A 72,089-nucleotide genomic window follows, 5' to 3' on the forward strand; every position below is an offset into this window, starting at 1 on the left:
CCCCCCGGGTCGTACTAGGGGGTGGGAAAAATTAAAAACTCTATAGAAAAAAGATAGAGAATAAAAAAAAAAAAAGAATTTTGATTGTTCGCCGGCAGAGAGAGTTACTTCCATAACAAGGATAGACATATATGAAAAAACAGGGCCCTCTAGGTACCCGATGGATCGCTGTCTGTCCAGAGTTTTGCCGCTAAAGTGGCCGCCAACTTCAGCCCCGTCTTTTTCGTAGTATTTTGATTCATTAAAATATAATTTATTAATTTTGTTCGACAAATAAATAGCAAAAATACCAAGGAAAAGCTGTAGCTGTAGCTTAAGAAAGGATGTAGCTAAGATAGAAATGTAGTTTACCATTTAGTTTTTGTGGCTACTTTTATTCCTCAGCTCCATCTGTTATGAGGGTGAAGCTAGTGAACGAAGCTAGCACACACAGGACAGAGCAAATTTGAGCTATTCGACGTCGGAACGAGGCTAGCACAAGATTAAAAAAAAAAAAAGTTGAAAAATACTTAAAAACGTTAGTATTTAATTGTTTCATATAGTTTTATTGTAAATTATAAAAAAATAAATAATTATTATTTATAAAACAACATAATTAATGAATTTTACGGTATTATCCTATTCAGTCTCGGTGTAACCGGTTTTTAGTCTCGATTCATAGTCGACACGAAACTAAAACAAGGCTAAAGGTGGAGCCACAAACATGCGCCAATTTATACTACGCATCTTATGTTCGCTTTTTTTTCAAAGTAAATTACATGTAATATAATTAGTTAAAAAAAAATAATGTCCAAGAGGAAGATGTAACTAAGGAAAAGATGTAGCTAAGGAATTAAGGCTGCCAAAGAATTATAATTTAAGGAAATGATGTTGCCTAAAATATAATTCTTAATTCCTTAGCTACATCTTCTCCTTAGCTACTGCTTTTCCTTGGACATTTGTATTTTTAGGAAATTAGTTTTCATGTATTTTATTTATAAAGGAAACAAAAATAACTAAGGAAAAGCAGTAGCTAAGGAAAAAATGTAGCTAAGGAATTGAGGTTGCCAAAGAATTATATTTTTAGCAACATTATTTCCTTAGAAAATAATGTTTTGGCAACCTTAATTTCTTAGCTACATCTTCTCCTTAGCTACTGCTTTTCCTTGGAAAGCAGTAGCTAAGGAGAAAATGTAGCTAAGGGATTGAGGTTGCCAAAAAATTATTTTTTATGAAAATAATGTTGCTTAAAATATAATTCTTTGGCAACCTCAATTCCTTAGCTACATCTTTTCCTTAGCTATATATTTTCCTTAGTCACATCTTTTTCTTAGTTACATCATGTTGCTTACCGAGACTGAATAGAAAAATACCGTAAAATTCATTAATTATGTTGTTTTATAAATAATAATTATTTATTTTTTTATAATTTACAATGAAACTATATAAAACAATCAAATAATAACGTTTTCAAGTATTTTTCACCTTTTTTCTTTTTAGTCTTGTTCTAGTCTTATTACATGTAATTACTTCAAAAAGGAAGTTGTCTAAAAAAAAAAACAGTAGCTGGAAAAAAGGGGTAGCTAAAAAATAAATGTTGCTTACCGCATAATTTTTCTGGCTACATTAATTTCTTAGCTACATCTTTTCCTTAGCTACTGCTTTTTCTTGGAGATTATTTTTCTTTTACATAATTATATTACATGTCATTCACTTTGAAAAAAAAGCGAACATAAGATGCGTAGTATAAATTGGCGCATGTTTGTGGCTTCACCTTTAGCCTTGTTTTAGTCTCGTTTCGACGTTGAATCGAGACTAAAAACCGGTTACACCGAGACTGAATAGGATAATACCGTAAAATTCATTAATTATGTTGTTTTATAAATAATAATTATTTATTTTTTTATAATTTACAATAAAACTATATAAAACAAATAAATACTAACGTTTTTAAGTATTTTTCAACTTTTTTCTTTTTAGTCTTGTTCTAGTCTCATTCCGACGTCGAATAGCGTTACATTCCGACATCGAATAGAGCTCGCTCCCGACGTCGATCCGAGCGTAAGGCTCGGAAATGAGCCTCGATTGATGTCGATTCGAGGCTGAATTTCTACCTGCGATATAAATTAAGTAATTACCTATCACCTGAAATAAAACTCTGCTAATATATATTTCTTATTCGATTTTAACTTCATTCAAAGGAATTCACGAGTAAGCAAAAGTCAGACAAAAAAAAAAAAAACGGACTCGAGCTTCGATCTTTCGATTGCCCAGAAAACAACTAGTGAAAAATTATTTTTCTATATTTTTTTTATAAAGATTTTTATAAATATATCAACGATCTATAAGCAAAAAAAAAAACAGAAACGAAAAAAAAAAAAGACACCTACATCAAGCGTCAAACTTATAATTCTTTATGTAACCTTTGCCGTAAATATTCTTAAAATTTGTATAGATGAATAAATTAACTATCATCTAAAATGAACCCACGCAAATATATATTATTTTAATTCGATTTCAACTTCCCAGGTAGAAATTAGTCTCGAGGTTCGAGACTTTACACTCGTTGTTTTATAAATAATAATTATTCATTTTTCTATAATTTACAATAATACTATATAAAATAATCAAATAATAACTTTTTTAAGTTTTTTTCCGACTTTTTTTTTTTAGCCTCGTTTTAGTCTCGTTTCGACGTCAAATCGAGACTAAAAAGCGGTTACGCCGAGACTGAATAGGAAAACTATATAAAACAATTAAATAATAACATTTTTGAGGTTCTATCCCACTTTTTTTTTTTTAACCTCGTTTTTGTCTCGCTCCCGACGTCGATCCCCTCGTGAAGCCTCGATCCCCGAGTCTAATTTCTACGTGGGATAAATTTAAAAAAAAAAAAAATTTACGGTAGAGTTTACTTGAAGAATTGGAAGTTTGATGCTCGATTCAGGTTCTTTTTTTTTTATGTTTGCTCATAGGTTACTTTAGTGGTAGTTTAAGGTCGAAAGTAAATCCTATCGTTGAACAAAGTTTGGGCCCGAGAGGTTGCGCATCTACATATGATTATAAAAAATATTCCCAGTGCCCCTCTGTCCAAAATATATTCACTATACTGACAGGTTCTTGGTAGTATGTGTATCTGTATTCCATCTAGATAGGGACACATATATTACCATAGCCAAGAAACATGAGGCAGCACGACGAATAAAAGAAAGAGAACCATTGCTCATGATAGAAAATTTAATAATCAAAACTTGAATATCTATCAAAATTGTAGGTTAAAAATGATCTATGAAGGCTCAAAAAACCGTATTAAAAAGTATTACAAAGTGATTTAAAAAAAAGCAATATTCATAAAAAATTTTTTGAACTACAAGCGTAAATGTGTGTTCCATCCCTATCCTTGTGTGTTAAAGTTGTCAAATTTGACATCAATTATCTTGAAAAAAACTAGTGAGATAATTTTGAAATAATTCATAGAAATAGATAATTATTTAGGATTTCATTTAAGCCCACAAAATCAAAAATTCGGTTACAGGTCAAAAAAAATTTTCCAAAAAAAACTCGACAAAAAAAATCACGACAAAAAAACATCCGATAAAAAAAATCACGACAAAAAAAATCATGACAAAAAAAATAAAAAAAATAAAAATCACGTCATAATAAATTTTTTCTTTCTACATAATAAATTTAATATTCCATGTAAATTATTTTTCTTATATATATAGCCGTTAGATTTTTCACTCAGCTGGTAGATAATTAACTTAGACTTAATAATAGCCAAACAATCAATATCTACATCATTTTACTTAGCTAAATTTTTCACTCAGCTAGATTTTTTACTTAGCCGTAATTGTAACCAAACAATCAATATCTACATTATTTTACTTAGCTGGATTTCTTACCTAGCTAGATTTTTTACTTAGCTGTAATTGTAATCTAAGCATCCACTATCTATCTTATTTTACCAGCCAAATCTTTTATTCAGTTGCTAGATTTTTTTTGTCTAAATTTTTTTTTTTTAAATTTTTGTCGTCGTGATTTTTTTTGTCATGATTTTTTTTGTCGTGATTTGTTTTGTCGAAATTTGTTTTGTCGTGATTTTTTTTGTCGAGTTTTTTTTTGAAAATTTTTTTTGTCGTGGAATCAAAAATTCATATCAGAGAAATTTTCTGTTTTTTCGACCTTAAGCAGAATTAAAAATATTTTTTCTTTTGGCTGATATATAGTTGATATATCCATAAAAATCTTGATAAAAGAAATATAGAAAAAGAATTTTGATAAGTTGTTTTTCGGGCAATCGAAAGATCGAAGCTCGAGATATTTTTATTTTTCAACTTTTAGATTACTTGCAGATGTTTTTATGGAAAAAAAATAAAGAAAAATAATTTTTATGAGTTGTTTTTGGGTGGATCGGAAAATCGAAGCTTGGGTCAATATTTTTTTTTTCTTACTTTTTTTTACTCGTCAATTACTTTGAATGAAGTTTAAATCGAATTGAAAATATATATTTGCGTGGGTTTATTTTGGCTGATAGTTAATTAATTAATTTATGACTATTTATTGTGTTTTAATTTTGGGAATATCAAAGTTCACTCAAGAAACTTATTTTTCAAAAGTTTTTAATCAAATTTGTTTTTCATCTATCTGTTACTATTAGGTCAAGGATTCATCAACGTTAACCGAAGAATAATTATTGCAAAAATGTCGGACGAAATTTGCTGGAACCCGGAAAATAATATAAACTCAAATCATGTTAATCAGTTGATTAATCCATTTGTAAGCACTAATGAATCAAATTCTGATGATGACTTTGATCTTCTTGTATGTATGATTTTTTCAAAAGATGACGCTGAAGCTAGCCATTGTTAGTCGTTGCAAGATGAAATCTTTGCATTTGTAGTATTTTGTAGTAGAAGGATTAGAATTTGTAGTTAAAAAAAAGGGTAAGAAGCAGTTTCCTTTAAGCACTAAAGCGACTAAAGACGTTGTATATGGGTCGAAAATCTTTGTCAGAATTTGTAGTAATTTGTAGTAAAAAAAATTGGAATTTGTAGTTCAATAGTTTTCTGGGAAAATATATTTGTTTATCAAGGTATTTATAAAACAAGTTCATTTTCCGTGAAAACTATCGAACTACGAACTATGATTTTTTCACTAAAAATTGCAGCGAGTATCCCTGCATTGAACAGACATTCTTTTTCATTTTTTAATATTAATAAAAATGTTAATTAGTATTTGTTATCTGATATTTTAATAAACAATTGCATAACTTTTTCGTTTATCGTCGAAATAAAAATTATATTTTTTTGATGCGAGATGACTCATTGCAATTCGTAGAAAAAAAAATATAATTTGTAATTTGATGGTTTTCAAGAAAAATAAACTCGTTTATAAATTCTTTAATAAACAAATTGATTTTCCGGGACAACTATTGAACTATGAATTCCAATTTTTTTACTACTAATTACTACAAATTCTGACAAAGATTTTCGAACCATATACAACGTCTTTATTCGAGTTTTGAAGGAAATTGCTTCTAGCTCTTTTCCAACCCTTTTTTTTAACTTCGAATTCAGAGCTTTAAGCCTCTAATTTTTTTAGATTTTTTCATTAAGTTTTCTAGACTCCATCATCTTGAATATCACTATTTTTGCAATTTCTCAAAAAGGACCATTTTTTTTTTTCTGAATTTTTTTTAACAGAATCAGGTACACAATACACACATTTTAAGCACAGCAAAAATCTGGGTCCAGAAATATAAATATTTTTTATTTATTTTTGAAATTTTTTTTTTTCAGCAAAAAAATTTTTTGTTTCCAGAAAAAAAATTTTTTTTCTCCAAAATGAATATAAGTTTATAATATATAAGTTTTTGATTTCAAAAAAATAAGTTAAAACTAGATTTTCCCTTGGTAAATTTTCTGTTTCGGCATTTTTAAAAATTTTTTTTGCTGAAAATAAAAATTTCAAAAATAAAAAAAAAATATTTATATTTCTGGACCCAGATTTTCGCTGTGCTTAAAATGCGTGTATTGTGTACCTGATTCTGTGAAAAAAAATTCAGAAAAAAAAAAATGGTCCTATTAGAGAAATTGCAAAAATAGTGATATTCAAGATGATGGAGTCTAGAAAACTTAATGAAAAAACCTAAAAAATTAGAGGCTTAATTTCAGCCTAAAATCAACTAAAAATAGCTCATATTATCAAAATCGTAGGGGGTCAGGCAGATGACCCCGTGATTTGACTAAGAATGCCTCATATATATATATAGCTTTTTATGTATACAACAAAATAGTTAGTAATAATAATATTAGTAGTAACAATAAAAATCTCATTTTTCTTATTGTGAACATAAAAAGAATTATAGTTAGTGAAATTTTTATTTTTTATTGTTAGGCTAAATATTTAAAAATGAAACTATTCAAATCAAAGAAGAATTCTTTATACTTTATCTATGTACGGGCTCTCTCGCGGTCATTTCCAAATTCTGCATTGCTGCATACAATTAATATCTATTTGTGACTAAGCCTGTACAAAATATATTAAAATTTCATTTGAGAATTTTTTACAGATCACGCTTGATTTTGATCTAAAATATCCACAAAAAGCAGATTGTATGAAGACGAGATGGCCATTATTGCGTGACTCACTAAAGCATTTATTGCAGAACACGTACCGACCAAATGATCCAGCATATGATTTAGCTTTAGCACGGCTTGCAGACCCGTGTACTTCACAAAGTATGTATAATTTAAAACTTTATCAGTTACTTCTTTTGTTGCATAGCTAAATTTTAATACGCTGAATTATCTTACAGATACTATTGAAACAATCGTTCTTTGGCTTTTGCCAACAATTTTTAAACTAACCTCCAACGTAATTACTTGGAGTGAAGACATTGAATCAGCAGAAGGTACCAGTAAAGGAAAACGAGTGAACAGAAAACGTAAACATCCAAGTGTAGCTGAATCGCAAGAAGGCTTTTTATTTCACGTTGAGGTAAGAATCGATAAAATTATTACTTATTTTATAAGGGTACTCGGTGCAAAAGCTGCAGAAATAGAAGTCAGTAATAGATTTAATAAACCGACGAACAATTTTAAACATCAAAAAAACCTCGTAACCTTTGACCAAATCAATAATAATAGAAAAAGTGTATGAATTTAAAAGCATTATGTCGTGTTCTTGGAGGGGGGGGGGGGATTCAGGTATTATTAATATTTTTTATTATAATGAAAAAACTCAATTTATTTGACCTTATTTTTTATGCTCTTGTTAATATATTACCTTTTTATTACCTGAAATCCAAAAAAATTTAAACCTGGGGCCCCACAATTCAATTCGTCCCTGATGTAGCCGCCAAACGTAAATTGGACCTGAAAACATATGGTGTATCGGGTGCCCTGCGCTTAAATTTTTTTTTTTTTGTTATTTAACAAAATTGGGCCTGTTTGATATTATCTGAATTAAAAGTCAACTAATTAAAAGCTATAAAAAAAATATCAATCCCTAACATAGCGTTTTAGGGGGTGAAAAAGGGTAAAAACGCGGATTCTAGACAATTTAATTTTTTTTTCTATCTTAAAATCAAAATTGGGGCTTGAAAATATTTTCTAAATTAAGAGTCAACTAATTAAAAGCTATAAAAAAAATATCAACCCCTAACATAGCGTTTTAGGGGGGGCCAGGGGGGACGGAAACTTTATTTATTTTTTTTACTATTTTTAAAATGAAAATTGGGGCATGAAAATATTTTCTAAATTAAGAGTCAACTAATTAAAAGCTAAAAAAAAAAATATTAACCCCCAACATAGCGTTTTAGAAGGGGCCAGGGGGGACGGAAACTTTCATTGTTTTTTTTACTAACTTCAAAATAAAAATTAGGGCATGAAAATATTATCTAAATTGAAAGTCAACTAATGAAAAACCAAAAAAAAAAATAACGACCCTTAACATAGCGTTTCAGGGAGTCGTTTAGGGGATTGAAGCTTAACGCTACCCCCCAACCCCCGTAGAACGCTACATTGAGAGTTGATATTTTTTTTTAGCTTGTGACCAGTTTAATATTAATTTATATAATAATTTTTTGTCCCAATTTTGATTTTAAAGTTAGTAAAAAAAATAATTAAAGTTTCCGTCCCTCCTGCCCCCCCCCTGAAACGCTATGTTGGGGGTTGATATTTTTTTCATAGCTTTCTATCGTTCTAATATTAATTTAGATGATAACCGTTTGGTCCAATTTTTGTTTTAAAAAAGTTAAAAAAATTATTTTCAAAAAATTTTGCGTTTTTACCCCCCTTTACCCCCTAAAACGCTATGTTAAGGGTTGATTTTTTTTTTCTAGCTTTGTATTGTTTCAATATTAATTTACAAAATAAGGGCTTAGTCCAATTTTCGTTTCAAAGTAATTTACTGGTATACGCGTTTTCACCCCTTTTTCACCCCCTCAAAGCTATGCTGAGGGTAAATAACGTATTTCTAGGTTTTATCTACTTCGTTTATGATTTAGATAATAGATTAAGTAGTGAAACATGAGAACGAAGCAATTTTCGTTATTGTAAGCACGGAGCCCCTATACGTCCCTGACTATCTAGCGTTTGGCGGCCAGAGTGGCGGCCAGCTTCAGCGTCATCGTTTTAAGGGATTTTTATTTAATAGTATTAAGTAATAATAAAATGACAGTCAAGACTGTCGAAAATGAATATCATTTTTTTTTATTACCGAAACCCAGGTAGGAAGTGACGACGGGCACAAGCCTGGGACAAGCCTGATTACCCGGCTCTCGGGCCTGTGTCGGGCCTGAGACACAAGCCTGTGTCAAGTCTGGAATGTTCACGATGTATTTGCTGGTGTCGGACTAGTGTATCGGGCTTGACACAGGCTTGTGTTCCCAGGCTTGACACCGGCTTGCAAAATAAATTATAAAAAAATATAAATAAACAATTATTATTAATTTATTAAGTTGACATTATTATTTTTTGCGCGATACAATTTGAATTAACGATAAATATATGAACGAAAATAAACGACGTAACGGGGGATTGATCCTAGGTCTCTCAAGTGGAACTCCAATGCTCTATCAAGTCGACCACGAGGGATTCATGAAAGAGTCAGTCAAAATTTTTTATATGAATGAATTCGAGAGTCAATACACAGTCCTTGTAAAAGCCTGGTACGGTAGTCAAAACCTAATAATTTTTATTTAAAATGTCTATTTACAATTTATAGATCTAATTAATTAATTTTTTTTTTTTTAATTGAATATATGCACAAGTCAAGTCCCGTGTGAGGCTTGGTAAAACGGGCTTGACACAAGGCTCGTGTGAGGCCGGGGAAAACAAAAAACACAGGCTTGACACAGGCTTGGATTATTGAGGCCTGTGTGAGGCCGGTTGAAAACAACGGGGTCAGTCTTGTGTCAAGCCTGTGTTAACAAGGCTCGTGTGAGGCCGGGGAAAACAAAAAACACAGGCTTGACACAGGCTTGGATTATTGAGGCCTGTGTGAGACCGGTTGAAAACAACGGGGTCAGTCTTGTGTCAAGCCTGTGTTAACAAGGCTCGTGTGAGGCCGGGGAAAACAAAAAAAACAGGCTTGACACCGGCTTGGACTATTGAGGCCTGTGTGAGGCTGGTTGAAAACAACGGGGACAGTCTTGTGTCAAGCCTGTGTTAACAAGGCTCGTGTGAGGCCGGGGAAAACAATGGGCACAAGCTTGTGTCAAGCCTGTGCTCCCAAGGCTTGATACACGACCCTCGCACAAGCCTGGCACAGTTGTTCAAGCCCGAGAACCTGGGAAGCAAGATAGTTAATTGACTGAAAAAAAAAATATATAAACAACCTTAATAAACAGAAGAGCGTTTTTTCGTTGGTTTCTTATCGAAAATTTCCTCACGATGACGGGAAAAATATATACGAATGCGCAAAGTGGTTAAAGTTAGATTCACTTTTGCTATATTGCCTTACGACAGACCAACGACAATCTCCGACAGCGTGCTGTAAGATGACGTCAGTGCACGGCCACTATTGTTTACTTTTTTCTAAACAATAGTAACAGCATATATTGAATAGTACTATAGTATCAAAAAAGTAGAATTAAACAGAAGTAATTTCGATAGTAATGGTACTATTAAATAGATGCTGTTACTATTGTTTAAAAAAAAGTAAGCTATAATGGTGGTGTGCTACTACATTGACGTCATCCTACGACAGCTTTATGACAGCTTACAACATGATGTCGTAGGCCTGTCAAAAGGATGTCGTAAGGCAATGTAGTGAATGTAAATCCACCTTAAAAATGGGCTGAAATATAGAAAATACAGCTATTTATCGATTACGTATGTATACTTATAATACCTGATAACAATTTGTTGTAGCGTACCGGTAAACACAAAAGAGTACCAGTACTTTAAAACTATAGTTACCGGTATTTTGTTATTATAGTATCCTATAATAACGAATATTTATAAAAACTGAATAACGGCATTCGGTAAAACTCGCCGAAGAGAAAAACAAACTCTCACAAAACTTTCGATATTTCGAATAGTTTCCAAGTTATCGATATTTTTATAAACCTATTTTTATACCAACCTATTTTTACTAGTCAAAATTTTTATGTAGCCGCTAGATCCATAATTTTTCTTTAGCTACGTTGATTCTTTAACCGTTTGCCAAAATAAATAAAAATATTTTTGACAAACAACCAAGAAACTACTTTACTAAAATCTCAATTTTTAATAAACAATGATGTATAGACCAAAATTGAAAACCATTTTCCCTAATTGTGTCGATAGACACGCCATCTAGCAGCAAGCCAATTTGTCATGATTAGTCAAATAAGTAACAAGTTTTTATACCTGGGTTGTCTACCTTTCAATTTGATTGTTCATAAAAATTAACAAAATTGCACATGGCCTTTTTATTTTTTTTGATTAAATAAAAAATTTAGCTAGCAAAAAGAAAAAAAATTATATTCATTGTTTACTTTTTTTGTTAAATTATAATTCTCGCGGATATAGTCATCTCCTTCATTTACCGAGGCTACTCACTGGGGCTAGCTTTAGTTTTTTTAAAAATAATTTGTGCTTGTCTTCTATAGTCTAGTCCGGCTAATTTTTTTGGCTTATCATTTACTGATAAGCTACTGTAACGTGACATGTTACCTTCTCACTTAGTTTTAGAAATTAGCTCGGGTCGCGGATCAACTAGCTTTACAGACAAAAAGGGGGACGGAAAATTTTACTCTACGACGCTAAAACTTACCCAAAAAAACGTCACTAAAACTAACCAAATAACCAAATATCCAAATAGCCAAATAACCAAATACCAAATACCAAATACCAAATAGCCAAATAATCACAAAAATCACAGAAATCACAGAAATCACGAAATCACGAAAATCCGAATAATCCAATGAATTCAATGATGCTGATCCGTTCCTGAAAATATAATTCTAAAACTAAGTTGAGGGGTTTGCCTGGGTCGTTCAGTATGCTGGTTCGTGGAGAGAGGGCCGAGTAAAGAACGTTAAAATTAGGTCACTGAAAAGGTAAAATCAAGGGTAGCACAATAAAGTAATCGACAAAACAATAATTATGGCACACAAACAACGAGATTATTTATTATAAAAAAAAAAAAAATTTAAGTATCAAAAATTATTACTAGTCGAAAATTATGTTTATCAAAAATTATAATATAATATTAAGTTGAACACAAATATAAAATTATGAGACCTGACTTCAAGTCATGGTCTTAACAAGAAAAATGATATAAAAAAGGAATAATTAACTGACTAATAATTAATGAAAAACTAAGCAAGGCTGACCAACTGACTATACATGAAATAATGGGGATTTTTAGGAGAGGATGGCTGCTCCTTGGGTTTAGGTATGGATGGCTCCGATACCTGGGTGGGGAGAAGACTATTCGAGGTTCTGGGATGGCTCCTCAAGAACCTCGAACTTACTAGTCGGGAGGCAGAAACCGAAGTGTCTATTCAGCTGGGTCGCCAGCTTAAATAGCAGAGAAATTTCCCTTTCCCCAACAATATTCCCCTTCTTATTTGGCCAGCCCCACCCGATAACATAATAATAATAAAATTAAATAAAGTAATAATAGTAATAATATATAAATTTAAGGCGGGCGAGTACAACTCGTCACACTACTTATGACGTGGAATTGAAAATTCAATTTTATTTTTCTTTATCGCTCTAATTATTCAAAATTAAAATATAAAACTAATCATAAAAAAATATGTAACTCTAATTATCGTTGTGTATAATGTTATATATTTTCAGACTGCAAATGATGTTCAAGAGTCAATCAGCCGAAAAAGTCGGTCTATGACAAACATTAAGAAAAATCTTCAACCGCGACCAGTTATAGTTGGACCAATTGATAACATCGAAGCTCATTATTTATTGCTCAATAATGAGTTATTTCCTGTACTCAACTCAGCTCATGCTATTGAAAGCATGCTGAAAATTTATTATGCTTTAAATATCATGTATCCACCTGAAGCGTGCATTGTGTGGAAATATCTTGCACTTGCAATTTTTGATATTTGTCCTGAAGGGAAATGTTCCACAGTTATTACCACATTGATAAAGGAAACGTGCTCCATTAGTAAAAAATTAAATAAAAAAACTCATCAATCCACTGAAAATTGAATTATTAATTTGGACAAAGTAGACATCTTCTGGTTTAATATAATTTCATTGTTTATTCATTTTTTTTTTTTTCAATTACCTTTTTTTTATCTCGGACTGAAAGAGTCAATGTTTGTGTTATTGTTATGAACAAGTTTATGTTGATAATATTATCAAAAAAAACCTAATAATTTAAGTTAAAGGATAATTACTGTAAATAGTATTTACATTTTTGTCTTTTTTTTCTTTTTTTTTCAAGAAATTTTTTATTAATAAGAATTTGATTATTATATGGTGCTTGTTTTTTGTAGTCGTTATATGATAATTATTATATTAAGGTTGTATTGTATAAGAGTAATAATTAATAATTCTTAACTTGTTTCCAATATTCATCAAATAAAAATGTCACAAATAAAATGTAAGTGTTCAAAAATATTTGATAGTATTGAACTTTTTTTCACACATTCATGAAAAAAATCATTTGAAAAAAATCTCTTATTATGAATGCCGTATCACAGAATGTAATAGACGCTTTGGATTACTTAAACCATTTCGATCGCATTTACGGAATATCCATCAGAAAAAACAATCTGAGCTCAGTCAAATTCCCATTCCTGAAACAGTTGCAAATCTTGAAATAAAAAATAATCATGACAGCCAATGTGCCCTTGAAAACCAACCTAATAATAATTCTAGTAATATCGTCCATAATACAAATATAGAAGATGAAAAAACCGAAAGCAATTCAGGCATTACTGAAAATGTTATGAATATAGAAAATACCGATGATTCTAATTCTGTTTCACCTGATATAGATTCACTAAATTCGGCTGAATTTGAAATTTTCAATAATTTATTCAAACATACTATTTCTCAGTTAATATCAAAATTTCATTCTGAGTATAATATTCCTCGTAATTGTGTTCAAAAAATTATTTCAGATCTCCAATTAATTTTTAATAGCCAGGCAATATCTTTTTTTGAAAATAAAATTGTCGATTTACTGCGCAAAAGTCATAGTGATGAGGGAAATATTCAATTCGTTGAAACAATATTTAATTCACTAAAAAATCCTTTTTCCGGCTTAGAAACAGAGTTTAATAGATTAAAAAATTTAGAGTCCAATAGTAAATTTGTTCCTCCAAAAGATGTTATTATTGGTTATGAAGAAAAAAAAAAAAAAAAAGGGTGATAAAACTATGATTGAGCGCGTGGATGTTGTTGATCAATATTTTCCGATAGCATCGACATTAAAAAACTTCTTTGAAATGGAATCGGTATTTGATACAGTAGTGGAATATACAAATTATCTTGAATGGTATTTTCTATCCACTTAAAATTACTACTATTCATATTTATATTATCATTTTTTATTACACAAAAATCATAGTTATCAATCTTAACATACTTGGAATATTTAATAAAACTGACAATACGTCGTATCTTTTAAAACTGGCATACTTTATGAATTACGACCAATATTTCACAATGTATGGTACACCCTCAAAAGTTCGTGTCATATAAGTTACAATGCACCCAGCTAAATCAGAGTCATAAAAACCAGACCATTCAAACAATTGTGAAAAAACTTGATATGCCTGAATATGTTCATCGAAATATATATCTGTGAATAATTTTCCAACTATATAATTTTTATTTTCATCAATTACAAATATTTCTTTTACGCTTAAAAATTGGGGACCATTATCAGATGGTATCATGAGAAGGCAATCTACAGAGATTTCTTGCCCTTCATTATTCATTTTTTTGTTCACTGCAGTCAAAGAACCTCGGCTTAACGAAAATAAATACAATTACGCACCTCTACCTCCATTGTATCCACACACGTATTCACCAGTGACACCAGAATAGAAACCAATCGAATTCGAAGCAAAAGCCATACATGAGTTGTCTGAAAATTTCTAATCAACCAAACGCTGGATTGTTTTTAATTTTTCTTCACTAACTTTTTAAATTATATAACTCTATTATAAACCATCATATTTTACACCGTAAAAAAAAAAGAGAAATGGAAGCATTGGCTAAGGTTCTATTATCATTAACCTAATTTTAAGTACTAAAATTACCAATAATAAGCTATAAAGTTCAAGTAATCACAAAAACATTCAAAATAATTACGATAAATAATCTTATGCAAATTTAGATTAAGAAACAAAGAAGCAGACAATGTCGTCGGATCAACCGAATGTAAGTATAGAAAGTACTGAACCAATTGAAAACAACGTCTATGGAGTCAGAACTTAAAGGAAGGCATGCAGGCCTCTAGGTCATATACCAAAATACACATACGCAAGACATACGGATCAGTATAGATTTCGTTGGGAAACATACTACTGCGATTGGCATAACACTCGGGTGGAAGCTACAGCCATGGAGACCACTGCTATTTATATGTGGATGTGCAGAGGTCATCGCATAAATAAACAATTACTCAAACGATATCCACGTGTATTTATGGACAAGCTGCCACCTTTGGATCTAATTTATCCACCAAACCTATTGAGCGAATATAAACTATCAACGGGAAAATTGTACTCGATGAGACTTAAAGTCGAAATACTTTTCGAATATACCTCAGAATTATAACTCGAACATGATTAACTAACTTACATATTAGATAAAAAAGTATCGGTCTCAGGACTCTTACTCCGTCGTCTTAATTATCTACCTTCTTTACTACTAAATTAAATAGTTAAATTAACTAATAATATAATCTTCTGATATAAATAATAGTGATTGGGCACATGTAACGAACTATATTTTATGTTACTAGGGACAGTGGTAATAATGTGTGAATTTCAAAAGCGCAAGAGGGGTAGTGCGCTTTTTAGAAATTCACACAATCCCCTAATGTAACATAAATATGGTTCGTTACATACCCAATCAGTTGATTGGAAGTGATCCGGCTTGCGGATCTGATCCGAATCGGATCCAGTATGGCTAAGGCTAACCGGATCCGGTTTTCCTGACCCTTTTCGGATCCGAATCGGATCCAGATTGCCGGACTTTAATCGGACCTTATTTTTTTTTTCAAAGTTATCTCCGGGTTCAGTCAGGTTTGGCTAAGGCTAACCGGATCCGGCTTTCCTTACTCTTTCCTGATCCGAATCGGATCCAGATTGCCGGACTTTAATCGGACTTTATTTTTTTTTTCAAAGTTATCTCCGGGTTCGGTCAGGTTTGGCTAAGGCTAACCGGATCCGGTTTTCCTTACTCTATCCTGATCCGAATCGGATCCGGAATGCCGGACTTTGATTGAAGTTTGTTTTTTTTTTCAAAGTTAACCTCCGGATTCGGTCAGGCTTGGCTAAGGTAAGCCGGATCCGGTTTTCCTGATTTGAAACGGATCCAACTTAGAAGTATTTGAAAAAAAAACAAAAAAAAATTAATTTCAGAATGTCATTTTATTTTTTGATAATAATAAATACATTGTTGCATATATATAGTATTAATCATATCAAGTTTTTCTATTGTAATTTTGAAATAACTTTCTACACTTGTAAAGGACTTTTGATTTTATCGATTCCACGTACGCCGCCGTGGTCAATAGGATAGAGTTGCCGACTTTGAACAGAATAGCCCCGAGATCGATCCCCGCAAAATCCGGAATTTTAGTTTAGTTTAGGTTGAATTTTCTAAGATAAAAATATTGTTAATAATGATTGTTAAAAAAAATAATTGAAAAAAGCAAATATATTTTTTTTTTTAAATCAAAATTTTTTTAAAACAAAATTCGGATCCGGTTTAAATATAAAATCGGATCCGATTTGGATGTAAAATCGGATCCGATTTAAATGTAATTTCGGATACATAATTTGGTATCCGATTTAGCCACGGTGTCCTTATTGTAACCGGATCCGGTTCACCGGATCCGATTCGGAGCCTAGCCGGCGTTACATTTTCAGTCCGAATCGGATCCGGCCAGCCTGATCCGATTCGGATATGTAATCAGGTAAACCGGATCCGTCCTGGATCCGAATCGGACTGAAATTTCCACTCGGGAGAGAGCCCGCTCACAACTCATTTGAAGGGGAAACACTCGCCAAGGCTCGTGCTTGCCCCTCCAAATTCGTTGAGAGCACACTCTCTGAGTGGACACTTGTAACGAAATATACTATTCAGTATACAAAATTCTCGAAAAAAAAAAATTAAAAACAAAGCAAAAACAAACAAATAATACAATGAAAGCAAAAGCTAAAAGTTTATAACCATTCTACTAATCTAATTTTAAGTACTAATAGTAATAAGTTACTATGTCCGAGTCACTACAAAAGACATAAAAAAAAAAATATCTGCGATAAATAATCTTATGTAAATTCAAGCTTAAAAAATAAGGAAGCAGGTAATGTTATCAGACCAATCAACTAAAAGTACCTGAGGTATTGAACCAATTGAAGACGACATTTATGCAGTCAAGACCCTAAAGAAAGCATGCATACCTCTGGGATGTATACCTAAATATACATATGCAGGATACGAGATGGACGCACAAGGATACCATTGGCAAAAATACCACTGCGACTGGCATTACACCCGGGTTAAAGTTGTCGCCATGCATAAAACTATAGCTATGGAAACCGCTGATATTTATATGTGGATGCGTAGAAGACGTCGCATAAATAAACCATTACTCAAACGATACCCACGAAGATTTTTTTGCAACTTGCTATTATTGGGCTCCATTTATCCACCAACTCCAGTGAATGAATATAGAGTAATATTCATATATGTATAAATGCTTTCTTATTTTTTAAGCTTGAATTTACATAAGATTATTTATCGCAGATATTTTTTTTTTATGTCTTTTGTAGTGACTCGGACTTAGTAACTTATTACTATTAGTACTTAAAATTAGATTAGTAGAATGGTTATAAACTTTTAGCTTTTGCTTTCATTGTATTATTTGTTTGTTTTTGATTCGTTTTTAATTTTTTTTTTTTTTGAGAATTTTGTATAAAGTATTTTTATTCATATAAGAAGATTATATTAGTAGTTAATTTAAGTATTTAATTTAGTAGTAAAGAAGGTAGATAATTAAGACGACGGAGTAAGAGTCCTGAGACCGATACTTTTTCATCTAATATATAAGTTAGTTAATCATGTTCGAGTTATGATTCTGAGGTATATTCGGGAGGTATTTCGACTTTAAGTCCCATCGAGTACAATTTTCCCGTTGATAGTTTATATTCGCTCAGTGGGTTTGGTGGATAAAATAGATCCAAAAGTGTCAGCTTGTCCATAAATATACGTGGATATCGTTCCTGTAATTGTTTATTTATGCGATGACTTCTGCACATCCACATATAAATAGCAACGGTCTCCATGGCTGTAGCTTCCACGCGAGTGTCATGTCAATCGCAGTAGTATGTTTCTCAACGAAATCCATATTTGCGAAATGAATATATCATATTGTATCGAAAAAAATCCAAATTATTTTATCTATGTATTGTTTTTATAAAAATTAATCAAAAACTAATTTTAATTTTAATTTTAATTTTTTGACATATGCTTTATTAACAAAAAAAATATGTTAACTTCTACTTTTCCATAAAATCATCTTGTTATTTTTTTAGTTTCTTTTTTACTAAAATTATCTATGAACAATTATTATTTATAATTAATATTTAATTTCAAAAATATGGGAAAAATACGTCTAACGTTATATGCGCATGCGTGTATAGCTAAGGGCACGATACTTCAGCCGAGACCACTATAAGTCTGGTTGTGGTAGCTGAACTCGATTACTTGAATTAAGTTCAGCTCTCACAGCTGAACAAATAGTTGCAATCACTGAACATATAGTGACTGCAACCATACTCCTGTGACTGAACTTTTTACAGTGGCATTCGCCAGAAAATTTTTTGAGTGCAAGTAAAATCATTAAAATATCAAAATCAATCATACCTACAACAATTCAACTTAAAACCACAAAATCAATCTACCTAAAGCATTAAGTATCACGGAGGAAGTCTTGGTCGCTCAGTTAGAGTCCGCTTTCTGCGTTTTGGTCAAATGTTGTTCAATCCGATTGTAACATGTTTTTCTTCATACAAATGGAAGTTCTTGATAAATATCATATCCAAGTGCCGTAATAAAACTGTCAAAGATTGTCGAGTACTCAATTAACGCGAGTTCCGAAAAAGATAGTCTTGATCAAATTCATAACTATAATATTAATATATTGTACTCGGCAAGATTCATAATGTCTCTTAAATATATTTTACATAAATTGCAAATTAAAATTAAAGTAGTGTTTCAGTATTTATTTAACGTTTAATCCATTATTCATCTCAAATTACCGCTTGGTTTTAAACCCGCCTGATGTTATTTAACTGTGCAGGGCAAAACTAAAACTTTAAAATAAAAGAAGGTTATTTGTGTAAATTATTATCGTCATCCACATTAATCACCGATTTATTACATTACTGTGCCAGGACTGTAAAATTCACTGTGCTGTGTTTAACAAAATTTATTTGCTGGTAAAACAGTTTTTATTAAATTCTCATTTGGCCACTTCTTTACTGTGCCAGCACAACAATTCTTATTGGAAACTTTTCTCCGTGCACCATGAGTATGGTTGTGATAGGTTAACTGGATTACTTGGAATAAGTTCAGTTATCACAGCTGAACAAGTAGTTACAATCACTATACGTTTAGTGGATGTAACCATACTGCTATAATTAAACTTATAACGGTGGCATTCTCGAGAAATTGTTTTCGGTGTATTGGGAATTACGTTTATCGGTTGAAGAGCTATAATACTTTTCATTTTCATTTAACAAAAGTTTATTTTGGTGGGAATTTTCTCTCCTACCCTAAGGGCTTGCCAACGTATGAAAGCATGTTATGTATACGTAATAAAATATAAAAATAAGCATAAATTTAGGTTCTCGAAATCGAAAGTCTGGTAGATTTTCTCGGGGACACCGTTCTACAACCTTTATTTTCGTCACGCAAGTAGCTGTGAAAGAATTTATATCTCTCGCACAGTTTACCGGTTGCAGGAATATTATCATTCTGCACTGTATTCAGACAGGTAGATGGCACATAATAATTTTCTGTCTTTTCTGTTGGAAATAGTTCTGATATCATATTCGCCAGTTGAAAAAAACGCTCTGGAGTTATTCTGGAAAATAACAATTTATTAATTTTTAAAGATAATTATATATTTTGTATTTGTATTTAGGTAAAAAATTTACTGCATATCATGACTGGTTCTCATTTCAATGTTGAGTATTGCATCAGCTAGATAAACTCGGTGATTTAGCAGTAAATTTTCTTCTGTCCGATAATAATTCAACACATTTATTCCAAGCACAGAATTTCGTAACGTATTTTTCAAGTCACTAATAGGCTGGCATTCTTTGAAATCAATCAGAATCAAATCCTCTTCAGGATCCTTCTCAACATCATTTTGTGATGAGCTTGATGGTGATGAACAACCTATAAATAACAATAAAATTGAACAATTACTATTAATATATATATATCAGAACTCTCTTTTGTTTTTTTTTTTATTTTCAAATATTGACAAAAAGTATACTAATTTAAAAAAAAAACTTGCCGAAATTTTAGCAACATTCGGAGATCTTAAAAGTTCCAATCGATTTACACGCGAAAAATCGTTTTTCCGAAAGATCAACAATAACTTTTAAAATAATTAAGATGTACAAAATCTGTAAGAAGATTCTGAAAGCTGATAAAAGAAACCTTCAAAAAACATTTCAATTAACAGCTCGAGAGAAATTATGTTAAAATTTTATTTTTCTGAAATAGCTTACTTTTCATCAATCGATAAAAAAAGAAAAAAAAAAACAAGAGTGGTTTAATATATCTAGTGAGGCTGATTCTCTCAAAAGACTCGCTTTCTACTATTGAAATTGCAAAAATAATAACTTTGCTTTTTTATATTTTAAAAACTGTTTATAATAATAATTTACTTCATTATTCCTTACTCATGGTTACGCAGACTCTTAGTTCAAGAATCAAATAGGGTTTTGCATGTAAAATGGATTAGGGTCCCAAAAGAATAATTGGCGGGATAATAAATATCGAGTGTTATTTTATCCGAGAATTGAAAAATAATTGATTGAAAACTTGACTGAAGGTGGAAATAGATTCGTGTTCACTAGTTTCACTAAATAAATAATAGTTTGTATTTTTCATTTTAAATTATTATCAATATCACTCGCAGAGAGATGATTTTTCACGTGTGACTTAAAACGTGTAGCACTTCAAAAACCAAAATAAATGTATATTCATCTATGTTTTAACATCACCTGACGAACCGCTCGCTGCGAGAAACTAATCCAATGCTTATGCGCATGCTTCACTAATTCTAGTATTTTTATTTTTATTTTATTTTGAATTCAGAACATTAAAAAAAAAAAAAATATGGCAAAATTGAACGTCTTGTTGCTACTATAATTAAAAAATTGAGAACAAAATATTTTTTTTAAGATAGAAGATGTATTTATTACGTCTTTATTTCTTCGAAAAATGTTGAAACATTACAATTAGAGTTATTTAAATCGGTTTTTAACTTCTTAGAAGCAACGAAAACGTTGTGCGTCAAGCCAGGATAATGAATATTTAACCAAAAAAACGTTACAAAAATTTAAGGAAAAAAAAAATTAGCGTGTTGCGAGTACGCGCGGGGGAAGTGAAACGTCTTTCGGAGTAGTTTCATGTCACGCTGAAAATTAATACTAATAATAATAATAATATTAATACTGACAATAATATTCAAATATAAATATAAGTTAATAATAATTATTAGTATTTATATTTCGAATATTATGATTATAAATTTTATTATTTATATCGTCACATTAATGGAAGAAGGGCGTAAGTGCCATTTTTAGGAATTTTTTTTTTTCTTAAAGAAAAAAGGCGTGTGTGCAAATTTATAAATTTTCGGGCTTTGCATCTAATTTTAAGGCTTAAAGAAAAAAAAAAAAAAGGCGTATGTTCAGGGACTTACGCCTTTTTTCCATTCTCAGAATCATTTTTCATAAAAGATAAAGATTTGTAATTATTTTTATGTTTTTCTTATTGATAATAAATTATGTATAATTATCAGTAAACAATCAATAATTTAAAAAATCCTGTTATTGAATAAATTTCAAATAAAATTGAAAATACGCCCTTCATCTTTATCGAAAATTATTTTGATAACGGAAAATTTTTTTCAAAGTATCTCCTCTATTTCTCAGAATTTTTTCCATAAAAAAAAAATTTGCCATTGATGTGACAAATCCGGAATTAGACAAGTTTCAGGAAAATTTTTTGAAGGGGGGAATTTTATCTTTTTGATGAAATTATGTTTTACCTTCTCCATTGATCTCATATTCTAGTGGAATACGTTTTGAAACATCATCACTATCTGCTGTTTTTGTTGGACCATATTGGACCGTACTATGGTGTGGATCACTATCCAGCATAGATTGGGGATTTTGTATTTTTTTAATTTTATTTCCTCGGTCATCTCTATATTTCATTTTTTTATTCAAATTTTTTTGTTCGACTATTATTTGATAAATATCTTGAATAGTATTATCCATTTGTTTCATTTCTATATTGAATAATCAATGAAAATTTAAGTTATATGAATTGATACTTGCAAATTACAACTGGCTTGGTAAATAATGATGCACTTACTGTTCATGATGTCTTCTAAAGTAATGTCTTCATAACCTGTCTGATCATCTTCTAAGTTCGATGAAGATTCTTCATTTAGATCGTGTTCATCTTCCTCGATTTCATTACTTTCTTTATGAAAAATTTTTAAATGATTTTGAGCAGTCCTGATTGATTCAATGACCATTGTTGATGATGTTGGTGATTCATGCGTCGAGACTACTTCTGAATTATTTTCTTGTAAAGATGCATAGTTATCTTCCGAAATAAATTCCGGAACCCTAATCGATTCCTGCACTCGCTTCAATTTCAAAGTAATCTAAACAAATTAAATAAAAAAAGTGATATAGACATAGCGTATGTGACGAAAATTGAGAGAATTGAGGGCTTATAAGAGAGGTCTTATAGTATAGGAAGACAGTATATATCTGCTGAGAGACGGGTCAGGTCTACGAACTTAGCTATAAAAAAACGCAAAAATTATCTTTTTGGAAGATGGAAACCAATGGGCTTATATTTACAATGAAAAAAGATGAAAACTAACGTTTTTCATAGTAAATAAAAACTTTGACATTGACGATGTTGAAACGTAAAAAAAAACGTTGTGAAGAGAGAATTTTTGAAAAAGTTAAAAAAATCTTCTTGAAAAAGTGAGAAAAATCTATTTAAAAAGGTAAAAAATTATTTTTGGTTTTTTCAAAAACGTGATTTTTTTTTTTTTTTTTTTTTGTTCTTTTTTCGACCGGGATTCGAACCTACGACTCGACCTAAACCTATATTAACCTATCGTTTATAACCTCGTGCGTTAGCTAACGGATTATTTAGGATTTTGTAATTAATTTCAGCTAATTTAGCTAAAAGGAGTAAAGAATAAAATCAAATAAATTATTTATAATTTTTATAATAATTCCCGAGCTATCTGAAACAATGATTTTGATTTATTTAGGCAATTATAGCTGATAAATTCATATAGATTTGTGAGAAATTGATAGCATTTCCTTAGCTACTGCATTTTCTCAGTATTTGACTATATATATAACATAAAATACTAAGAAAAAGCAGTAGCTAAGGGAAAAAATGAAGCTAAGGTATTAATGTTGCTTGAAACATAGATTTCTTAAAACATAATTTTTGAGAAACATTGATTCCTAAGCTACTTCTTTTTCTTATCTACTGCTTCTCCATGGGATTTTTATTGATTTAATAAATAGAATACATGTAATTTTATTATTGACAATAAAAATAGCCAAGGAAAAGCAGTAGCTAAGGAAAATATGTCGCTGAGGAATTAATGTTGCCAAAAAAATATGGTTCAAGCAAAATTAATTCCTTCAAACATAATTTTTTGGCAACATTAATTCCTTAGCTATTGCTTGTCCCTCGGATTTTTTTTTATTCGATAAATAAAAAACATTCAATATTATCTTGAACAAATAGAAATGTCCAAGGAAAAGATGTACGTAAGGAATTAACGTGGCCAAAAAAATAATGTTTCAAGCAACTTTAATTCCTTAGCTACTGCTTTTTTTTGGAAATTTTTTCCTTTACTTACTAAATGAAATCCATGTAATTTTATTTTTGAAAAATAAAAATGTCCAAGGAAAAGCAGTAGCTCAGGAAAAGTTGTATCTACGGAATTAATGGTACTTACCACATAATTTTTCTGGGCAGATTAATTTATGAGCTACATCTTTTCCTCAGCTACTGCTTTTTCTTCGACATTTTTATTTTTGAAAAGAAAATTACACGTATTTTATTTATTAAATAAATAAAAAATACCTTGGACAAGCAGTAGCTAAGGATAAGAATATAAGATGTAGCTAAAGAATTAATTTGGTCAGAAAAATTATGTTTCAAGCAACATCAATTCCTTCCCTTAGCTTCTGCTTTTTTCCTGGACATTTTCATTTTTTAAAAATAAAATTACATTTTTTTCATTTATTAAATGAATTGAAAATACTAAGGCCAAGCAGTAGCTAAGAAAAAGATGGAGCTGAAAAATCAATCTTGCTCACCACATAATTCCTTTGGCTACATTAATTCCCTAGCTTTATCTCTTTCTAGCCGCTGCTTTTTTTTATTTATTTATTTATTTATAAAACAAACAAGATACACGTAATTCATTTCGATAAATAAAAATACCAACTGACACATGATTCTCTCTGAATTCCCAAGTTACCTTTGAAAACGGTAAATTCTACCGGTTCCTATCGTAACTTTTTGGTAACTGTGGTCCGACGATAATGTATGCCTTAAAAAACCGTAATATTTACCTTTTTAAAAATTTAAAATTACAAGTTCCAAATTGACTTAGAAAAAGTTAAATCTTACGTTTTTTATTAGTAACTCGTTGATAATCATGGACACACGATAATGTTCGCCTACCGAAGGGGCAATAATTTATCTCTCAAAAAAGTTAAAAGCACAAGTTTCAAATTTCTTTCAAAAAAGGTAAATTTTACGTTTTACATCAGTAACTCCTCGGTAAGCATGGTCAGACGTAATGTATTTGTACCGAGAGGGGCAAAAATTAACTTAAAAAAACGTAAGTTTTCCTTTATGAGGATACAATTTCAAAACTGTAAGTTTTATACGCTTTTTATAACCATTTTGTATTCTGTCACCAGTTTTATCTACAAAAACGTGAAATTTGACTTTTTTTTCCTCCGTGCAGGACTGATTCCGCGTCGCTTCAAAAAATTTTCGTTAAATTATATTATCGTTTATTCGGATTGTTTGCCCGGGATAAAATTTTTCAGTCTTTATGAGGCAATATGAGGCGTTCTGTGATTATGAGGCAATTTTAATCATAAAATCATTTATCGAGCATTACAGAGCTTTGAAATTTAATACTCAGTTATAATTTTCAATTCTCAGTCATTATTTTCATGCCTCAAAATGACTGATAGATAGTCATTTTGAAGCTTGAAAAGAATGACTGAGTATTGAAAATGACTGAAAAATTTTATCGTGGGTGGATATGAAAACTATAATTTATTTATATAATTTTTTAAAGTTTCTTGCAAGGCTGTGCCAAGCTTAACTCAAGCCGGGTAGCAAGGCTTAGCACAAGCCTGAGAGCCGGATAATCAGGCTTGTCTCAGGCTCGTTGTCAATTTTTACCCGGAAAGAAAGGCATAATGTAGATTTTAAGACGATGATATTTTCAATGTTGACCCAATCTATTCTACCGACTGTGGTTTATTTTATAATTTTCAACACTCTGACCAGGGCCATTGTTGTATTTTAATGGTTTATTAACAATGAAATTAGTCAAAAATTAGATATCGACATTCTAAGTGAATACTTAGCAACTCAGGAAATGTTTTTTTCTTTTTAATAAAATGTCATATTGCTTAGGTTACGTCGTTGAGCCACGACACCACGAAATATTATCACAAACATATGTTCATGTGCGTGGGTAAGGCAAAGTAAGCAGGGTTGCCAACACTGCGCATCGAATCTGTCTGAAAACTGATTTTGACAGAGCTCAATGTTAATCGGGTCTAGGACTCCGAAAATAAAATTTCGCAATTGAACGTCAGTATCTTTGTAAATTTTTAAGATATCGATTTTAAATATACAGAAAACTGTAGAGAAAAATAAAAAAAAACTTTAAATTAGTCGGTGAAAAATGATCGGATAAATAGTTTAAGAGTTATTTTCTTAAGACAAAATGACAGGATTCATATTTTCAGTATTTACGGCTCTGATAGTTATTAAAAAACAAAAACAAAAATATACAGATCGTAGATCTCAAAAATACGCTTTTTTAAATCATAGTATAAAGTCTCTAGGTCTATTGGCTGATAACCTACGATAATTTTTATTTTTGAGAGAAATCCAAAACGTATCCGAAAAAAATAAAAAGTAAAATTTACGGAAAACAAATAGTAATAACAATATTTGTTCAAATAAAAGAGGAATCTAAAGACAAAATGGAATAAAAATTACCTATAAATAAAATTACAAGACGGAGACGTGTTTTTAGATTTTTTTAATATAAAGTTTACAATTTTAAAAAGTACAACACGAGTTTGACCATATAGCTCATAAACTTTAGTTTTTTTTTTTCTATAGTGCGTTTTTTTAAAGAAAGCAACTGTCACTTTTATTCAACTCAATATCATTTGACGATTTTTTGTAGTAAAAATTACTCATTTTTTCATTCAAATAAGATTGACATCGGAAAAAAAGTAATATTTACATATTTTAAAAATGAAATGGTTTTCACTAATTTTATATGTAAATTTTACTTTTTTTTATACCTATTTTTTAAACACACATTTACCTAAAAAACATACGAGTTTTATATTTGTTTTAATGAAAAGTTTATTTTAATAATTTTTTTTCGTAAAATTTACTTTTTTTTCATGTAGTTTTTCAACACACGTCTACCTGAGAAACATGTAAGTTCTACATTTTTCTTGATACAAGTTTATTTTACTTTTTTTTGAATAGTTTTTTGACACACGTTTACCCGAGAAAGATGTAAATCTTACTTTTTTTTGATACAAAGTTCATTTTACTAATTTTTTATAAAATTTATAACAGAAAATGCTCATTTCTGGAAGTCTAGTAAAATTCATACTTTTTTCAAAGTCCAGCAATCCTGGATTTAATCGTGTTTGGAGATTTTTTTCGTTTTGCTTTTCTAACTGTTTATAAAAAAAACTAGTGATTGAGACTGAAAAGAACTGTTGGTAGAATATATAAATATTTTCGTTTATAATAAAGTTATTATCGTCTTTATGCTCTTACCTGTTTTTTTTTTAATAATTAATGATTTTAAAAACAAAACATAAATTTACGTTTTCCGTCTCCAAAAGCCTCAATTTTATATTAGCTTTTTATTTATTTGTCATACTTTTAATAATGAAGACGTAGAATATAAAAAAAAAAGTGGCAAAATTTTGAAGTATAAAGTTGAACAATTTGCCGAAGAAGGAAAAAAAAAGAAAAATTACTTGCTTTTAATTATAATACTATTAACATGTATCGTAAGCGTTATCGTAAAAAAGTGCCTAATTTTGTTCAACTCTATACTTCAAAAATTTTGCCATTTTTTTTTTATATTACGGAGGCTAGGAGCCGAAAGGCTCAGCCGCAGTATTGGATTTATCCCAAAAAAAAAAAAAAAACGTTTATAACTTTTAAACTAATTGTCGTAAAGACTTCGGATTTGGCTCAAAAACCGGCTTTGGAATTTCTATCGTCCCTAATAAAAAAAAATATTATCTATTTGGCCATTTTTTTTTTTCCAAAAAATAAAAAAAAAAAATTGTGTTCTTTTTTTTTCACGAAAAATACTATTCGTACGGGAAAAATTTATTTGAAAAAGTTATTGAATTTTGAAAGACGATTATTTTAAGCCTAATATGAAACCTCTGCGACTATTCCATTTTGAGTTATATCTTGTGCCGTTTTCATTTTTTAGGCAAACAATAACTCGTGATGTTAGAGAGTTCATATTAAGCTTAAAACATGCGTATTTGAAAAATCTATCGCCTCTCCGAGAAGATTTTCATCTATGAATACCATATTTCATAAAAAATTTGAAAGAATCAATTTTTTTTTTTTTTAATTTAGTTTTTTTTTTTTTTAAAAAAGTGACTGAACACATTATGCTCTATTCTAAAATGGGCGATGGAGTTTCAGAAGACGCGTTGTTTGAGCCTGATACGAAGTCTCTACTACAATTTTATCAAAAGTTATTGCTTTTTTAGTTTTCGAGTAATTTCTGAAAAACGCTCTAACTTTCGACAAAATCGTCCTAGATACTTTGTATAAGACTTAAAAAGCATGTGTGGTATAAGCCTACAACTTTTACGCGAAACTTTTTTTCAAAAAAAATTGTAGTTTTTATAAAATTGTAAAAAATAGAATTTTTGAAATATTTTCGTAATTTTTTTTTCAAAAATAGAAAAAAGTTGACTATTGGAATCAAGACAACCCTATTGAGAGGCTATAGAGTTTTGAAAACCACTTTTTTTGAGCCTAATTTGAATTCATTCCGTTGATTCTAACAAAAGTTATAGCTTACCTTAACTCGAACGAAAAAAAAAAAAAAAAAATTTACTAACAAACATTATCAGACCTTTTTATACGTCTTTTGATTATTATAATAATTAGAGCGTTTATAAACACTGCGAAAAAAAAATTCTATATTTGAAAACAAAACTCTAAAAAATGGATTTTTTGTTCTAGGAAATTTAAAGATTTAAAAAGAGGGAAAAAAAATTCTTCTTATGAGCGGAAAACTTCTTGTTAAAAGAAAAAAAAATTCTTGAAACATGATAGATTTAGATTTGAAATGAAACTAAATAGGTTTTGAAAAAAGAAAAATTATTCTTGTAATGACAAAAAACTTCTTGAAATGAATGCTAAAAAGGTCACGAATGTAGACGCATAATTCTTCGAAAAGAATCTTCTTGTCCTCACTTCAAGAACATCAGTTCTAAATTTTAGAACAAGGCTTCTTAATAAAAATCCAAAATGGCCTTAAATTGAGAAGAAAAAGATTTCTAGCTAGTCGAATTTAGATTTAATTCAAGAAGTAAATTACTACTGATTGAAATCAAAAAAAAATTATTTATTTAACATTACTTTTGTTAATTAACAGTGTTTTTTTTTCCTAAACTTATATTGTATGAAAGGATTTGAACCCTCAACCAACGCAAACCACGATGTCTTAAACCTAGTGACCATAAGCCCATCTACGTGACGGACGAAAATTTCTGTTCTTATAGAGCATGACATTTGAAAATAAATATTAATCATATTCAAATTCATAAAGTAAACTTCGATAATAAATACTTAAGAAATAATAAAAAATATAAATTTAAAAAAATTTAATAAAAAATTAATCTTCAGTCAGTATTTATTCTTTACATTATTATTATAATATTATCATAGTAATTCAAACATCGATAAGGAAAAAATATTTTATTACGTCTTATAAATTGTCTTATGATATATGTAAAATGAATAATAAGCAAAAAGTTAATTCAACATTTTTCTTTTGACTTGTTAACAAAATCAACCTTCATTCAAATATGATTTTTTTTTTCTTTTAAATGTCATGCTTTATAAAAACAAAAATTTCCGTCCCGTTACGTAGATGCACTCGTGGCTCGGTGAGAAAGTCGTTGAGTTTAAGATATGGCGGAAAAGAGGTGGTGGGTGGTCTTTGTACGTCGCGTAGGGGTCTGAAATTTCAACTGTTTTTTTTATTGGTTAAATAGTACACAGTAAAAAAAAGTTGGTAATTCGTTTGTAATTTGTAGACTTCAGTCGTTTGTCAAATTTTTGTTTGATAATTTAACAAAAAAAAATTTGTAAAATCTTTTGACAAATTTTATTTGTTAATTTTACCAACAAAAAATTTGTAAAATGTTTTTACAAACTCCGTTTGTTAATTTTACAAATTTCGTTTGTTAATTTTACAAATTTTTTTTGTTAAATTAACTCGTAACATATAAATGAAGATTTAATGTAAAAATAAGAAGAATATCTGAAAAAATCTTGCATACGGTCGGATTGAGTCGGACGATGTGTGTTTTTATAAGCAGCTGATAATAGACAACACGTGAAGTATTTTTTTTTTTCAAAAACAAATAAATAATTATTAAATTATAATTATAATAAATCAATAATTCGTGTTTTCAATGACTTCATCAAGTAAGTTAATTTAAAGTGATTTATAAATCCCTGCAAGATTATTTATAAATGTTATTTTATATTTTTAATTAATTCTTAATTAATAACTTAATAACAATATGCTTGTTGACAATATTTTCGAAGCTACTTACTCGATAATTAAATAATTGTTAAATATCAGGTAATATTGTACGAATATGAATGGATTAGAAGAATTTCCTGATCAATGTCAATTCTCGAATGTGTTTTTATTATTGTTCAGTAGAAAAATGAAAAAAAATGGGTACAGCTATCAGAGCATTTTACATATGCTGATATCATTCACTTAAGAATTTGTTTGATTCATAAATATTTTTTTCAATTTTAAAGTATATGAAATATTTGCATGACCTGAGGAGCAAGATATTGAGATTACTGATCTAAATGATGTTTTAATTGATTAAGATATATTATGTAATTTTATACGTTGAAGTAGTCATAGCTTGACATCTAAACTTAGACAGAAAATAGTCAATTTGTTAGATATATGTAAGATTTTTTTGCTTTTTTATTTTATTGAAATTATTAACTAAAAAATTGATTATTTGTTGACATTATCATATTATGTGATGTTTTTTCAGCTAAAAATATAGTTGCTAATGTTACACGAGCTCATGGATTAAAGCATGCTGATGGTAGTACAAGTGCTGATGTTATACCAGTACCATCAGATAAACCAATTGATCTCAATGACGACAAAGAGCCTTTACCAAAAAAACCGAAATTAAAAAAAAAAAATAATTGGGGACGTGGTTTTAGCTAAAGTTAGTTGTTAATAAAGAATTTGAATTGTATTTTTTTTTTTTCACTTTACTGAATATCTAATTTTTTTTATTTTATCAAGCAATTGAAAGAACTTCTCATTAATCACTAATATGGTGATGAAATATTTGAATCATACAATGATTTAGGATATTCAACAAAAAAATGTAGAAAAGTTATCGTCAATATTGTGGCAAGTGAACTTTTAAAACATAAAAAAATAACCCAGAGATGTGGTTTTATTTCAAGATAAATTTCATCAACAATGTTTGACTAAAAAATTTGCTGATAATAATTATCAAATACAAAACGTATACAGAAGTTACAAAGATGGTAGTGTATTTAAAAATAATACATTTTTTCAAATAAATAAAATTTCAATTCATCTACAAATTTATTATGACGAGTTTGAGGTTTGCAACCCTTTGAGTCCGAAAGCAGGTATACACAAAATTGGTGCTTTTTGCTTTTCCATTTTAAATTTACCTTAACATATGCTTTCAAAATTAGACAATATTCGTTTACTTGCCCTCGGTTATGATTTTGATATTTAAAGTTTTGGTATAAATCCAGTTTTAAAAATAATAGTTAATGATTCAAAAATTTTAGAAACAGATGGTATATTTATAAAAGGACGTAATTCTTTTGTCAAAGGTAGTTTAATATGTGTAAGTTTTGGTAATTTGGGAGGAGCAAAAATAATAGGTATGAATGAATCTTTCGTAGCCACGTATTCTTGTAGAATTTGTAAAACAACTATAAAAGAAGCTAGAAAAAGTGTTTCATTAAATGAAAGTCTGTTGCGAACTAAATCAGAATTTATCTCATTATATCATCAGTTAGAATATTGTAATAATGATACATTTAATTTTTATAGTATAAAAAAAAAAAATCTTTGGGTAGAGTGTACATCAAATACTAATAGTTTTCCAACTTTCGGAAAAATCCTTATGATTTTTTCACATAATTTAAAAGTTTTTATATATAAAATATGTAGTTAAATATTTGATCAAGATAGGTATTGTCGATCTGTCAAATTTAAATAATAAAATATCAACTTTTGATTATGGCTTACATAATAGATCTAACCATCCATGTCCAATAGATTTAAATAAAAACGCAAATTTAGTAAGTCAGCGTGGTGCTCAAATGTTTTGTTTGATAACTTATTTACCACTTTTTTTAACTGATGAAATAACGAAATTGAATCATGAGGGTACAAAAAAATGGAGAGTTATTTTATTGTTAATAGAAATTATGAAAATTGTTTTTGCTCCAACAATAAGCTATGATATGTTAGATAGACTAACAGTTTTAATTAAAGACCATCATAGTCTTATTATTAATGAATTTAATTCATCATTGATAATGAAAGATCATTTGATAACACATCTTCCAATGATTATAAATAAAATAGGAGCACCAAGAATTCATTGGACCATGAGATACGAAAGTAAAAATGGATTTTTAAAAAGTTTCGTATACAAGTTGAAAAATTTCAAAGACAGAGCACATACACTGGCTAATCGTCATCAAAAATGTATGCTACAATCATGGAATAATAGAAAACTATATTCTGTAAACGAACCACAAATTAACAACACAAAAATAATAAGTTTAAAATCAAGTGAATTTTGTGATATTATTAACAGAAAGTTAAATATAAATTCAAATAATTATATTTCTATAGGTAATAGTGTTGATATTTGAGGTGAACATTTGATAATACAAAAATTTATTTGTACACTGAAAAAAAAAAATTCTAAAACCAAGAACAAAACTTCTGTGAAATAGAAGTTTTCTTCTTGCAAATAATTTTCTTGAATCATGAACAATCTGTTCTTGATTTGTGAAGAATATTTCTTATTATGAGAAAAGAAAATTTCTTGAATCAAGACGTCTATGTCATAATCCATGACATATACGTCTTGGTCCATGAAACATTTGTCTGAATTTTAGAAGTATCCTTCTTGGATTATGACAAAAAGTTTCTTGGTTCAAGGCAATATTGTCATAATCCAAGAACATTTATGTTATGATTTTAGAAGTATCCTTCTTGGATTATGAAAAAAAGCTTCTTGCTGCAAGGCAATATTGTCATAATCCAAGAACATCTATGTTATGATTTTAGAAGTATCCTTCTTGGATTATGACAAAAAGTTTCTTGCTTCAAGACACTATTGTTTTTGAACAAGAAAAAAAAGAATTTATTCCTATTTGGTTTTTTTGATGTTGCTCTGATATACATTTTTTTTTTTTTTTGAAGTGAAACTTCTTTTCGCAGGGTAGTGAAAAAAAAATCAGTGTGTCGGCCATGTAACGCTCGGGCAAGCGACCGCTCGGAGCAAGCGAACGCTCGGGCGCAACCGAATGCTCAGACCGAGCGAACGCTCGGACCGAGCAAGCATTTGCCCATATAACTAATAAGAGTGAGTGAGTGAGTGGCTACGAGCGAAAAAAGAGATATGCTTTGAATGAATGTGTGTGTGCGTTGCCAATAGTGTAGCTGATCGGTTCGCAGCGCTTATGAAAATAATGAATCAAAAAATTATAAATGAATACATATACTCAATTGAAAATTATTATTAGTATATTTATGTTATTGATATTATTATTATAATTATTATTTTATTATTAATATCGATATTATTATTATGGATATAATGAATACCAATGATATTATTACTATTATTAAATTGATATTATTATTCTTCATAATATTATTGAAATTATTATTATTTATAATGATATTATTGATATCTATAACGATAGTATAAATAAAAATAACAACAATAATTTCAATAATATCATCGATATTAATAATATCAATATAATATTAGTAATAATATCAATGGTATGAATCATATTAATAATAATAATAATATCGATATAATATTGATAATGATAAGATCAATACTGACATTAATATTCAAGTATAAATATTAATAATTATTAGTATTTATATTTCAAATATTATTATTATAAATGTTATTATTAATATAATTAATATCATTTATATTATGACTATAGTCATTCCTAATTCCTAATTCCTATTCCTAATTTATAATGTTATCAAAATTATTATTGACATTTGTATTTTGTATAATATTATTGAAATAATTGTTATTAATAATATTATTAATATATATTAATTTATGGTATGCATAATAATAATAATAATTTCAATAATATATCATCGATAATAATAAAATCATTGATATTAATATTATTAATATCGATATATATTAATACAATAATAAAATAATAATAGTACTGTTAATAACTATTCAAAATATAAATATTAGTAATTATTAGTATTTATATTTCAAAATATTATTATTATAGATGTATTGCATAAAGGAGCTAATATCAATAAGACATAATTGATTATATTGAATTAAATAAATTATTGTTATTATTATCATTTATATATATTCATAGTATAAATAATAATAATAATAACGATAATTATATGAATAATAATAATATTGATAATAATTTTAATAATATCAATGGTATTAATAATAATAATATCATCAATAACGATATAATATTGATATAATTATCAACAACGATATAATATTGATAATATTATCAATATTTATAGTTTGGATATTATCGCAATATGATCGATATTGTTATTATAAATATCATATTGATATCATCATTTATACTATAATAAGGTTCTTCGATTCTTAAAAAAGGAATCGATCTTCAAGAATCGAATTTGTAAGAATCGGGAAGCCGATATATCGCCACAAAAAGTACTCGATTCATAAAGAATCGTTTAAGAAATCGTGTTTTTATAATTATTTTTTTATTAATTTTTTAAATCATACATTATTTTTTATGTATACACAATATTAATAGAAAAAAAAACGAATGAAATTGAATGAAAAATATGATGTTGAAAAAGAGAATATTATAAATATTAGTAATAAATAATTAAATATTATTATTATTCATTAAATATTAAATATTAAATAATATTCATATTTATATTAGTATATTTATTATTTAATATTAATATTTATTATTTATATGAGAACTGTCATAGGCCAATCCCCAATCATCAAGTGTCAACGAACTTTGTTGTTTCTTTCTAATTTTTTTTCTTTTTTTATTTTATATTAAAAAATAGTTTAAAATAAATACAAATGATGGCCTAGGTTTATAAAACCTAAAACAATGCGCTTTGTGAGAAAACAAGACCGATTCTTTTGGCGATATTCGGTGAAAAAGAATCGTGAATCGATTAATCGGCTCTGAAAAGAATCGGATACTTGTACTCGATATGAATCGATCCAGTACTCGAGTACTTAAAAAATCGCCGAAAATCAAAGACCCCTACACTACAAACATTATCAATATTATTAATATCATCAATAATATCATCATTTATTAATTGATTGTCAATATTATTAAAGTCGTTACGAATATCTTGACGAACTGCGAAAGAAGTTTCACTTCCCTCGCGCGTACTGCTAACACACACAAATTTTTTTTTTTTTTGACAACTGCTCGGACTTGAACCCCTGTTACCCTAAAGTCTACCTATGCTAGTACCCTGCCTTAACCAACTTAACCACGGACGCGAGATTTCTCATCGAAGATTTTTTGTTTCTCTTGTGTTACAATCATCATAATAAAAAATTTAAATTATTTATTTATTTTTTTTTTCATCTGATAATATAAAAAAAATTAACGTGAATGAAACAAATATTTTATAAGAAAAAAAAAATAGTAATAATAATAATAATAATAAAATAAAAATAATAATTTTTTATGGAATGTTTGTTTTATTTACGTTAATTTTTTTTCTTGTTCAAAAACAACAGTGTCTTGAAGCAAGAAACTTTTTGTCATAATCCAAGAAGGATACTTCTAAAATCATAAGTCATAACATAGATGTTCTTGGATTATGACAATATTGCCTTGCAGCAAGAAGCTTTTTTTCATAATCCAAGAAGGATACTTCTAAAATCATAACATAAATATTCTTGGATTATGACAATATTGCCTTGAACCAAGAAACTTTTTGTCATAATCCAAGAAAGATACTTCTAAAATTCAGACAAATGTTTCATGGACCAAGACGTATATGTCATGGATTATGACATAGACGTCTTGATTCAAGAAATTTTTTTTTCTCAAAATAAGAAATATTCTTCACAAATCAAGAACAGATTGTTCATGATTCAAGAAAATTATTTGCAAGAAGAAAACTTCTATTTTACAGAAGTTTTTTTTTTCAGTGTACATCAAATACTAATAGTTTTCCAACTTTCGGAAAAATCCTTATGATTTTTTCACATAATTTAAAGTTTTATATCATTTGTCAACGTTGGAAAACAGAAGGTATTTCACCATCATGCTTAGGATATATTGTAGAAAATACTTTTGAATTATGAATACATGAAGTAATCAATCTACCTCATACAAAAAGTTGGAATATAAACGAGTCTATAGATAAAAAATTAGTTATTGTAACAGATTATTTTTTGTAAATATTTTAATTGATAAAATAATATTGTATAAATATTCAATTGTACAGAGTGAATCATTTCATTGTTTAGTTATATGAAAAATAATAAAATTTACGTATCAAAAAATATCATATAAATGAATATACATTTTTTTTTTTTGCTTAAACAAAAAAAAAAAAAAATTTAACAAAAAGTATTTGTTAAATTAACAAACAGCTGTTTGTAAATTTCATTTTACAAACAAAAATTTGTAAAATTAACAAACAGTTGTTTGTAAATTTCATTTTACAAACAAAAATTTGTAAAATTAACAAACAGCTGTTTGTAAATTTTATTTTAGAAACAAATATTTGTAAAATTAACAAACAATTATTTGTAGACCTAATTTAACAAATAAAATGTTTGTTAAATTAACAAACGTTTTGTTGGTGGACCTAAATTAACAAACTGAATTTGTTAATTTTACCAACTATTTTTTACTGTGTAAATAGGATTGTTAAAACCCGGTGATTCATATTTTAAGTTGACGAAAAAAATTATTTAAAAAAAAATAAATGGAAAATTGCGGGGAAACGATTCTGGGTGGTCGCGTACGGGTGTAAAATCTCTTCCGTAGGTTTTCTTCTAGCATCATATCGCATGCATGTCTATTTGACTGTGTCGATTCAAATTGTTTATTTTTTTTATCAAAGTAACCTTCTATATCGCTTCTTCAGGGGCTCAAAAGTACCTAAAAAAAATTCGAGCTTGAAAAATAATTTATTGGAACTTGCTCATCGCACATTCAGCCATTTGAATAACATAGGAAAATAACAGCATGTTCAATCAAATCTTATTTACTTGTCAAATTTTATAGCTACAAGGTTGTAAATATATTTTTCAAAAAGATTATAAAAAATTACATAAAAGATCAAGTTGAGATTGAGTAAAGTTCATTAAAAAAAAAAAAATTATACGATGAAATCCATAGAAATGAAGTTTTTTTGACTTTTGTTCTCTAATAAAGATGAATAACTCATTTTTCGACTTAAAATTTTCAAATATGGCTTATTCCATAGGTTTTCGAGAGATCTTCCCGTCTGTCATTGGTTATTAATACGATTCATATACTACAATAATTTTTAAGTTCACAATTAAAAAAGAAATCTGAACAATTACGAAAAAACATTTTTATGGATTTCGTCGTATAATTTTTTTTTTTTTTTTTTTGGTGAATTTTTACTTAATCTCAACTTATTTTTATGTGTTTTTTTATAATCCGCCAGAAAAATAAGATGTGATTGCACATGCTGTTATTTTCCTATGTTATTCAAACGAGAAAACTGAATAAGCAATTAGCAAGTTCCAAAAAATTTTTTTTCAAGCTCAAATTTTTTTCTTCTACTTTTGAGCTCCCAAAAAAGCGATATAAAGGGTTACTTTGAGAAGAAAAAAAAAAAAAATTTGAATCGACACAGTCTAATGTCTTTTATTCTTTGTTTCAAATAAAGTTTTAAAATTGCATGAACGGGACTCGTTATATACCCTATGGATCCCTGAGTTGGCTGCCAGCTTCAGCGTTATAATAAAATATCTCAGTGTAAATTTTTATCAATTGATTTAGGCGGACGTAATTTTTGCTGTTATTGTTATTTCTATTGTTATTGCCGTAAAAAGAATAAGAAAAAAAAATATAGTCAAGTCCCCCAAGGTGCACCCTAAGTGTTCCGTAGGATTTTTTATTTTTTTTTTTGTTGTTTGATTTGTTTTTTCATTTTGTTGTAAAATAAATGACTTTTTTTTTCGTTTTGAAAATAAAAATTTTCTAATGGTGTTCATTTCTGTTGTTTAATAAAAAAAAAATAAACGACCGAAAAATTTCAAAAAAATAACGTAAAGTCTACAGATGAAGCGTCATCGATTGAAACATTGCCGAAGTCGATCTGTCAATATTTGAAATTGGGCCCTATCGAAAAATGGAAATATTAAATCTAATAAGGCCCAAAAATTGAAAATAAATACGATGATTGCTTTTGGGAAAAAAAAAAAACATAAATTTCATTTAACATCAACTAATTCGGTTCGGCGGTTCAAAAAATATCTTGCAAAAACAAATTCTGACACTACATTTTGTTTAATAAAAAAAAAAATAAACGACCAAAAAACTTCAAAAAAATATCGTAGAGTCTACAGATGAAGCGTCGTCGATTGAATCATTGCCGGATCCGATCCGTCAATATTTGAAATTGGGCCCTGTAGAAAAATGGCACTATCACAACTGATAAGGGCCAAAAATTGAAAATAAATACGATGATTGCTTTTGGGAAAAAAAATGGAACCTAATGGGCTTCATAGAAGCCAATTCGATTCATAACTTTTATTTTTATCGCGAAATAACAAAAAGTCACACGAAAAGTGAAAACATAAGTGTCCTACGGAACACTAATAAAACGGTATTTTTAGTAAAATAACAAAAAATCAGACTGGAAAAATAGTCAAAAAATTGATAGATTTTTTAAAAACTAAATTACTCATATAACTTAATAACAAATAAAAAGATTGACTGACTGCGTCGGCTAATTTCTCTCACAGACAATTAACACAAGTAGCGACTAATTACAAAAAAATAAACATAAAAATAATTACTAAATTGCATTATACAAAAATTATCATTGACACTGCAATACCTTGACTTGTTACCCACAATAAACAATATTCAGCAAGAATAAATTTATCGTTATGTTTGTATTATTGTTGAATTATTCACTTACCACATTCAAGTTATTCCAATCCCACACGGAAAAAAATATATAATTTATATATAAAATTATATATAATAATTATATATAACAATTATACATAAGATTGGGCGAAAACGTGTATATAATTTATATAAAATTTATATATAACGATTATATATAATAGTCTATATAAAATTATATATATTTTTTATATAAATATTATCACATTCCCCCCCGCCCCCTCCTCCTTCCCTCCCATGAATTGTTTTTACTTGAAAGTTTTCTTAAATTTTAATTTAAAAAAATCAAAAACAAATCTTCTATCAGGATTCGAACCCGGGCCCTTCTGGTTGGGAGGCAAGTACTTTACCTCGAAGCCACAAATCTTATGATAAATCTTTGCAAAAATATAAATAAGAATATGACTTCTCTCAATTCTTACGGAGGCTAGGAGCCGAAAGGCTCAGCCGCAGTATTGGATTTATCCCCAAAAAAAAAAAAACGTTCATAACTTCTAAACTAATTGTCGTAAAGACTTCGGATTCGGCTCAAAAGAAGCGGCTCTAGAAAATCTATCGCCCTTGATAAAGAAAAGCGATATCTATTCGGCCATTTTTTTTTTTCCCAAAAAACGAAAAAAAAAAAAATTGTGTTTTTTTTTTTTTTTTTGCACGAAAAATACTATTCGTGCGATAAAAATTTATTTGAAAAAGTTATAGAATTTTGAAAAACAATTATTTTAAGCCTAATATGAAACCTCTGCGACTACTCCATTTTGAGTTATAGCTTGTGCCGTTTCCATTTTTTAAGGAAACAATAACTCGTGATAAAATGGTGTTAGAGACTTCATATTTGGCTTAAAACATGCGTATTCGAAAATTTTATCGCCTCTTTGGAAAAATTTTGATCTATGGATCACATTTCTCATAAAAATTAAAAAAAAACCAATTTTTTTTTTTTTTTTAATTTAGTTTTTAGAAAAAAAAAAAAAAGTGACTGAACAGATAATGCTCTTTCTCATGAGGGGCGATGGAGTTTCGAAACACGCGTTGTTTGAGCTTAATGTCTTTACTACAATTTTATCAAAAGTTATTGCTTTCCTAGTTTTCGAGTAATTTTTGAAAAACGTTCTAACTTTCGAGAAAATCGTCCTAAATACTTTGTATATGACTTAAAAAGCATGTGTGGTAAAATCCTACAACTTTTAGTCGAACTTTTTTCAAAAAAAATTATAGTTTTCATAAAATAGTAAAAAATAGAATTTTTGAAATATTTTTGTCTCTTTTGTTTTAAAAATAGAAGAAAATTGACTATTGGAATCAGGATAAACTCCTTGAGGGGCGATAGAGTTTTAAAAACCACGTTTTTTGAGCCTAATATGAGGTCATTCCGTTAATTCTAACAGAATTTATAGCTTGCCTTAACTCGAACGAAAAAAAAAAAAAAATCGATTTTCAGAAAAATAAAAAAAAATGTACTATTATTGTATTGTTACTTTTGAAAACCATTTAAAAGATAAAATTTAACACGGCCCTAGCCGGAGTATTGAAAATTTTTAATTTTCAACGGTAACGCGGGCCACACGCCCCAACAAACGTTACCAGATCTTTTTTTACTTTGTGGTTTTAATACCGATTTTTTTTTTTTTTTCATAAAAATATGAACAAAGAGATGTTAAAATTAAAATTTTATATATTTGAATAAAAGTCAGTAATAGAATTATGATTAAAACAGCAAAGTAAAAAAATTGAGAAAAGTCATACTCTTATTTATATTTTTGCAAAGATTTATCATAAAATTTGTGGCTTCGAGGTGAAGTGCTTGCCTCCCAACCAGAAGGTCCCGGGTTCAAATCCTGATGGAAGATATGTTTTTGATTTTTACGTATTGCATTTGTCTAAGAAAAAAAAAAAGAGTCGTAGCTCCTTAGCCAATAGACCTAGAGACTTCATACTATGATCAAAAGAAGCGTATTTTTAATACCTACAATTCGTATATTTTCGTTTTTTTAAAAAGTAATTATTAAAGCCGTAAATGCTAAAAATATCAAATTTGTCATTTCGTCTTTTTTTTTTTAAATTAATAACTCTTAAACTATCCATCCGATTAACTTCCACCGACTAATTTAAAGTGTCATTTTATTTTTATCTACAATTTGCCGCAAATATGAACGCGATATCTTAAAAATTGACAAAGATATTGATGATTAATTACAAAATTTTATTTTCGGAGTCACGGAACTGATTAACATTGGAATCTGTCAAAATTATATTGAGGCAGATTAGTCGCACGAAAATGGCAGCCCTGCTCAGTAAAACGCACTCACACAGATGAACATATGTTTATAATAATATTCCGTAGTAAACAAAACGACATAACTTATGAGCAATATGACATTTATTTTAAAAAAAAAAAAAAATGAACCAATTAATAATTGCACATGACCCACCGGAGTATTGAAAATTTTAATTTTCGTCACAAGTGATTTTTTAAATTAAAATTTAAGAAAATTTTTGAATAAAAACAATTCATGGGAAGGGGAGAGAGGGGGCGGTGGGAATGTGATAAAATTTATATAAAAAATATATATAATTTTATATAAACTATTATATATAAATTTTATAGAAATTATATACACGTTTTCGCCCAATCTTATATATAATTGTTATATATAATTATTATATATAATTTTATATATAAATTATATATTTTTTTTTCGTGTGGGAAATGCAACTTTCAGAACATTACACAGTATTGCACACTGAATACACTTCAACGGCCCTTATTACACTTATATGTATAAAACGACCCGTAGTGATAGCTGACTTATTTGGCAAATTTTAAGTTAGACAATAAAATGTTTAATTTGTATCAAAATTTTTTTATGTAAAATCAACTAAATGTTGAAGTAAATTCTACTTTTTAACATTGTGATTTTCTATAGACAAATTCACCCGATCAATTAATGTTAATCAATGTTAATTTTTTATATTACGGTCCATCGACACAATAATAGAACGGGTTCTCAATTTTTTTATAATATTGATATTTTTGAAAAAATTGAGTTTAAAGTTACTTTAATTTGATGTCTGAAGTCAACATATGACCTCAAATTGACATGTGATTTTTACCTGGGTCCGAAAAAATAAATCAAATTAATTTATTAAATCAAAAACAATAAGCTTGCATGTAATTAATTTATCAGATAAATTTGAATACTTTCAGCAAGTTTATCTATAGAATTAACGTAGATGACCACATTATTAAATTTTATCAATTTTAATTATTCACTTTTAATAATTTTTAATGTAATCGAAATGATATTTACCCGTGGGGTCTTGTCTCGTCTCTTGTTACGCTGATCTCTGATACTTTGAGATGTTGAATTTTTGATACTATCAACTGTTTTATTATTTTGATTTTCGTTAGTATTATGAATTTCATTGAGGTTCTCTTGTAAAGTATCATCTGGTTGATTCAATTTTTCGGTGTTGTTTTCTTTAAAATTCAAGGATAATTTACTTGAACTATCAGGAGGTAAAGAACGATTTGGTATACTGGCTCGCTCCAGCACCGAATGAATTGCAGGCTCTGAATATTTCTTTCCACCAAGTGACTTCAAAGTTCGTTCAAGCTTTTCTTGAGAATCTGTAATAATATAGAATTATATTTGTATCAGCTCCTATTATACAAATAATAATCGATATTATATTGCTTATAGATTACACGGAAAAAAATTTTTAGCTGTAGCCACGAGGCATTGGATAGTTAATACAAGAAAATAGATAGTTGATTTAATAATCAGGTCCGCTATATTAAAAAGACAATCGGTTAGTTATTCCAGCCGGCTGGATAGCTAGCGTGGCTAACCAGCTCGTCAGGTCCGACATAATCCCAATGTCAACAGCTGTTGTGTTCATAACCTCTCTTTATTGACTGATGCACCAAATTATTATTAACAATGACTAAAATAATCCATATAGTTATCAAAAATTTAGCATAAGATTTTGTATTCAAGTTGGCGTTTATTCGGTGCATCAAATTTAGTATAAAATTAATCAGATAATAATTTTAAAAATTAGTAAATGTACATTACACGGAGAGAAAAAAATATTATGTTTTACTATGCTACTGTAGTACCGGTGGATGTTTTCGGATTTTTGACAAGATTTTTTTTACTGAAGACATAGTCGAAAGTACTAACGAAATCTTTTTCTTTCAATAAACTGTAGATACAAAGAGCTATGTGTAAATTAATGTTTATTATGTTAGCATAGTAGAATTGACAATTGACGCTCGTTAAAATAATCATTCGGTACCTAATTGTGTGTTTTATATTAGTTACGATATTTGAAGCGAATTTTACTATGTTCACATGGTAAAAAATGCAGAAAGACGAAATACCAAACAAAAGAGTCAATTTTACGTTAGTCCCAGTTAAGTCCCGTAGCTGAGCGGTCTAAAGCGTACCCGAAACCACGTCAATACATACTTCGTCGGTTCGATTCCCGGTCAGAGTGTGAAAAAAAAAAAAAAAAAAAAACAAACAAAACAAAACAAAACAAAACAAAACAAAAGCTTCTGCGTTAATAATACAACAGAAAAAAAATAGACAAATTTTTAAAATATTTTTTTAATCAAATATATTTTTGACTATACAACATAGTACTTTTTATTTTAAACATGGCCATTTTTACGATTGAGTATTATGATACTTACTACGTCTGATTAAAATTCTCAAACATAGTAAAACTCACTGTTTACATGATAAATGTTGCTAAATTTCCCAAAACATCCACCAGTACTATAAAACATAGTAAAATCTGGTGTGGATAGGAGGGACAGCTATCTAGCTCGTTGCTGCAGCTAAAAATTTTTTACCGTGTATAGCACATTTACCTGATATTTCGATAATACGACCGTTGTGGAACTGCGCAAGTGGCTTTCGCCAGTATTCTGATTCGCCATTTTTGTTGATCGGATAACACTCTATCTCATACAGCTGTTCACCATTCAAAAATTTCTTGTCACTAAAATCTTTGATCCAGCCGATCGGGACGTCAGGAGTGAAATGTCCTTTTCGAACGCCATCAGCCCATTGGACTAATGCATATTGACTTGGCTTCACTGCTTTTGACATTTGTGCTCTGTAAAAACCAAAATTTTATATACTACAGATAAACCAAAATAAGGATGATAATATTAAATTCAATAATAAAATGTTGTGTTGTCTTATACTGCAGTATAATGTAAGTGACTATTATTTCATAATATTTTATAATGTATATGAATTTGAAAATATAATATAAAAATTTGAATAGAATATAATTCTCTGCTCCATTCTACAGCATACACATACAGTTGAGCAAAAATATCAGTCATTTCAGCACTTGCATGCAAGCCAACTGAGCCAAGAGACTTAGAACTTTCGCTGAATCATTGCTCAATTTATGACTTTTTTGTAGAAAAAAAATCACTGTATAAGATTAAAATACACGAATAAACGAAAATGAAATTTTATTACACTTGTCAGCTAATCAAATTTGCAGAACATATAATAATAAATTGTTCACGTTGTCAAAGACTGACATTTTTTCCGGGGACTAATGTCGCGCAATATGTTCGTCTCCAGACCGCCAGACGTTTTCTCTGCACTTGTGTGGATTCATGTGATTCAAGCATTGAAAGTGGCAATGGCAACCCCCTCTACTTTAAACGAATCAGCTTAAGAGGGGCGGACTATGAATCATGGTTCATGATAAACAGAGTTGACATCAGTAGGCATGTATATTTTTTTCCAATAATATAAATAACTATACATATTCAAGGATTCACTCATATCCGCTGTAGAACAGATAAGATATTGTTCGTATCCGACAAATTGTTGGCTGTTCGAAAATTTAAAATTAATTTGTAAACCGTTTCAATTCAATTTTATGTATTTATTTTTCTAGAAATTCGAACTATTAATTTTGCATCAATACTGCTATAATTCTCATTTTTCCGTATGACCGTATATCATTTATTTGCATGTGATACAACTTCTACCATTTTTTCCAATTATAATCAGTCGTATTCATATTTTATTATGTCTGTTAGAATATTTTGATTTGAATATGATATTGCAATTCATTATTTATTAATTAATTCAACTCCAGTTCAATATTAATTGAAATAAATCTCGAATCTATTTGAGGTAGGTTTTAAATAATCAAAAAATGTAGATGTAAATTATATATCTTTCTTTAATGATCAAAGCTACGTATAAACGATCATGTCAATGCAATGTTTAGACCAAGACTAAAGACTCATATCTTAAATGTATCAACCAGAATGTTCGTTATTATCCAATTCTTTTATGACCCATTCCGACATCACAAATATTCCAGGAAAACATTCAGGGCCACACGTGTACTAGTTCATATTACAATCATACCATAGGCACACACAATCTCATCCAGAAATTCAACAAAAATAAAATATAAATTTTAAAATAATCTCTTATTTTGTTTCACTATTACTCCTTTGAATAAACTCAAATTATTAAATAAATAATATCAAATTTCCGACAATGTCTAAATAATATAACAAGTGATTTTGTGCCCATGCATTTTAACTGACTATTGTAGTTGTTGTGTTTCTATACATGCATTTTTATGTGTATGTGCACAGAATAATAAAAAAGCTTTGTGGTTTCGATGTTTATATATATATATATATATATACATATAGTTTTCGACATTCTTTGGTTTACAGCTTATTATTCGAGAACTCCACATCAGTCTTCTTTGTTCAAGAAAAAATTGTATATTCATTATTTTTATAGTTTGATATACTATATTAAGAGGCTGACCACTCTTGAAATCGCCTGACGATTTTAGTTAAATTATTTTTGATTTTCAGAAGCTTGTAAATGTTATAAAATAAAATCAAATAAAATTTAACAACCTTAAACATTAAATGTATTACTCGAATAGACATTTGTTTAGGACTGGCCTAAAAAGTAATCGGGATTGAATCGAGAAAATGTCAGCCTATCTCATGTTACAGAAAACAACATTGGCCGATGTTTAGCAAACTTTCGCCAATGATTGGCTGACATGATTCCCGTACATATCCGGCATTGATGGGCCATTAATGCACCAAGTGTAGGGCGTTACACTAATTTAACATTGTGGTATATGTGTGTCTCAATGATGCTTCCCAGATCAGTGGGATGCAACGGGGGAATATCGGAATTTAGTGTCCATGGCATTCGTAATTAACTTAATTTTATTTCACCTAAGGTCTTTTGTGTGATATCCCGAAACATTATTACCTGGCAACGGCAGCTATATATGTGAGTCAGCCAAAGGATATGTTTTCGTTTACTTATTATTTTAGTGGCACAGTCGTTAATTTAGGCGTTCACTATCCATTTTGTCTATCTTTGGTTCAATTCCTGGTCTCAGTTAGGTTTTAGTATAAATCATGCTTTAAAAGAGTAAAGAACTTTTTTTTATAAGATAGCTGTCGTGGATCGGAGGACAGTTCGTTAGCTTTCAGGATTCGTTGAATCTGACTAAGAGTTTATATAGGTGAGAGTTTACGGAAAATAACCTTACATCTCGAATTGAAAATATTATCCATAATAAAATGAAGTGCACGCTCTTCTTTTCAATAACGAATAAATAAAATATCAATTCACATTTAAATAATAATCATTTTGTTCTTGGAATACATAGAAATTATAGCAATTATTCCGGAAAAATTATTTATTTAAAAAATTTAAGACTTTTTTGAATTGTGAATTGAAGACACAGCTTAATTTTTATCAAAGATTTTTATTCATATATCACTAACTATTCATGAAATGAAAGAAAAAAAATTTTGTGTTTGACGTTCACTGAATAGTGTGGAATCACAAGATACAGTAATTTGAAAGTTGCAACGGTGATGGTAATTCGTTTCACTCGGAGCGAATCAGAATCAGAGAGGAGGAACTATAGTGTGTGGAGTAAGCATATCAGTACATATTCTCCTCCCATAATATGAGTTGAGCCTGTACATATACTGAACGTCAACGATAATTCTCCTTCACGTATCTGATTCACAACAGTCAACACAAAAAATTTTGTGAGCCATCTAGACTCGCGGGTTTATTATGTGTAAACATCTTCGGCGTGTTTCTACGAAAAATTCCTACGAATGCGCAAAGTGGTTAAAAATGGAGTTGAAATATGAAAAAAACGGCTATTTATCGGTTGTATGTCGTATAGTTATTGAAATAACGATTAATTCTCAAATTTAATAATGGCAATCAATAGAGATCGTCAGGGAGAAGAAAATGTTTTTAAAAAAATTTCGATATCTCGAATAGTTTTCGAGTTATAATATTTTTTAAAATTTCGATTTATCGATATCTTTCTAATGTTAATAATAATTGTTTCATAATTGATAATATAATGGAGCTAAGTAAAAAAATATAGCTAAGTAAAAAATATAGCTAAGTTAAAAATATAGCTGGTAAAATTATGTAGATATTGTGTGTTTGGCTATAAATATATAGCTAAGTAAAAAAAATAGCTAAGTAAAAAATATAGCTAAGTAAAAGATATAGCTGATAAAATTATGTAGATATTGTGTGTTGGCTTTAAATATAGCTAAGTAAAAATATATTGCTAAGTTAAAAATATAAGTAAAAATATATAGCTAAGTAAAAAATATAGCTGAGAAAAAAATAGAGCTGGTAAAATTATGTAGATATTGTGTGTTTGGCTATGAATATATAGCTAAGTAAAAAAAATAATAAGTAAAATAAAGCTAAGTAAGATAAATAAAATTATATATTGTGTGTGTTTGGCTATAAATATAGCTAAGTAAAAAATATTGCTAAGTTAAAAATATAGCTAAGTTAAAAATATAGCTACGTAAAAAATATAGCTAAGTAAAAAATATAGCTAAGTTAAAAATATAGCTAAGTAAAAAACCTAGCGACCAAGTAAAATAAACTTGGATATATTCATTATTTTCGAAAAAAAAATATATATTCGTGCTTAACAATACGCGACAATCAATAATTAGCAGTTTTTCTTTAAAAAAAAACAAAAATTTTGACTTTTTCTTGAAAAAAAAAAATTGTATACATTTTAAAAAAAATATCGATAAAATATCGATAAAAAGTAATATATGCAGCTGAAACGTTCAACTGACTAATGTTTATGAAAAAAAAAAAAAAATTTCATTGTCTATTTACAAAAAAAAGTAAATTGTAAATAAATTTCAGTTATACCTGTTAGAATTTGTATACAATGTCATTTTTAGATTTTTTAAGGTAAAAAGTATGTGTTTTATAGTTGATTTGAAACAAAAAACAAAATGTTATGTTTAAAAATTTACGAAAAAAAAACGAAAAGTAAATTTTAAAACAATTTTGATTATGTCTGTCCAAATAGATATATATTTAAATTTACTGGAGATTTTTTCCAAATATAAAATAAATTGATTTTGTATTTTCATTGAATATATATTTTTTTCACTTATAAATGACATATGTCAGATATCTCCTAATTCATTAATATTCAAAATTGCCTCATGGTAACAGTTACCGACCGCTGGATAACCTATTATACTATACATAATCTACCATTGCGCTTATTATAGTAATGGAGTCAGGCTAACATCCGTCACAGGATATGACGCTCTTTTTTTGGTTTTTTCATTTCACTCTTACTGGCACCCGCGCCTAAAGATGTTTACACATCAAAAAACATTATTCGTAATCAACGAATTGTTAGTAGTTTTGAAAAGCGAAATGTGAAATCCATTTTGTATAAAAAATGACATTTGAGTTTGAGAATGGACTGAATAAAAACCTTTTTTAATTGAATACTTTTCTGAAAAAAATAACGTTTTCATGCAGCCAAGATGTTTCTGAATTGAGAATTTTTTGTTTTTCTTGGATTACGGTAAAGAATAATTTTATTTCAGGGAAATATTCGATTAATAGAAAAAAAAATTTTCTTTCAATTAAATAATTAGGTTTTTTTAATGTAGTAATTTTTGTTTTAAATGAGCCATTTTTCTTTTGTTTGTTTATTTATTGTCCAATTTTTTTAATAACTCAATTTCTCAGATTTTATTTTAATCCAATATTTTTGAACGTTTAAATCATCACATACCGACAGTTTTACAATACATTTTGTTCTAAAATTAGGGAATGTTCATCTACAACTAATAATGGGTTTAATATAATTTCAGTCGGTATACTTGTTTGTCATATTCGTATAAGCATTTATGATATTGCAGAAAATGTATTATGAAATTTGTATGGATATTTCTAATATTTGAATGATGAATATAATATAAACCTAATAAATATAATTTTATTATATATTAATATAAATTGAGATATAGATATCTGAATGAAAAAATTGAATAAATAATAAATTTAATGTGAATAAATGTCAAATACGGTACAGTATTGTAAATTTCTATAACACTTTTTAAGTTTACAAGAAGTTGAGAAATATTCAGAAGTTGAGAATATTTTAGTATCGATCGGAAGAACGAGAAATTAGTTATTATTTATTTATTAAGATTGTCATTATGTTATAGAAACGTTATTCAATGAATTTTCATGTCATAATTATTAAAACTAATTAAAAAAAAAAAATGATCGGAAAAGTATATCTTCATTTTAAAATTATAATTATTGTCACATTAAAATTGAATTTCATAATTTTGTAATAAATAATTCTTAATTTTTCATTTTAATATAGTTTTTCTTGTTCTTTTTTTAAGTAGTAGTTAGTTTAAGTTAAATAATTTGTTTACTATAGTAAAATATCCAGATTCTTACTTGCTGATGATGTCATGTTGCCTTGAGATCCCCCCCTGCTATACTCCGACGTCGACAACTGCACAACCAATAGTAAGTTACAAAGTGCCAATTGCAATCGTAGTTCTTACAGTGGCAAAAACGCTCAATTATTTCGATTTGCAAACATATTGTCGAATAGATCATAGCTGTCTACAAGCAATATTCTTTTGTTTCAATTACAGCAATTACTGAATGTTGTTTTATCGTGAACCTAATTTTTCTTAACAAAGTAAATTAATTTATTATCCTTTTGAAAAAGTTATAATGGATCAGTGGGTGTTAAAAAAATTAATGGAGTGGGATTTAAAAAAATGGGAAATTACATTTAAGGGTAAAGTGCAAAACTGTTTATTCTATATACTATATGTTTTCTTGTAAAACCTTTTATTTTGAATATACTATATACATATATACTTTATTGATATAGACACACATTCATATACATATGTTGAGTCTACTCAATTAATGTTTATTGATAGCTTTGATGTGGGGGTTTCAACTAATGATGTAGTTGTAAATTTAATTTTTGAATCTAAAGACGATGAGTGTGATTCTAATAAGAGTTTCTATATCACAATTCACAAGTTTATCTGAAGCAAGTGAATGGGAATCTGATCCTGATGGAAATTTAAATGATTATTATACGCGCGCAACAAATCAATGACTTGCCATCACTCATATTGAAACCTTCAATATGCGTATATGCAACGTGACCACGCTCTATTGTTGTTAACTCGATAACTTTTTTAATTATTAATTTGAATTTTTGAAATTTCGGAAACTTATTCTACTCGGAGAGAATTTTTCATTTTTTTCTACGAAAAAAAACATAGCAAATTTTACAATGGCCCATAGCTGAGCTGCGCCATCTATTTGTTTCATGATACTTTCATATGGGCCATAGCAAAATATCGTGTGGGCGTGGCTATTTTTTTTTTTTGTGTACCATAGTAATTTTTCTTATGGTCAAACGCAAAATTTATTTTGTTTATTAAAAATATTATAAAAAATTTTCTTTTTTCATTCAATAATTATAATTTTTTTTTTTTTTTTTTTTTCGTAATTTTACGACTTGATCAAGGATTGAACCCGGAAACTTCTGATTGGAAACCCTACGCGTTATCCACTGCGCCACAACAATGGTTACGAAAACTAACATTTGTTTGTTTTACATTAAGAATTTATAAATCAGCAAAGACGCCTGCGCAGTCGGCTAAAAAGTGGAGGCAGTTGACATTTCTCAGTCTGTCATTGTTTTTGCTATGGCCCTTTGTAATTTTAACGATGTTTCTTTGTATTGATCAGTGACATTTATAGGATTTCTAAGAAACCTCAATTTTTACTATGGCACATTGTAAATTTTCAGAGGATCATTTCAATTATAACTTATAAATTTGGCCTCGGTAAAAATTTCTTTATGCGTTGTAACTTTTTATCTGAACATAGCAAAAAAAAAAACATTATATAAATTGCTATGGCACATTTTAATTTTTCAAAGCAAAAATTGTTTTTTTTTGTTAACACGATAGTAAATATTTTAATAGTCAGAAGATAGACCCTCAATGATATGACGCCATAGCAAAATTTGCTAAAAATTTTTCTCCGTGTACATATACAGGGTACCTCGTAAGTGCCGCACGTGGTATTTACCACGAGATAGATCATATATATTCTGGACGCTAATCAGATATATCCTGGAATTTCTTAAGTATAGCTAGTGATGCCACGATAGACGAGAGAACTCGTAATAATAAAAAAAATATTAATATAATGAAAAAATCAAAGTAATGAATATACTATTTATATTGTAAATAAAACTACTAAAAAGAAAATTGTTAACCGAGAGAAGTCGAGACAAGACGAGAGATAGCTGACGAGACACGAGAATATTTTAAACGAGAGACAAATTTTCATTCATCACGAGAGACAAGACGAGAAGAGAGATAGATCTTTTAAAGTCGAGATGAGACGAGAAAGAACTGACTCTCGTCGCTCTCGTCTCGTCTCGTTTCACGGCATCACTGAATAGCACTAGTAGCGCACTCTCGGATATATCCAAATGGCGCATATCCAGGGTATATATTTTTTCTCAGGGGATTTAAAATATTTTTTTTTTTATTCATTTAAATATTAATATATTATTTTTTTGTATTATTATTTTTTTTGTATTCTTATTTTGTATTATTATTCTTGACTATAATCATCGTTTGAAGAAAAAAATGTATAAAAACAATCGTGCAAAGCGCGGGTATGACCTAGTTAAAGTTAAATAATAAAATTATTAATAGTTGGAATATTGTAGATAAAAAAATAATCTTTTTTTTTTAATATTGATACGAGCCCGGGAGATAGCATTATTTGTAGATTGCAGTTTTCACTTATCTTCGAGAATTATCAGTTTTTAAAGGAAAACAAGAAATTTGTTTCGGTTTCGATTATTATTTTGAATGCAATGAAAACTTTTTATTTTTAGATGAAGAGGTTACGGAAGAATCTTTCAAGTGCTTGACTCAAAGTATGATTGAAAAGCTTATACCAAAAACCGGTCCGCAAGCAGTATTTTTGAAACGTTGGAATTCTGAGTTTGGAATCTCAAATAATCCTGGACCAAGTAAAACATTTTATGCGTAAAAATTTCCGATCACTATTTGGAAATATTGATTGCAAATATTTTTCATACTTTGATTGTAGGTAGTGTTGATTTTAGTTTAAGCCAAGAAGGGATTGATGAGAAAATGAAGCCTAAAGTTGTGACTATTGAAACATGTGATCCTATTAGTAACCTTGAAGATACTCTTAGGAGGTCTGTACTTGGAATAGTTGTTTTGAATCATTACCGACGACACAAGTCATTGTCTGCAGCAACACGACCACTGTTAGCTGATGCCATTTTGCATGTTGAAATGCGAACTGATACTTCTATGTTGTAAGTTTTTATTTTTCAATAAAATAAATTCGCATCACTGTTTATTGACGAACTCGAAGAAAAACATACCATATACATTTACATTGATAGTTAAAAGTTGATTGGAAATGAAAAAAAAATGATTTTTAGGGTTCGAACTCAACGTTTTGGAGACTTACGACAGATAATAGTCAGAACATTTCCCAGTGAATATCCAGACGATTGGTATGTGTCATCGTATACTGATAAAGAAGGAGGCAGACAAGTGCCTTGTTCAGGTTTATTGGTTAGAAAATATTATATTATACGTCGTTTATTACTAAATTCTGGTACAGTATACAGTGCTAAAGGGAAAAAACGAACTAGTTCTGAAACAATATAGATTTTTTGTAAAATTGAGTCAATAAACTATACACTGTATACACTCGAGATGGTAATACAGCTAGCAAATAGTTAGGTCTCACAATATGCATAAACTATATACAACATGTATAGTTCCGCAGAAGATAAATATACAAGGCTCTTTTAGATATGACGCAGAAACTTGAAAGTACAATAAAAAAAAATTCAACCAGTGTATTTAATAAAACTAACTATTTAAAATTGTTTTTCCCAATAGTTGAGACTTAATTACATTCGTCAAAAATATGTTTTCTTCTTGTCTTTCTGGTATCACCTCTTAATTAATATATATTCACAATTAGTGACAATTTCGAATACTTGACACTTTTTTTGTAAAAAACCTTTTTTTTTTTTTGTTGAGATTTAATTTCAAATAAAAATTCTTGTGAATTAAACATAATTTCTTGATTTTTTAATAACATTTATTGTACAGTAACAATTATATTTATTTGACTTTCAATAAAAATTTTTACGAAATAAACGAAATTTGTTTTCTACCTAAATAAAAATTAATAAACTCTCTTAATGAATATTATAATTCGGCTTTTCACCATGTCACATTTCAAACGGAGTTTTATTTTGTTTTAGCGCTTTTGTAGGTATAATATTATTTAATTGAGTCGCGGTTAATACGGCTTCACCCCAAAACGTCAAATCAAATTTCGCCTCAGATAACGCGCACTTTCTCGGTAATTGTACGGATCATTCTCTCAGATAACCTATTCAACGACGATGTATACGCAACTATTCTATGATAAGTTATACCCTTTTCTACACAAAATTCTTTCTTTTCATTAGATAAATATTCGCGCCCATTATCACAATATAAATTTACCACTTTTAAATTAAAATGACTTTCTTCCTTTGCAACAAAATCTTTAAACGCGAAAAATACATCTGATTTATTTTTAAGTAAATATGTTACGCAATAGTGTGTAAAATCATCTACAAAAATTACGAAAAAATTTTTATCATCAATTGTCGGTGGATTAATTGCACCTCCCACATCTGTATGGACAATAAATAGTGGTCGCCTCACATGTTTTTATTTTTACTTTCATTAAAAGGCAATCTAGCTTGCTTCCCGTTAATACATGCCTCACACACAATATCAACCGGTTTTACATTTGAAATCTGATCTAAATCTTCTATCATTTTATTATTAATTATCTCTGAAAATTTCGCTTTACTTATATGGCCCAAACGTGTATCTCTAAAATTTTCGGCAATGTCTTTTCTGTTGATAAAATGATCTGTAGCTCCAGAGTCCAATATAAATGTAATTTTATCTTCATCATTATTTGTAAATTCTTTATCTCCAATCATTAAGGCTGTTCTCTCAAAGAAATTATGATGTGCATATTTATCATTATTTTTATTGTTGTTATAATTGTTAAATTTATTATTATTATCATCAGTATTTCCATTTGAAAAATCATTATGACGTTGATCATTGAAATTATTATTATTGCGATAATTATTAAAATTATTATTACGGTCGTTTTTAAAATTATTATAACGATTCTTTAATAACTGTACGATATATAACCGATAAATAGCCGTTTTTTCGATAATTGAACTTGATTTTTAACCACTTTGCGCATGCGTGGGAATTTTTTTCGTATTTTTCCTGTAATCGTGAGGAAATTTCCTATAAGAAACAAAAAAAAAAACCTGTTGTTTGGGCATATGATCTTGTCTGATTTTAGTGATTTTGTCATGGAAAAAAAAATTTTTTATAATGAACCCATCGTTATCCCATGATGAAATTTGGAAATTAAGCTCATCTTGTGCTCTACTACTTACAGTAAAAAAATCAGATTTTTAAAAAATGGCGAAATCGTAGTTTACTCTTGTGAAAGAGGTGTTTTTTTATTCTGGCTCGGCTGTTAATAATGGTAAGAATAAAAAAAAAATCAGAGGTACATCTGAGTCGATGACTAACCCAAAAAAAATATTCGTTTTCAAATCTGTGAGGGTGAGGGAAAAAACCCTGTGAGTTGACATTGAATGCCCCATATACACCTTTTTCCACTGACGATCTATCCTCAAACTTTGATCTAATCCGTCCATATCATGTAGATCCAAACTGCATTGTAACCGCATCATTGTATCGGCTAATTTTATCAGCTTCCACTGCAAGCTGAAACAAAAACAAAAAAAATTTAAATTAGATTAATATAAAATTTTATATACATTTGGAAAAAAAAAAGGTAAACTAAAGATTTAATATAAAAATAATTAAAAGTAATAAAATAAAAAAATGAAAAATAAATTTAATAACTTACCCTGTTCTTAAGATCACCACGTGTATGATTGATATGGCGGAGATAGCGTTCCATTTTTTTATTTGAGGAATTAGAAAAGAACCTTTAACTTTGAACTTCAACGTGAAAAGAATGATTGTTAATCATGAGTTATGACTCTCACACGTTTTTCACCAATTATTCACTAGTCATTGTAAAAACTTTTCGATTAGTTCTTTTTTTTTTTTTTTACTATTTCAGAGAGCCAATCAACGTAGAATGATGATAATGATTTTTTCTACTATATCATCATCCTAATGATCACTAGCGTCAACGAGTCAATTTTCGAAATCAGTAAAATTCAAAACTAATTTTCTAAAATTTACTGCGCCAAATAATTGACTATCGGCCGATTTTTAAACTGAAATTTTCTGTTCAGCATACACACTCATAAAATTTTTTTATCATGGGTTTGGGATAGAAGATTGGGATAACGATCATACCCTCAATCTCTTCTCATTGTGGGAACTGAACGGTCAACGTCATCAACGTTTTTTTGGTTTTATGTATTTATTTTATTTTATTTTATTTAACAATATCATCAATATAAATTTAAATAGTGAATCTTTTTTTTTTTTTTAATAATAATTCATTTCAGATTAAATTTTGAATGAATTAGTTTTGTTTCAATGTTTTAATAAATAATAGTGCAAAAATAGTGCAAAAAAAAAAAAAAAAAAAGGTTAGGAATTCGCGTGGTAAGCATGGTGTAGAACAATCTATCCTGTAAAAAGTAAGTTATTTTTTTCATTCAATATTATTTATTTATTTATCGACTAATCTTCTTTTTTGAATTTATTTATTATTTATTTAAATTTATATTAATATTATTTTTTTTGTTTTTTTTTTTTTTTTTTTAGATAACCTTGATAACTGGAAGGTGCACGGGGTGAGACGATTGAAATCTTCAATAAACTCGAAATTTAAGTAAGTTTTTAATCATTAAATATTATTCCTACTTCATAAATGTTTTTCAATTAATATTATTTATTCAAATTTATATTAATATCATTTTTTTGTTTTTTTTTTTTTTTCAGATAACCTTGATAACTGGAAGGTGCACGTGGTGAGACGATTGAAATCTTCAATAAACTCGAAATTTAAGTAAGTTTTCAATCATTAAATATTATTCCTACTTCATAAATGTTTTTCAAGCAATATTATTTATTTAAATTTATATTAATATCATTTTTCTTTTTTTCTTTTTTGTTTCAGATAACCTTGATACTCAGAAAGTGCACTTGGTGGAAAGGGAAAACGCTTAGAAAACTTTCAACGTGTTGGAAAATTAATCATAATTTAGGTAAGCTTAAATTCTATTATTATTACTAATATTAGTTCATAAATTTTTATTTTTTAATTAATATTATTTTTTTCCAATTTGTTTTAATATTTTCTGTTGTTGCAGATTATCATAGGAGGGAAGAAATCATTGAGGGAAATTGATTCTACAACAGGTGTTGAAGCAACAAACATGGAAAAAGTAAATTTTTTAATTTTGACTTATTTAATTTAAATAAGAATTTTTGTGATCTTTGTACTTAATACAAAAAGTTTTTTTTTTTTGTCTATTTTATTTATTTCCACAAAGAATTTTTCGCGATATTTGTGGTTAATACAAATAGTTTTTTTTTTCTATTTATTTATTTTTCTTAAGACATTTTGTGATATTTGTACTTAATACAGAAAGTTTTTTTGTCTCTTTTATTTATTTCTCCTAAGAATTTTTGTGATATTTGTGGTTGATACAAATAGTTTCTTTTTTTTTTTTTGTCTATTTATTTATTTCTCCTAAGAATTTTGATGATATTTGTACATAATACAAAAAGTTTTTCGTTGTCTATTTTATTTATTTCTTATGAGAATTTTTTGAAATTTGTACTTAGTACGAAAAGTTTTTTTTTTTTTTTTTTTTTTGACTATTTTATATATTTCACATGAGAATTTTCTGAATTTTGCACTTGATACAAAAAGTTTTTTTTTTTTTTGTATATTTTATTTATTTCTCCTAAGAATTTTGGCTATATTTGTACATAATACAAAAAGTTTTTTGTTGTCTATTTTATATATTTCTCATAATATCTTTTTAATTTGTACATAGTACAAAAAGGTTTTTGTCTATTCTATATATTTCTTATGAGAAGTTTTTGAAATTTGTACTTAGTACAAAAAGTTTTTTTGACTACTTTATATATTTCACATGAGAATTTTTTGAATTTTGCATTTGATACAAAAAGTTTTTTTTTTGTCTAATTTTTTATATTTCTCATAAGAATTTTTGTGATATTTTTACTTAATACAAAAAGTTTTTTTTTGTCTATTCTATTTATTTCTCCTAAGAATTTTGGCGATATTTGTGGTTAATACAAATAGTTTCTTTTTTTTTTTTTGTCTATTTATTTATTTCTCTTAAGAATTTTTGTGACATTATAAACATATTGTTCATTTTAATATATTTTATATCTTTCAAATAATAGAAGATTTCAATTTTTAGATGAATTGGGATGATCTTCAAACCCACATGTTCATTCGCGCGCAATATTCTAACATATATCAACAATTGTTAGTATCTTCAGATCGAACCACTAATGAAATGATTCATAGAGATATTGTTAACATTATCTCAGAATTGCAATCACGTTTGAGTACACTTCAATGTAGACAATTGATTGTATTTAATGCAACGATCGTTCATCTAACAACCATTTTATTTAAAATACGTCAATTGCATCACACTATTCCATCAAGCCTCGAAGGATCAACATCAACTTCAACAAGACTCTCAGTTTCTGGAGGTGCTATAGATCGTAATCATAATAGTAATAATCGAAATAATAATAGTAATAATAATAATAATAATAATATCATCAATAATAATACATTAAATGGAGGTAATAATAGTGATGCGAGAATTGAGTGGACTAATGTTGAGAGTGCCTTCAAAAATAAGATGAGGGTTAGCGTAATTATTAATTTAACTCATAAAGATTTGCAACAATTTTCCGATGATGCTCTGCAAATGTTGAATATGAAACTACTTGAAATATTACAAAAATCTAATAGTCTAAAAGTTCAAACCATTTCAGCCTGTAATTTTAGTAGACAAACAGACTCAATAGAAGAATCAGAAGTTAAATATTTTAATGATAGAATTATTGAAATTCTAAAATCAGATGATATATTAAGTGAATTAAGAGATAGTTTCTCTAGAATTCAGACTGATATTGAAGAAAGTGAACTATGCGGATCGGGATGGACATTAAACGAAATTTTGAATCTCGAAATTCATATTAATAATTATGTGCCTTTAAAAGGAGGTAATTCATCATATATATCTATGCCAAAATGGATTTTGAACACGTGCTCTGTAGTAAATATAAAAAATAATGATAATAAATGTTTTATCTGGTCTGTCCTCGCTGCAATCCATAAATTGCCTGATAATAATGGTAGAGTGAATAGTTATTATAGATATGAAAAAGATCTCATTGTTGATGGTATTGATTTTCCTATGAGTTGGAAATCAATTAAACTTTTTGAAAAATTAATCGTTTAAGAATCAATGTATATGGAATAGAAGTTGATGATGATGATGATGATGATGACGATGTTGAAGATCTTCCGAATATTAATGGAAAACGTGTCGTGCGGAATGATGAAAGGAAGAAGAAAGTCAAGAATTCTCATAAAATTGTTCCATATTATCTAAGTAAAAATGAAATTGAAGGGGAAACGATTCATCTTTTACTGATTGAAAATAATATTCATAATAATAATACCATGAATATTAAACGAAAAAATGGGCAAGATGTAGAGTTTATTCATGATTTAACAGGGTTCCATTTCGCTTGGATAAAGAATCTTTCACGATTAGTTAGCAGCCAAATTTCAGCTCATAATGGGAGTACGAAAATTTGTGATCGATGTTTATGCTATTTTCAATCATCAATAGTGTTAAATAAACATCAAGTAGAATGTTTAACGAAAAATGAAGCAGCCATGCGATTACCTTCAATCACAAAAAAAAATAATGAGTTCCAAAAATTATAAGAATCAAATCAAAGTCCCGTTTGTAATATATGCAGACACTGAATGTATTTTAAAACCGATTGATTATAAAAGTAAAAGTATGAAAATTCATGAATATCAAAAGCATATTCCATGTAGTTTAGGATTTTATATGAAATGTTCATATAATGATTCTCTATCAGAATTCAAATTTAAACGAGATGTTGATTGTGTTGAGTGGTTTGTAGATGAACTTTACAAAACTGCGAAAAAAGTGAACAATATTTTATCTGATATTAAACCGTTAAGGTTGACATATGATGAATAGTGGTCTTCGATTCTTGAAAAAAGTATCGGAATCGGAGTATCGATACTTTTTTTTTTAAGAATCGGAAAATCGATGCATCGGCCAAAAATGGAGTACTTTTTTTTTTTTTTTTTCGAATGAATTATCATCTGATTATAATATTTTTATTTTTTTTAACTATATATTTATGAGAAAATTCAGAAAATTTAAAAAAAAAAAAAATGATTTTATTTATTTATATAATTATTTATTGATTTGTTTATTGAATTAAAAAAAATTCCATTTCACGGTAGGTCATACGTTACTCGGTAGGTAAAGAAATCATCACTTTAGTGAAAAATGGTAAAAACACTATTTTTTTTTTTCTAATATAATAGAACCATAGTTTGCAAACAAATAAAAATAGAAAAAAAAATCCGAAATAAAAAAAATTAACCAAGTGATTTCATATTTTTTCTTGGCTCAGTACACCCGATTTTTTTTTCCGATTCTTGAAAAAAAGTATCGAGAATCGATACATCGGCCCAAAAAAAGTATCGAGTAAAAGTACTCGATACTTTCCGGTTTAAAATCGGCTTGTCGATACATCGGCAAAAATCGAAGACCACTAATGATGAAGAGTGTTCTTTTTTTGCTGCTAAAATTTGTCATATTTGTGAAAAAACTTTTGTTGAACAAAATATTAAAGTTCGAGATCATGATCATATCACAGGTGCCTATAGGGGTGCAGCTCATCAAGACTGCAATATCAATTATCAAGATTCTTATGTTATACCAATAGTTTTCCATAATTTATCCGGATATGATGCTCATTTTATAATCAAAAGCTTAAACAAACGTTTTCCAGGTAAAATTGAGTTGCTACCCTTGAATAAAGAAAATTATATTTCTTTTACAAAACATGTTGATAATACAAAGATTAAATTAAGATTCATTGATTCATTCAGATTTATGGCTAGTTCGACTGATACATTAGCAAAAAATTTAGAAAATAGTAAGAAGAAAATTTCTAGAAGTTTTTGTATGAATAATGATGAGTTTGAATTGTTGACAAAAAAAGGTGTTTTCCCATATGATTATTTAAATAATTGGGATAAATTTAATGATAAACAACATCCTTCAAAAATAAATTTTTATTCAAAATTGAATGATGAGAATATATCTGATGAATTATATAATCATGCAAGCAATGTATGGGAAAAATTCAATATTCAAACATTAGGTGAATATTCTGATTTATATTTACGTTCTGATATAATATTACTTGCAGATATATTTGAAAATTTTCGTGAAACTTGTCTTCAAGCATACAAATTAGATGCTCTCCATTATTATACAGCTCCTGGATTGAGTTTTAATGCTATGTTAAAAATGACGAAATCTGAACTTGAATTGTTAACTGATCCTGATATGGTTTTATTTATTGAAAAAGGTATACGTGGTGGATTATCACAATGCTCAAATAGATATGGAAAAGCCAATAACAGATTTATGGAAGAATATGATTCATCCAAACCAGAGTCTTATTTAATGTATTTCGATGTTAACAATTTATATGGTGGGGCGATGTCACAAATGTTACCAACTCATGATTTTAAATGGGATAATGATTTTGATGAAACACTGATAACTTCAATTTCAAATGAATCAAATATAGGTTACATATTTGAAGTTGATTTAAAATATCCATCATATCTGCATGAACAACATAAAGATTTACCATTAGCTGCAGTTCATGAAAAACCTCAATTACCTGCTAGTAAATGTAAAAAATTAAATCCGAAACAAAAATAAGTTGTTCATTATCAAAGTTTGAAACAATACTTATCTTTAGGTATGAAATTAATAAAAATCCATAGAGCTTTAAGATTTGAACAAAATGCTTGGTTGAAACCATACATAAATAAGAATACTGAATTACGTCAACAAGCTAAGAATGAATTCGAAAAATCATTTTTCAAATTAATGAATAATGCAATCTATGGAAAAACAATGGAATGTGTAAGAAATCATAGAAAAATTAAATTGGTTAGCAAATATGAGGGACGATGGGGAGCTCGAAGTCTTATTTCAAAACCAAATTTTGCTTCATCAAAAATAATTGATGATTTGGTAATTATAGAAATGAAACGTAGTAGTATTTATTTCAATAAACCTATTTACTTAGGATTTTGTATTTTAGATATTTCGAAAATTTATATTTATGATTTCCATTATAATTATATAAAGAAAAAATTTAATGGAAATGCAAAATATCTTTACGGTGATACAGATTCATGTATACATCAATTTACCATACCTAATATTTATGATCATATTAAAGAAGATATTCATAAGTTTGATACATCTGATTATAAAGTAGATAATCAGTATGGTATACCTTTAGCGAATAAGAAAGTCGTTGGATTAATGAAAGATGAAAATAATGGTAATATAATGACTGAATTTATAGGATTAAGCAGTAAGCTGTATAGTTAAAAAGTAAGAATAGAATCAGAAGCAAGAGATAAAACTCATTCTAGAGTAAAAGGTGTTAAAAAATCAGCAATGAAAAAATTTATATTTGATGATTATAATAATAAGATGTCTTCAGAATGAAATAGAAATATTTCGAAAGCAAAATTTGATACGCTCTCATAATCATAATGTTAGAACAATAACTATAAAAAAAAAAGCTTTAAGTTGGCAAGATGATAAGCGTAACTTACAAAGAGGAAGTACTGATACATTACCATGAGGGTATATTCCACTAATTAACTTGTAACTTTATTTAAATAGAATTAGAAAATAATTAAAAAAAAGTTAAATCATATTTTTCTTTTGTTTTCTTTATTTATCAATCCATTGGTTATGTGATTCATCAAAACCTAACCATTTAACATACATTTTATTACCACGAGTTTTTATTACTTTTTCAATCAAAAATATATCTGAATGTTTTACTTTTAATAATTCTTCTTTATAGAAACCACCTTCTATTGGATTATTTTGATAATCTTTCAGTTTATAAGTTGGAGGTTTCGATTTATTTATTTTTATAATTGTGAAAATCTCATTGGTCCAATTTGGAATATAGCCTTTTTCAAATATATGTTTATATTTGCTGATTCGAACGTTATTATTAATATTAAATTTTTGTAAATTATGTGATGTTGATATGTTTTTTGATATTGATGAATAAATATTTTTTTTCAATTTCTCAGCATTTTTTAAATTGACATCTTGAGGTTTCATTTTTATTGTTCTATGCTTTGTATTATTATATTCAGAAATTAGTTCAGATAAAATTTTTATCCATTTATAGCTTCCTTGAAAACTAAATTTCATCCACATTTTTCTTTTAAGTGTTCGATTAAATCTTTCACAAATCGATGCTTTTAAATGAGTATATGTTGAATACATTTGAATTTTATAATTCTTTAATAATGTTTTGAAAGTAGAATTATAAAATTCTAATCCATTATCAACATGTAGTTTTTTAGGAACTCGCCCACCATTTATTATTGATTCCATTGCACTGGAAACATCTTTTCCAGTTTTATTTTTTATCGGAACAGCCCACGCAAATTTTGAGAATATATCAATGACTGTTAATAGATATTTATATCCTTGATTTTCTTTTGAATATGGGATCATTTCAACTGAATCTGCTTGCCAAGTTTCATCAAAGTTTCTAATATCAACATGTCGACGTTCAAAATTTCTTCGAGCTGGAGCATGTAACTCTTTAACAATATCCCATTTGAATTCACCCATTCTTTACTTGAGAACAGTCTTCAATGCACTAATCATATAATATTTCTAATAAATGACTTGAGCCTCTCGTAGTTCTTCAATAATTGATAAAATTTCATTATCATGACTTGGATTACCAGCTGAGTAGGGAAACAGGGCCGGTTCTATATCATCCCTTAATTAATCATCCCTTAATTAAAATTTGTAAAAAAAAAAAATAAAATGAAAAAAAAAAAAAAATAAAGGGTAGTTTTTGGAGGGTAGTTGGGGGTGTAGATAAGATGTTGAGGATTGAGGGATGTGTGTGTAGTTGAGATTGGGGGGATGAGGGTTGAGAGTATGGAGATTAAAAATGGGGGGACGGGAGTCGGGAGACGGGAGACGGGGACCGGATGTGTGTCGTTATTCATAATTTTCAATTAAATGTTTTGTTTATGTATATATAATAAAATTAAATTATTGTTTATACATTTGAAAAAATTATTTAAATAAAGTTTATGGTTGGGCAATAAAAATTGTGAATAAACAAAAAAAAAAAAATAGAATTATTTTTAATTTCAAATAAAGAAAAAAACCACTTCTATGAGATGACGAAATAGATGACCTCACATAAAAGTGAACCTGAAAAGTATCAGATTACATATACGCACATGCACTTTGGTGACACAGCGTCTATACATTTATTTTTTTAAAAACCGATAAATTTTATTTTCATCTAATAAAGGAATTGACTGAGAGACTTGTATTTAAATATTTTTTCGTCGAAGCATGACGTGATTTACACTCTTGAGGCGACTATTAAAATTTTATTACTTTTGTTTAAATATATACAAACGCATTAGATTCTAATACATGCTCTATATGGGTTATTCTTCTTCTCTATATGTTTTTTTTCTTCTTTCTCAAATATTAATGATGTTATATCTTTATCTTTGTTATTCCATTGAAATAAAAAAATATATTTTTTTATTTTGAAAATCAGTTTTTTCACTAAGGGTTTCAAGAATATTTTATTTAAGACACCCTCAGTTTGTTTTAAACGGTTAGTCTGTGACAGTCACAGCAAAAAAATTCAAAAAAATGGTTCAGCTAATAAAAGAAATACAGAAATTACAGAAGTAAGTATGACTAGTTTTGTTTGTGTGTGCTGTGCAATAGAAATTTTTGTTCGTCGTCTTTCAAGTGATTCCAATTTTTAATATTTTTATTTCAGAGTCTGGAAATATTGAATATAATAACAGCAATACAAAAAACCTTGGAATTATTCGAAATCATTGATAGTGACAATCAAGTAATTTTATTGCACATCAATAGAAAAAAAATTGACGATAAAGTGAGTATAATGTTTATAAATTTTTTCTTTGATACGTTCTTTAAAACTCAATAATATTTAATTCTCGAAATTATTTTTCTAGCTTGATGAAATACATAATCAAGAAACAAAACAAATGATGCTGTTAGCTTGTGAAGTGATAAAAATAATAAAAAATGATGAGTTGAAGTATGATTTTTATGAGGATATTGCAGAAAATGTAAAGATAATAGAGACTGAAGTAAGTTATTGTTAATAATTTCGATACGTTTAAAAACAATATGTATAAATTTTTATTTATGAATATTTTTATTTTATTCCAGCATAAAAGACTGAGAATGAATTTTGATTGTATCAACAGAGTTGTTAAAAATTTAGAAACAACAGAATATTCGACTTTTCCAGAGAAAGTTTCAATAAAGCTGTAAGTATTATGATCATGTAAAAAAATATGCATAATTATTTTAAATAATAAATTTTTTAATTTTTTGAATAATAATTTTTTTAATTTTTTCAGATACAATTTTATCTCAAAAAATATGAAGTAAATAAACGACTTTCTATTGCATTGAGGAAAACACTGAAAATAAAGGAAGAGCTGCGTTCAATTAAAAGACAATCAGAAATGGTAGACGAACAAAAAAGAAAGCAGAAAATCCTAAAACGAAAAATTGATGAAGACAAAAATGAATCCCAACAAGAGATTAATAGTCCAAGTGAGTTTAAAAATAAATAAAATATAATCTATTGGTATTGTCTTTTTTTATTAAATGTAAATCATATGACTTCTTTGTTTCAGGAAAATCGCAACGTATGAAGAGTGCACCCTTATGGTTGATTGATTTCGTTTGTGTTAAAAAGTGATGATGATGTGTATAAATTTTTCGAAATGTTTTACTTAATAATTATGTGTGTTTTATTCAAATCAAAAAGTGGAAAATAAAAATAGAAAAAAACAGAAATTCTTTTGAGTATTATTTTATTTATTTCAATACTTTTTTTAAAAACTTACATAAATTGTTAAAAATATTTTTTTCCAAGTTACATGTATTGGATTTTATAATCATAATATCATTTTTTCAACATAAGTGAATTTACATTCATTTAATCCTCTTGTGTATGTGAAACGAACCCGTCCTTCTTTAATGCATTTGTTGAAAGATTCATACTCAACAGGATTTGCTATAAAACAATCAACAATTCTCTTCGGCAAGAAAAATTCGGTGTCATTTCCAACTCTAGCAATTATGCTTGGTCCATACTTAGTCACAACGTTTCGTAAATTGGTGAGTGGATGTTCTTTATTTAATTCAAGATCTCTTATTTTGATCAAAGTTGATTGACTTTTTCCTGCTGCGGCACTTGCAATTTGGTTTAATGAAGCGAAACGATCCATTTTCTGTTGAAAAAAAAATTCACATATAATTATTAAAGTCAAATCAGATTTTTAAAAAAAATCAAGTAGAAAATTATTAGAGAAATATTTTAAATAACATATAATTACCTTCAGTTGAATTTTAAAGTGATATTAATTGTTTAAAGTTGATTTGATGACTGATGCTAAGTTAAAAAAATTAGAGCTTTTTATACTCAATTATAGGCATAGTTGTGGCAGTAGAAGGGTAAAGGGGAAGAAATTTTTAGTTATAATTGTTTATAAAATTTTATTTCTTTCTGAGAAATAAATTTTTATAATAAATCCAATTTTTTTTCTCAGGTCATAAATCTAATTTGTGTTGTTTATTTAAAAAAATAAAATATGTCACCAATAAATATACAAAGCTATAATTTTTTATTTTTGAATATATATTTATGAAGTAACCCATTATATCGTATGAACTAAACAAAAAAGCTATAAAAAATAATATAATAACAATTATTATTAATAAATAAAAAAATAAATCCGAGTAAAGTATCAGAGCAACATAAAAACATAGTAGATCTTTTTTGGGTCCGTTCAGTGACACCCCTACACTAGCCAGAGGGCCCGCCCTATTAGGGGTGCCCCTAGACTGCTCATAGAACCGCCCCCGGCATGGCTCCTTGGACTATAGAGTAACTGCCCCCGCATAGAACATCCCCCTGTAGTATACGCAACCATTTTGCCGGCGGGTACGACCTTTTTTTATTTCTAGTTTCCTAATAGAAATAATAATTTTATCAGTGTTTTTTTCATAAATTGTTTATAAAAAAATTTTTTTCCGGTTAATGACTCATGCAATAAAAGTTTTTATAATATTTAAATCCATATATTGATGTGAACACTTTACTTTTCCGTTAAAAATCATAAATTAAGTTGTTTATTCAAAAAAATTTAAAAAAGTCACAGTCATATACGAAAGCTATAATTTTTTATTTTTTTCAAATATAAGTCTAAACTGATTTATTATTATATATTAAATAAGCCATTAAATGACCCATTAAAAATTATATTATAATAAAATCGAAAATATAAAAAATCTAAGTCACCAACTCTCTGTTTATCATAAATTAAAAAATAAAAATAATTTTAACCGCTTACTCTTTGTTTACAAAATGCTATGCGTCATTTTAAGTGTCATAAAAGACGAAAAATACTGTTTTCATAGTTCATTGACACAAACTTTTTCTGAGGGTAAAAATTCATAATAATATAATTGTAGGAACGTATATTTATATAGGCCATTAGTCAGAAATCGTTTGAGTGTTAAACATCGTCCGGGAAAAAAAAATATAAGTTCCAAAAATGGATTTGAATAAGTGTAAAAAATTAATTAAAATTATGGAAAAAGCTTGTAGAGTAATTAAAACTCATAACGAAATCGAAGAATGGATTAAATTCGGAAAAAAAAATATTAAATTATTAAAAAAGTTATTGAAAGTCTGGACTTTGTCTCATGGTCAAAAAATTCAAATTCAAACGACAATAATACAATTGCAATCAATACTTGAACAAATAAAAGATAAAAAAAAAGCTGGCATGGGTATTGGTAGAGATAATAGAAAATTAAAAGATAGAGTAAAATGGATTGATGTAGAGTCGATATTTCAAGGACGTATGCGAACAGGGGTTGTTATTAATTTGCAGCATATAGACTTACGATATTTTCTACAAGATTCAAAAAAAATGACTACCATTCGCATTAAAAATATTTTAAAAAAAGGAAATAATTTAAAAGTTAATGGTATTTTGTCATGTAAATTTCAAGTTATGAAAAATAATGAGATTGTTGAGGAAACGAAATATTTTAATACAAAAAATGACATTATTTTACCAACAACTGATTTAAACAACTGGTTTGATGAAAAAATGACAGATAAACTTCTTGTCAAGGTTGAAGAATTTCAAGAAAGGGATTCAGGCTGGACTATGAAAGAGATAATTAATTTAAGCATAAATATTAATTTGTATGAACCAATTAGAGGGGGTTATACATATATTGAAATGCCTCAGTTTATTAAAAATAAACGAGCTGTTGTAAATATACAAAATTATGACGAATATTGCTTTTTATGGTCAGTAACAGCGGCATTACATCCAGCTAAATCAAATTGTAACCGTGTGAGCTCATATCCAGACTTTAAAACAATATTAAAATATGAAGGCATTCGGTTTCCTATCGCCTTAAAAGATGTGCCAAAATTTGAAAAAATGAATAAGTTATCAATAAATATTTATGGAATAGAATGTGAGAAAAAAAATGAAATAGTTCCAATATATTTGAGTCAATTTAAATCAGACAAAAGTACAATTCATTTATTAATTTTAAATCAAGAAACTTTCAATAAAAAAAAACCAAATGACAACAGTAATATCAGTTTTGCTGATGATTGTGTTGATGATAATAATGGTGATGACGATGATGATGATGATGATGATGATGATGATAATGATGATGATCATGATGATCATGATAATGAAAAAGAAAGAACGCCAACAGTTTTTCATTTTGCTTGGATTCGTAATTTATCGAGATTAATTAGTTCACAAATATCAAAAAATGAACATGAATTATGGTTATGTGACCGATGTTTATGTCATTTCAAAACACAAAAATCATTTGAAAACCATTCTGATGATTGTTTGAATCAAAATAATGCTAGAATGATAATGCCAGATCAAGAAGACAATATTTTAAAATTTAAAAATTATAAATTCAAAGAGCCAGCACCTTTTTCAATTTATGCTGATTTAGAATGTATACTTCAACCAGAAGCAAATGAAAAAGATCTTCATATACCATATAGTGTTGGTTATTATTTTCATTGTACATATGATGATTCACTTTCAAAATTTGCATATAATCGTAGTGAAAAGTGTATAGAGTGGTTTGTTGATGAACTTGAAAAAATAACAAAACAAGTGAATAACATTTTAAATAATCCTCTTCCAATGGAACAATTGACTTTTCAACAAGAACGTGAGCTTCGTTTATCTAAAAAATGTCATATATGTGAAAAGCCATTGACTGAAAATGACAAAATCGTTGTTGATCATTCGCATATGTCAGGTCGCATATGTGGTTTGGCTCATTCAAACTGTAATCTACAATATCAAGATACACATGTATTGCCAATATTTTTTCATAATTTAAGCGGTTTTGATAGTTTTTTTATTATTAAATCATTGGCTAATCAATTCGAAGGCTCAATAAAGCTGTTACCTATAAATAAAGAAAAATATGTTTCATTCACTAAAGAAGTTAGGTATAAAAAATTGGATGGTTCGGGAAGTAATTGTATACACTTAAGATTTCTCGATTCGTTTAAATTTATGCCTAGTAGCCTTGACAAGCTTGCATCATATTTGGAAGATTGTGATAAAAAAATAACTAGAAAATATTGTAATAGTGAAGAGGAATTTCAGTTACTCAAACGAAAAGGTGCTTATCCTTATGAATATACAGATTCTTTTGATAAATTAAATGAAACATCTTTACCACCTAAAGAAAATTTTTTTTCAAAATTAAGTAATGAAAATATTTCAAACAGTGATTATGAGCATGCAATAAAAGTGTGGGATACATTCAAAATTAAAACATTAGGTGACTACAGTGATATTTATTTGCAAGCTGATGTGTTATTATTGGCTGATGTTTTTGAAAATTTTCGAAAAAATTGTATCTCAAATTATGGTTTGGATCCTATACACTACTATACTATCCCAGGTTATTCATTTGATTGTATGTTGAAATGTACAGAGATAGAATTAGAACTCTTAACTGATCCAGAAAAATATTTATTCATTGAAAAAGGAATCAGAGGTGGAGTTGCACAATGTACAAACAGGTATACTAAAGCAAATAACAGATACATGCCTGACTTTAATACTAATATAGATGAATCTTATATAATGTATTATGATATTAATAATCTTTATGGACATTCAATGATGAATTATTTGCCTTATGCAGGATTTGAGTGGGATGATAATAAAAATATTGATGTATTTAAAATTGCAGATGATTCAGACGTTGGATATATATTAGAAGTAGATTTAGAATATCCTGAGAGTTTATTTGATGATCATCGTGACTTTCCACTTTGTCCTGAGCATCTTATCCCACCAAATTCCAAACAAGTCAAACTAATGACCACTTTATATCCAAAAAAAAATTATGTTATTCATTATAGAAGTCTAAAACAATATTTAGGTCTAGGTATGCAGCTAAAAAAAATTCATAGAATATTAAAGTTTAAGCAATCACCTTGGTTAAAAAAATATATAGATTTCAATACTCGAAAAAGACAGGAGTCAACTAATGCTTTTGGCGTTTTGATATTTAAATTATTAAATAATGTCATATATGGTAAAGCAATCGAAAATTTACGTGGTAGAAGAGATGTGAAAATGATAACAAAATGGGATGGACGATATGGAGCAAAATCACTAATATCAAAACCAAATTTTCATAGTAGTATGATACTTGGAAAAGATCTTGTTGTTATTGAAATGTCTAGAGTAAAAATAAAATTTGACAAACCAATTTATATAGAGTTTCCAATTCATGATATTTCTAAATTTTATTTGTATGATTTTCATTATGATTATGTTAAGAAAACGTACGGAAATTCAGCTAAACTTTTATACATGGATACAGATGCTTTAGCTTATTTATTCACAGTACCTGATATTTATGAATGTATGAAAAAAAATTTGGAAAAATTTGATACAGCTGATTATCCAGAAAATAATATTTATAACATGCCTTTAGTAAATAAACGAAAAATCGGTGTTATGAAAGACGAAAACCAAGGCAAAATTGTAACGGAATTTGTTGGTTTGCGTGCAAAAGCTTACGGCATGAAAATATTAAATGAAGATAAAATTATAAAAAAAGCAAAAGGAGTAAAAAGATCTGTAATGAAAGAAATTGAGTTCAATGATTATAAAGAATGTTTATTTAGTCATAAGAATTTAATTAAAAAACAATATTTAATTAGAAGTAAAAAACATGTAGTTCATACAATTTTACAAACAAAATTAGCATTAAGTTGGCAAGACGACAAACGAATTTTACTGCCTAATACTACAGACACTGTACCATGGGGATATAAAAAAATAAATAATACTTGAATATGTTATAAAAATGAGTTTTCATTTTTTCCATACAATTTTTTGTTTTTTAAAATTATTATTTGTTAACTATTCTTTTTTCTAAAAGTTGTATCCAGGTAAAATCTTCTTCAGTATTGATGTTTGAAAAATTTTTTTGAAACCATTGTTTCATTTTGTATACATTTTCAATGGCACAATCGTAATTTTTACAGAGTGGATGCATTTCAGAGTGTGAAAATGGTGCTTTTTCTTCCATTTTATTGCAGTCTGGAGCACCTAATTGTTGTAAATCGAATACCAATTCGTTGTTCTCTTCATGATATAAACCGCATACATATTCAATCAAATCTTTAGTTGATCTTCCGTTGACAATTACAGGTCCTTCATGAAAAACACAATGTTGAATTTCAAAGAATGCCCTTTTATAAGGTGTTTCGCCAAAACTCCAGGGTATGCCATGAATTTTAGATTGACACCATAAAATTTCATTTTTCTCTCTTTGCGGACATTCTGCTGCAGGATATTCTTCAGCGAAAATAAAATGATTATCTTTCCAATTTTTATTTTCATATTTAGAGTCTAGCTCTAACCAAGCAAACTCTTTATATGAAAAATCCAAACACCTTTGTGGATTACCGAATCCTTGTACATCAATAAAACGAACCATGTTTTATTTTTTTATTATATTTAACAAAAACTCACAACTAAAATTTGAGATCCAACTGTCAGCCGTCAGAAAAAAACCTCACAATATATAGTCGAA

The 72,089-nt window shown here is 28.2% G+C and overlaps 2 protein-coding genes across 7 annotated transcripts; one reads left to right on the forward strand and one right to left on the reverse strand.

Annotated features, from left to right (window-relative positions):
• Window positions 1–18,123: 18,123 nt before the first annotated feature.
• On the reverse strand, window positions 18,124–46,632 carry LOC122849081. 5 transcript variants are annotated; one of them, XM_044147644.1, is made up of 7 exons: window positions 44,312–44,608; window positions 43,852–44,099; window positions 42,281–42,600; window positions 22,308–22,605; window positions 21,979–22,221; window positions 19,847–20,090; window positions 18,124–19,773 (listed from the first exon to the last, which is right to left on the reverse strand). In XM_044147644.1, the coding sequence occupies exons 1-7, from the start codon at window positions 44,332–44,334 to the stop codon at window positions 19,530–19,532; spliced, it is 1,620 nt and encodes a 539-aa protein (XP_044003579.1). In that variant the 5' UTR covers window positions 44,335–44,608; the 3' UTR covers window positions 18,124–19,529. The 5 variants fall into 5 exon arrangements, with proteins under 5 accessions (XP_044003579.1, XP_044003583.1, XP_044003582.1 ...); XM_044147647.1 differs by lacking the exon at window positions 44,312–44,608 and adding an exon at window positions 46,557–46,632 and having other exon boundaries at window positions 18,254–19,773; XM_044147646.1 differs by having other exon boundaries at window positions 18,254–19,773; window positions 44,542–44,612.
• Window positions 46,633–48,838: 2,206 nt separating this feature from the next.
• LOC122849082 lies at window positions 48,839–53,430 on the forward strand. 2 transcript variants are annotated; one of them, XM_044147651.1, is made up of 4 exons: window positions 48,839–48,899; window positions 52,287–52,424; window positions 52,505–52,739; window positions 52,869–53,430. In XM_044147651.1, the coding sequence occupies exons 2-4, from the start codon at window positions 52,331–52,333 to the stop codon at window positions 53,098–53,100; spliced, it is 561 nt and encodes a 186-aa protein (XP_044003586.1). In that variant the 5' UTR covers window positions 48,839–48,899; window positions 52,287–52,330; the 3' UTR covers window positions 53,101–53,430. The 2 variants fall into 2 exon arrangements, with proteins under 2 accessions (XP_044003586.1, XP_044003585.1); XM_044147650.1 differs by lacking the exon at window positions 48,839–48,899 and adding an exon at window positions 49,885–50,144.
• The last annotated feature ends 18,659 nt before the right edge of the window (window positions 53,431–72,089 follow it).

The sequence above is a fragment of the Aphidius gifuensis genome, linkage group LG2 (assembly GCF_014905175.1).
Source record: "Aphidius gifuensis isolate YNYX2018 linkage group LG2, ASM1490517v1, whole genome shotgun sequence".
In the NCBI taxonomy this organism is placed as follows: Eukaryota; Metazoa; Arthropoda; class Insecta; order Hymenoptera; family Braconidae; genus Aphidius; species Aphidius gifuensis.

Bases quoted from the DNA above. Each gene is read 5' to 3' on its own strand.
- LOC122849081 (XM_044147644.1), bottom strand. From the start codon at position 44,334: ATGACTGATATTTTTGCTCAACT. The intron at 22,222-22,307 runs GTAAGTGCATCA...TATTCAATATAG, and splicing joins TTTAGAAGACATCATGAACA to AAATGAAACAAATGGATAAT. The intron at 19,774-19,846 runs GTAAATTTTTTA...GTTATTTTCCAG, and splicing joins AGAACCAGTCATGATATGCA to AATAACTCCAGAGCGTTTTT.
- LOC122849082 (XM_044147650.1), top strand. From the start codon at position 50,078: ATGGATCAGTGGGTGTTAAAAAAATTAATGGAGTGGGATTTAAAAAAA. The intron at 52,425-52,504 runs GTAAAACATTTT...CTTTGATTGTAG, and splicing joins CTCAAATAATCCTGGACCAA to GTAGTGTTGATTTTAGTTTA. The intron at 52,740-52,868 runs GTAAGTTTTTAT...AATGATTTTTAG, and splicing joins CGAACTGATACTTCTATGTT to GGTTCGAACTCAACGTTTTG.